Here is a 72,089-nt window from a genome sequence, read left to right as displayed (position 1 = left end):
GTCGTTTCATCCGCAATCGCGTGAGCACCGTGACGTCACGCACACATGCGAAGGTTCGCGCGCGGGCATGGCCACGGCGTCCGGAAACGATCCGGAATGCCACTGGCAGGGAAAGATTGCACTCCAGGTGGTGCTGCCACCTGGTGGGTGCTTAGGGAGGCACAGGGCCCTTGTGCCTCCCTACTCTGCCAGGAAGACACGCTGTGGCAGAGACTTCACCTTCGGTGAGCCAGCAGACCGGGGACAAAGGGTCAAGCTGATCAGGGGAAAAGAAAAAAAGGGAAGAGGAGGCCAACGGCCAAAATTACATAGCACATAGATGTAAATGCATAGAACATCCTTATTGACAAATAGGTCTGAATCATTTGATCATTGAAATCCACTCCCCCTTGTAGAGATTATAATCTTGGACACATGTCAGTTTTTCAATGGGACCTCGTCTTCGCTGAACTACAACTGTAGTGTCATCGTGAATGGTGGACATCATGTGCACGTTCCTGTTATCCTTCCAGCTCAAGGCCAGCACTTCATTGCATCTCAGTGTTGCTTTTTCCCCCCCTTTGCAGCTTTTTGTTTACTATGGATTGTGGGAATCCCTTCCTATTTTTTCTTGAGGTTCCGCAGGCCAGGGTTTTTTCGATGTATAGGTGTCTGAAAAGGGGCAGGCTGGTATAAAAGTTGTCAAGGTATATATGATATCCTTTTTTCAGAAGTGGGTAAGCCAGGTCCCATACAATTTTTCCAGTTGTGCCCATGTAGGCTGGGCACTCAGGGGGCTGGAGCTGAGAATCTCTTCCTTCATATATGCGGAACGCATAAAGATATCCCGTGGCTCTCTCACAGAGCTTGTAAAATTTTACTCTGTATTTGGCCTTTTTGCTAGGAATACATTGTTTCATTCCTAGCCGGCCTGAAAATGATACCAGGGACTCATCCAAACATATATGCATATGCTTCTCGGGGACACAGAGTTCTGTGAATCGTTGGGAAAATAAATTTATCAGTGGGTGAATTTTTTATAGCTTATCGGAATTTGGATGATTGTGGGGAGGGCACTGGGTGTTGTCATTAAAATTAAAGAATCTCATAATCATCTCATATCGGGACCTGGGCATTATGGAAGAATACATGGGCATGTGGTGGATGGGGTTGGTGGACCAATAGGCATGTCCTTCATTTTTTTTTGTAAGCCCCATGTTTAGTGTGAGGCCCAAAAACAATTTGAACTCCTCCAAATTCAGATCTCTCCACTCAAACGGACGGGCATAAGATGATTGGGGTTGTTGGCAATATACTGCTGGGCATACAAATTTGTCTGGTCCACAATGAATTGCAGCAAAGTGTCGGGCAAAAACAGATGAAAACAATCGATCTCTGTGAAATTTTGGGTGTTGGCCTGCACACCTGGCTGTGCTGTGAAAGGGGGAATAATTGGTGATCCCGAGTCTGAAGGCAGCCATGTTGGGTTGGCAAGACCATCTGGCATGTATGTAGCTGCCCTGGCTCTTGGGGGACGTGACACTCCAGTAGTTGGGGGAGTTGAATTTCCTGTGCTGGTACTCAGGTGTGATGTGGCAGCAGTGGTACTGGGCCTAGGCATTTGTTCGCGGGGCCTATCGCTGGGGGCAGCACTGGTACTGGGCCTTTGTTCCTAGGGCCTATTGCTGGCGGCAGCGCTGGTACTGGGCCTTTGTTCCTGGGGCCTATTGCTGACGGCAGCGCTGGTACTGGGCCTGGGAATATAATCCTGGTTGCTGGCGGCTGCCTGTTTTCCAGAGTGTCATGCCCTTTTAGGAGGGACCCATTCTTCATCCGAATCATTACTACTCTCGATCGGTTCAAATGCCGAATTTGATTCGGAATCAGAATTGGAATCTGATGAGAACTCCCCGGTGCTCTCATCAGTCATGGAGAGGATCTGGAATGCCTCTTCACTGTTATATACTTTTTTGGACATGGCTGTGTGGTGGGTAGCTATGCGACGGGTGACAGATGGGTGGCAGGTGACGGTCACTGATGGGCTGTGTGATGGGTGGCAGGTGACGTTCATTGATAGGTGATGATGGTGTGATGGGCGATGGTCACTGATGGGTGACAGGCGATGGTCATTGATGGGTGACAGGCCATGGATGGTGATGGGTGACGGTCACAGATGGGTGACAGGCGACGGTCACTGATGAGTGATAGGTGATGGGTGACAGGCCACGGTCACTGATGGGTGACAGGTGCACCGCTGATGGTCACTGATGGGTGACGGGTAACAGGACACGGTTACTGATGGGTGACAGGTGATGGGTGACAGGGCACGGTCACTGATGGGTGACGGGTGACAGGGCACGGTCACTGATGGGTGACTGGTGACAGGGCATGGTCACTGATGGGTGACGGGTGACAGGGCACAGTCACTGATGGGTGACAGGTGACAGGGCACGGTCACTGATGGGTGACGGTTGCACCGCTGATGGTCACTGAAGTGACAGATGCACTTTTATGGGCTGACTGTTGAGTGACAGATGACAATTGGGGGGGCGATGGGACAGGTGTGGTGTTGGTGCAGACACTACTAAACATAGATCTGTAACTCACTGCTCCTAGCTCTTCTCTCCTCACACTGGAAATGGTGTGTGAGGAGAGAAGAGCTGGTAGCAGCTAGTTACCGCTCTGTGTTTACATTTAGTGATCGGCTGTGAATGGATCACAGCCGATCACTTGGTACACACCCCTGGCCAATGGCTGTTTACTATCGTCAGTGACGAGCAGTGTTCCCGGAAATACCCCGCCACCGACGTGCATGAGCAGCGCGCTCACGATCGCGCGCGTGCGCTGTGTAATGTGGGGAGTTACCATCCGTGATCGGCCGTGAATTCATCACGGCCAATCACATGGTAAACAGCCATGCCCAGTGGCTGTTCACCCCTGTCAGTGATGAGCGGTGTCTCGGTGACACGCCGCCACCGACAATACAGGGCTGAGCGCAAACGATCGCGCGCATGCCCTGTTTAAATAGGCTCACGTCATAGGACGTCCGCCCAGAACTAGAGCCTTACTGTCCCACTGTCATATGATGGTGGGCGGTAGGCTAATGGACGTGCAATTATCAAAGTGTGACAGCACTGAAAGCTGAAAATTGGCCTAGGCTGGAAGGGGGTAAAAGTACCCAGTATTGCAGTGGTTAATAATAATAATTATAAAATATTTATAATTTATAAAGAGGCAACACTTTTTGCAGGGCTTTACAAAATAAATAATGGAGGGTTCAGAGGGTCCTACTCATGAGAGCCTACAGTCTAAAGAATATGCCTGTCCAGCTTATGTAAACAAATGCTCTGTAGTGTAGAAGGTACAGAAAGTACTGCTCTTGTTCTTAACGAACTACTGTCTATTTTTGGTGTTCAGTAGGGATGAGTCGAACACCCCCCGGTTCGGTTCGCAACCTGCGAACGGACCGAAAATTTGCATGAACGTTAGAACCCAATTGAAGTCTATGGGACTCGAACGTTCGAAATCAAAAGTGCAAATTTTAAAGGCTAATTTGCATAGTATTGTCCTAAAAAGGGTTTGGGGACCCAGGTCCTGCCCCAGGGGACATGTATCAATGCAAAAAAAAGTTTTAAAAATGGCAGTTTTTTCGGGAGCAGTGATTTTAATGATGCTTAAAGTGAAAAAAAAGTTAAATATTCCTTCAAATATTGTACCTGGGGGGTATCTATAGTATGCCTGTAAAGTGGCATGGTTTCCCATGCTTAGAACAGTCCCTGCACAAAATGACATTTTTAAAGTAATAAAAGCCATTTAAAACTGCTTACGGCTTTAATGTAATGTCCGGTCCCGGTTATATGGATGAAAATCAGTGAGACAAACGGCATGGGTACCCCCCCCCAGTCCATTACCAGGCCCTTTGGGTCTTGTATGGATATTAAGGGGAACCCCGCACCCAAATTAAAAAAAGGAAAGGCGTGGGGCCCCAGGCCCTCTGAACAGCAGTATACAGGTGGTGCGAACAAGACAGGGACTGTAGGTTTGTTGTTTTGCTGTCTGTGCCCCTGTTCAGATGATTTCACCTCACTTTCTGTCCCAAATGACAAATGTTTTTTGACAATTTGGGGTTTTTAGTGAAACAAGGATTGGTGATAAAGTATCATTGGAGAAGAGAAACATTTTTCCCATATTAACTCTTACAGGAGAGAATTTCCCTTCCTAGGGGTAGATTTCATCTCACTTCCTGTTGTCTCCTTCCGTTTGCAAGTAGGAGTCATTTGTAAGTTGGATGTTTGAAAGTAGGGGCCTGCCCTATATACTCTGCAGAAATTGCGACCTTAGGTGTTGGTGTTCCAACTGTAAGCCCTCACAGTTACTCTTGGTGGGAGCTGGAACGGGCCCTGCTGTGAAATATTAGATCAAGAATTGTAATTACATGCACCTGTTGAACAGGGGCAGAAAAATTGGGCTTTTCGTGGTGGTGGTGCTGGTGCCACAACACTGTAAGTCCTCACAGTTACTCTTGGTGGGTGCAGAAACGGGCCCTGCTGTGAAATATTAGATCAAGAATTGTAATTACATGCACCTGTTTAACAGGGGCAGAAAAATTGGGCCTTTGGTGGTGGTGGTGGTGTTGCCGCAACACTGTAAGACCTCACAGTTACTCTTGTTGCTTGCAGAAACGGGCCCTGCTGTGAAATATAAGATCAAGAATTGTAATTACGTGTCCCCGTTGAACAGGGGCAGAAAAATTGGGCCTTAGGCACTAGTGCCACAACACTGCAACCCCTCACAGATACTCCAGGAATGAGCCCTCCTGTAAAATATTGCATCAAAAATTGTAATTACACGCTCCTGTTAAACAGGGGCTGAAAAATTGGGCCTTAGGCACTGGTGCCACAACACTGCAACCCCTCACAGATACTCTAGTTGGAGCGCAGGAACAAGCCCTACTGCAAAGTATTGCATCAAAAATTGTAATTACACGCCCCTGTTAAACAGGGGCTGAAAAATTGGGCCTTAGCCACTGGTGGCGGCGCCCAGAACCAAAAATATTCTTACAAGCTATCAGCAAGGACATTGAGGAGGAAGAGGCACTGGTGCTGGTGCAACAACACTGCAACTCCTCACAGATACTCTAGTTAGAGTGCAGGAACAAGCCCTGCTGCAAAGTATTGCATCAAAAATTGTAATTACACGCCCCTTATAAACGGGCTGAAAAATTGGGCCTTAGGCACTGGTGCTGGTGCCGCAACACTGCAATCCCTCACAAATACTCTAGTTGAGTGCAGCAACGAACCCTCCTTGCAAAATATTGCATCAAAAATTGTAATTACACGCCCCTGTTAAACAGGGCCTGAAAAATTGGGCCTTAGCCACTGGTGGCAGTGCCCAGAACCAAAAATATTCTTACAAGCTATCAGCATGATCATTGAGGAGGAAGAGGATAGTCACTCAGCGTAACAGGATAGTCACTTAGCATCAGCATAGGCAGTCTTGAAGGGATTTGACTTTTTTCAAAAAAATTATTTGGTTACATCAGCATCAGGTGCTTGGTAGCTGGTCGTGATCCAAGACTGATTCATTTTTATGAAGGTCAGTCGATCGACCGAGTCGGTGGACAGGTGCACCCTGTGATCGGTTACAAAACCTCCAGCAGCACTGAATGTGCTTTCCGAAAGAACGCTGGATGCAGGACAGGCCAGTAGCTCAATTGCATACTGTGCAAGCTCTGGCCAGTGATCCATCCTCAAGACCCAGTAACCCGGTGGGAAAGGTGTCCAAGTCAGATCTTGCCCCTAGGTATTCCTGCACCATGTAAAACAGACGCTGGCGATGGTTGCTGGAACCGATCATACCTTGGGGCTGCAGACTAAAAAATTGTCTGACCGCATCGGTCAGACGGCCACCTTCTCCACCGCTCCTTCTTTGATGGAGCGAAGCCTCAGCAACACGTTGTCCAGGAACAGGAGTTTGTAACCTCCCAGTCTCTGGGAACATGTTGCACAGACCTTTCTGCAAGGCCTCCTGAAGATGTTTCATCCTTTGCTCCCTTTGCGATGGCAAGATAAGGTCCGCAACCTTACCCTTGTAACGTGGATCAAGGAGGGTTGCCAGCCAGTATTGATCCCTCTCCTTGATACCACTAATACAAGGATCCTTCCGCAGGCTTTGCAGGATCAGGGAGGCCATGCAGCGTAGGTTTGCTGAGGCATTCGGTCCGGAGTCCTCTGGGTCACTAAGGACGACATGATCCTCAGCCACTTCCTCCCAGCCACGTACAAGTCCATGGGTTTCTTTGGACTGTAAATGATCCTTTAAAGACTGCTGCTGATGCTGAGTGCCAGGCTCCACCTCCATGCTGACACAATCCTCCTCTTCCTCCTCCTCCTCCTCCTCCTCTTCCTGTGTGTTTAGCGGGCACGCAGGAACACTGTCTCGATAAAGGGGGCCTTGAGAGCTAAGGAAGTCCTCCTCTTCCTGCCTCTGTTCTGCCTCAAGTGCTCTGTCCATTATTCCACGCAGCGTGTGCTCCAACAGGTGGACAAGGGGGACAGTGTCACTGATGCATGCACTGTCACTGCTCACCATCCTTGTGGCATCCTCAAATAGTGACAGGACAGTGCACCCCTGATCATGGCCCACTGGTGTAGGGAAAAAAAACAAGCTCCCCTTACCCTGTCCTGGTGCCATAGTCGCACAGGTGCTCATTGATGGTCCTCTGCTATGTGTGCAGCTGCTGCAGCATGGCCAACGTTGAGTTCCACCTGGTGGGCATGTCACAGATTAGGCGGTTCTTGGGCAGGTTAAATTCCTTTTGGAGGTCAGCCAGCTGAGCACTGGCATTATATGCTCTGCGGAAATGCACACAGACTTTCCTGGCCTGCCTCAGGACATCCTGTAAGCCTGGGTACCTGCCCAAGAACCGCTGCACCACCAAGTTAAGGACGTGAGCCAAACAGGGCACATGGGTCAGTTGTCCCTGTCGGAGGGAGGAGAGGAGGTTGGTGCCATATGTCGCAAACTACCATACCTGCTGTAAGCTGGCGTGATGTCAACCACCCCAGAACCTGCGCCTGCATAGCTGACAGAATCTCTGCCCCAGTGTGGCTCCTGTCCCCCAAGCACACCAGCTCAAGCACCGCATGGCATCTTTTGGCCTGCGTGCTTGCGTAGCCCCTTGAACGCCTACGGAGCACCTCTGGTTCCGAAGTCAAATCACAGGAAGAGGCCATGGAGAAAGAAGACGAGGGGGTGGAGGAGAGAGGTGTGGCAGAATCACCACTAGTAGTATTTTGGAGGCGTGGTGCAGAACAACCTCCAACACTACTGCACCTTGTCCTGCATCCTTCCCAGCTACCAGAAGAGTCACCCAGTGCGCTGTGAAAGATAGGTAATGTCCCTGTCCATGCCTGCTGGACCATGAGTCAGCAGTAATATGCACCTTACCGCTGACCACCCTGTCCAGCGAGGCCAAGAAATTGCCTTCCACATGCCGGTAGAGAGCCGGAATCGCCTTCCGTGAGAAAAAGTGGCGTTTGGGAACCGGAAGAGGGCAGAGTCTACCAACTGAAAAGGCAGCAGTTGAAGTGCTAGCAATTTAGCCAAGCTACCATTCAACCGCTGGGCATGTGGATGTGGATTCGGCGGTGCAGCAGCTGGGGCAGGGAAATTTGCCTGGTACAATCTGATGTTTGTGTACCGATAGCAGATTGCCCCCAAGTACTTGGCTGTGACACACCTAATTCTACACCTTCATTCCTCTCAGTGCAGGTCTCAGAGAGGACTGAAGGTATAGTGGGGCTGGAGATCCCAGCTGATGAGGAGCAAGGAGAGGTCCTCTTTGTTCTTTGGTGTGGGTCTTTTAGGTACGCTTGCCAACGAACTGCATGGCAGGTCAACATATGTCTGGTCAAGCATGTGTTGCCCAAGCGGGAGATGTTTTGGCCACGAGATACGCTTGAGACATATGTTGCAAATAGCAGCGGTGGGATCTGATGCACTCGTCTCAAAAAAGGCCCACACCAAGGAACTTTTGAAATGACGCGCAGAGACAGCAGCGCCCTCTACATGCGGAGTTCTGTGGTGTGATGCAGTCGGTGTGCTGCCCTTAAGCTGGCCCCTGGAGGGCATCCGGCCTCGTTGGTGATGTGCCTCCTCCTCCTCTCTCCTATCAGGCACCCACGTGGAGTCAGTGACCTCATCATTCCCTCCCTCCTCATCACTGGAGCAAAGCTGGCGGTATGCTGCAGCTGGGGGAACATGACTGCCAGATTGCTGTCCTTCTTGGGCACCCCCTCTCTCTGGGCTCACGTTACTGCCTTCCTCTAGCTGGGTACCATCATCGGAGCCTTCAAAATGCTGGGCATCCTCCTGGAGCATGTACCCAACACTGTGGTCAAACAGTTCGGGGGACTCCTCAGGAGAACATGGTGGGGCTAGGGAAGGAGTGACTGATGCCATTGAGCCGAGGGAAGAGGCCGTGTTGGCAGCTGCTTTGACAAAGTACCCTGAGCCTGGGTGAGAGAGGATGAGGAGAAATAGGATGGCTTGGTCATCCACTCTACCAAGTCTTCCGCATGTTGCTGCTCAACACGGCCACCTGCCGAAAGAAAGGACAAGCGTGTCCCACGGCCACGTGCTGATGAGGATGCACCGTCTCCATGACCAGCACTGAGCCTGCTTGCCCTCTTTTATTGGCTTGTGACTGTCTGCCTCTCCTTGTTAGCCTTCCAGACATACTAATGGCCTGCAGTGAGATGTAGCTGCACAAAGCTGGGATGTATATATATATACTGATACTGCAGCTAGCAGAATCAACTGCCTGCCTGTAGTATTATTAGTATGAGAACACCAGCACTACACTAACTGTAAGTACTGCAACTGCCTGCAGTACTAATAGGATCAGAAGAACACCACCAATTTTCTTCAGGTAGCTTTAGGTGCACACTGTGCAGAGGACACAGTACACTAACTAAATACTGTAACTGCCTGCCTGTGGTATTAATAGGATCAGAAGAACACCACTAATTTTCTTCAGGTAGCTTTAGGTGCACACTGTGTAGAGGACACAGTGCACTAACTGTAAGTACTGTAGCTGCCTGCCTGTGGTATTAATAGGAGCAGAACAACAGCAATTGTCTCCAGGTAGCTTTAGGTGCACACTGTGCAGAGGACGCACTACACTAACTGTAAATACTGTAGCTGCCTGCCTGTGGTATTAATAGGATCAGAAGAACACCACTAATTTTCTTCAGGTAGCTTTAGGTGCACACTGTGTAGAGGACACAGTGCACTAACTGTAAGTACTGTAGCTGCCTGCCTGTGGTATTAATAGGAGCAGAACAACAGCAATTGTCTCCAGGTAGCTTTAGGTGCACACTGTGCAGAGGACGCACTACACTAACTGTAAATGCTGTAGCTGCCTGCCTGTGGTATTAATAGGATCAGAAGAACACCACCAATTTTCTTCAGGTAGCTTTAGGTGCACACTGTGCAGAGGACACAGTACACTAACTGTAAATACTGTAACTGCCTGCCTGTGGTATTAATAGGAGCAGAACAACAGCAATTGTCTTCAGGTAGCTTTAGGTGCACACTGTGTAGAGGACGCACTACACTAACTGTAAATACTGTAGCTGCCTGCCTGTGGTATTAATAGGATCAGAAGAATACAACTAATTTTCTTCAGGTAGCTTTAGGTGCACACTGTGCAGAGAACACAGTGCACTAACTGTAAATACTGTAGCTGCCTGCCTGTGCTATTAATAGGAGCAGAACAAAAGCAATTGTCTCCAGGTAGCTTTAGGTGCACACTGTGCAGAGGACGCACTACACTAATTGTAAATGCTGTAGCTGCCTGCCTGTGGTATTAATAGGATAAGAAGAACACCACTAATTTTCTTCAGGTAGCTTTAGGTGCACATTGTGCAGAGGACACAGTGCATTAACTGTAAATACGATAGCTGCCTGCCTGTGGTATTAATAGGATCAGAAGAACACCACTAATTTTCTTCAGGTAGCTTTAGGTGCACACTGTGCAGAAGACGCACTACACTAACTGTAAATACTGTAGCTGCCTGCCTATGCTATTATAATAGGATCAGAAGAACACCACTAATTTTCTTCAGGTAGCTTTTAGTGCAAACTGTGCAGAGGACACAGTGCACTAACTGTAAATACTGTAGCTGCCTGCCTGTGGTATTAATAGGAGCAGAACAACAGCAATTGTCTCCAGGTAGCTTTAGGTGCACACTGTGCAGAGTACACACTACACTAACTGTAAATGCTGTAGCTGCCTGCCTGTGGTATTAATAGCATCAGAAGAACACCACTAATTTTCTTCAGGTAGCTTTAGGTGCACACTGTGCAGAGGACGCACTACACTAACTGTAAATGCTGTAGCTGCCTACCTGTGGTATTAATAGGATCAGAAGAACACCACTAATTTTCTTCAGGTAGCTTTAGGTGCACACTGTGCAGAGGACACAGTACACGAACTGTAAATACTGTAGCTTCCTGCCTGTGGTATTAATAGGAGTAGAACAACAGCAATTGTCTCCAGGTAGCTTTAGGTGCATACTGTGCAGAGGACGCACTACACTAACTGTAAATACTGTAGCTGCCTGCCTGTGGTATTAATAGGATCAGAAGAACACCACTAATTTTCTCCAGGTAGCTTTAGGTGCACACTGTGCAAAGGACGCACTACACTAACTTGTAAATACTGCAGCTGCCTGCGGTACTGTACTAATAGGATCAGAAGAACACCACTAATTTTCTTCAGGTAGCTTTAGGTGCACACTGTGCAGAGAATGCACTAAACTAACTTGTAAATACTGCAGCTGCCTGCGGTACTGTACTAATAGGATCAGAAAAGCACCACTAATTTTCTTCAGGTAGCTTTAGGTGCACACTGTGTAGAGGACGCACTACACTAACTTGTAAATACTACAGCTGCCTGTGGTACTGTACTAATAGGATCAGAAAAACACCATTAATTTTCTTCAGGTAGCTTTAGGTGCACACTGTGCAGAGGACACAGTGCACTAACTGTAAATTCTGTAGCTGCCTGCCTGTGGTATAAATAGGAGCAGAACAACAGCAATTGTCTCCAGGTAGCTTTAGGTGCACACTGTGAAAAGGATGGACTACACTAACTTGTAAATACTGCAACTGCCTGCGGTACTGTACTAATAGGATCAGAAGAACACCACCAATTTTCTTCAGGTAGCTTTAGGTGCACACTGTGCAGAGAATGCACTAAACTAACTTGTAAATACTGCAGCTGCCTGCGGTACTGTACTAATAGGATCAGAAAAACACCACTAATTTTCTTCAGGTAGCTTTAGGTGCACACTGTGCAGAGGACGCACTACACTAACTTGTAAATACTACAGCTGCCTGTGGTACTGTACTAATAGGATCAGAAAAACACCACTAATTTTCTTCAGGTAGCTTTAGGTGCACACTGTGCAGAGGACACAGTGCACTAACTGTAAATACAGTAGCTGCCTGCCTGTGGTATTAATAGGTTTAGAAGAACACCACTAATTTTCTTCAGGTAGCTTTAGGTGCACACTGTGCAGAGGACACACTACACTAACTTGTAATTACTGCAGCTGCCTGCGGTACTGTACTAATAGGATCAGAAGAACACTAATTTTCTTCAGGTAGCTTTAGGTGCACACTGTGCAGAGGACGCACTACACTAACTGTAAATACTGTAGCTAATAGGACTAATAGGATCAGAAGAACACCAGCAATTTTCTTCAGGTAGCTGTAAATACTGTAAAAACACCTGCCTGCCTGTCAGTAGTAGGAAGAGAATAACAGGAACGGATCTAGCTAAACTGTGTATATATATACCACTAATTTTCTTCAGGTAGCTTTAGGTGCACACTGTGCAGAGAACACAGTGCACTAACTGTAAATACTGTAGCTGCCTGCCTGTGGTATAAATAGGAGCAGAACAACAGCAATTGTCTCCAGGTAGCTTTAGGTGCACACTGTGCAAAGGACGCACTACACTAACTTGTAAATACTGCAGCTGCCTGCGGTACTTACATAGTTACATAGTAGGTGAGGTTGAAAAAAGACACAAGTCCATCAAGTCCAACCTATGTGTGTGATTATGTGTCAGTATTTCATTACATATCCCTGTATGTTGCGGTCATTCAGGTGATTATCTAATAGTTTCTTGAAGCTATCAATGCTCCCCGCTGAGACCACCGCCTGTGGAAGGGAATTCCACATCCTTGCCGCTCTTACAGTAAAGAACCCTCTACGTAGTTTAAGGTTAAACCTCTTTTCTTCTAATTGTAATGAGTGGCCACGAGTCTTATTAAACTCTCTTCTGCGAAAAAGTTTTATCCCTATTGTGGGGTCACCGGTACAGTATTTGTAAACTGAAATCATATCCCCTCTCAAGCGTCTCTTCTTCAGAGAGAATACGTTCAGAGCTTGCAACCTTTCCTGATAACTGAGATCCTCCAGACCCTTTATTAGCTTTGTTGCCCTTCTTTGTACTTGTTCCATTTCCAGTACATCCCTCCTGAGGACTGGTGCCCAGAACTGGACAGCATACTCCAGGTGCGGCCGGACCAGAGTCTTGTAGAGCGGGAGAATTATCGTTTTATCTCTGGAGTTGATCCCCCTTTTAATGCATGCCAATATTCTGTTTGCTTTATTAGCAGCAGCTTGGCATTGCATGCCATTGCTGAGCCTATCATCTACTAGGACCCCCAGGTCCTTTTCCATCCTAGATTCCCCCAGAGGTTCTCCCCCCAGTGTATAGATTGCATTAATATTTTTGCCACCCAAATGCATTATTTTACATTTTTCTACATTGAACCTCATTTGCCATGTAGTCGCCCTTCCCATTAATTTGTTCAGGTCTTTTTGCAAGATTTCCACATTCTGCGGAGAAGTTATTGCCCTGCTTAGCTTAGTATCGTCTGCAAATACAGAGATTGAACTGTTTATCCCATCCTCCAGATCGTTTATGAACAAATTAAATAGGACTGGTCCCAGCACAGAACCCTGGGGAACCCCACTACCCACCCCTGACCATTCTGAGTACTCCCCATTTATCACCACCCTCTGAACACGCCCTTGTAGCCAGTTTTCAATCCATGTACTCACCCTATGGTCCATGCCAATGCACCTTATTTTGTACAGTAAACGTTTATGGGGAACTGTGTCAAATGCTTTTGCAAAATCCAGATACACCACGTCTACGGGCCTTCCTTTATCTAGATGGCAACTTACCTCCTCATAGAAGGTTAATAGATTGGTTTGGCAAGAATGATTCTTCATGAATCCATGCTGATTACTGCTAATGATATCATTCTTATTACTAAAATCTTGTATATAGTCCCTTATCATCCCCTCCAAGAGTTTACATACTATTGATGTTAGGCTAACTGGTCTGTAATTCCCAGGGATGTTTTTTGGGCCCTTTTTAAATATTGGTGCTACATTGGCTTTTCTCCAATCAGCTGGTACCATTCCAGTCAATAGACTGTCTGTAAAAATTAGGAACAACGGTCTGGCAATCACCTGACTGAGTTCCCTAAGTACCCTCGGATGCAAGCCATCTGGTCCCGGTGATTTATTAATGTTAAGTTTCTCAAGTCTAATTTTAATTCCGTCCTCAGTTAACCATGTAGGTGCTTCCTGTGTTGTGTCATGAGGATAAACACTGCAGTTTTGGTTACTGAAGCCCCCCGATTTACTCGTGAATACTGAGGAGAAGAATAAATTCAATACCTTTGCCATCTCCCCATCCTTTGTAACCAGATGTCCTTCCTCATTCTTTATGGGGCCAATATGGTCTGTCCTCCCTTTTTTACTGTTTACATACTTAAAGAATTTAAAGTACTTAAAGTACTGTACTAATAGGATCAGAAGAACACCACTGATTTTCTTCAGGTAGCTTTAGGTGCACACTGTGCAGAGAATGCACTAAACTAACTTGTAATTACTACAGCTGCCTGTGGTACTGTACTAATAGGATCAGAAGAACACCACTAATTTTCTTCAGGTAGCTTTAGGTGCACACTGTGCAGAGAATGCACTAAACTAACTTGTAAATACTACAGCTGCCTGTGGTACTGTACTAATAGGATCAGAAGAACACCACCAATTTTCTTCAGGTAGCTTTAGGTGCACACTGTGCAGAGAATGCACTAAACTAACTTGTAAATACTACAGCTGCCTGTGGTACTGTACTAATAGGATCAGAAAAACACCACTAATTTACTTCAGGTAGCTTTAGGTGCACACTGTGCAGAGGACACAGTGCACTAACTGTAAATACTGTAGCTGCCTGCCTGTGGTATAAATAGGAGCAGAACAACAGCAATTGTCTCCAGGTAGCTTTAGGTGAACACTGTGAAGAGGATGCACTACGCTAACTGTAAATACAGTAGCTGCCTGCCTGTGGTATTAATAGGATCAGAAGAACACCACAAATTTTCTTCAGGTAGCTTTAGGTGCACACTGTGCAGAGGACGCACTACACTAACTTGTAATTACTGCAGCTGCCTGCGGTACTGTACTAATAGGATCAGAAGAACACTCATTTTCTTCAGGTAGCTTTAGGTGCACACTGTGCAGAGGACACACTACACTAACTGTAAATACTGTAGCTAATAGGACTAATAGGATCAGAAGAACACCAGCAATTTTCTTCAGGTAGCTGTAAATACTGTAAAAACACCTGCCTGCCTGTCAGTAGTAGGAAGAGAATAACAGGAACGGATCTAGCTAAACTGAATACAGTACGTATATATATATATATATATATATATATATATATATATATATATATATATATATATATATATATATATATATATATATATATATATATATATATATACAACACCTAGGATGTATATATATATATAATATATACATACACAATACACTGTAAGTGCAGCTAACTGACTCGCCTGCCTACTCTATCTAACTTAAATCAAATGACACTGTCTCTCTGTCTATCTATCTCTCTCTCAATGCCAGAACACACTACACAGGGCCGCCGTGCAGGCGGCCTTATATAGTGTGGGGCATGTACTAAACCCCCTGAGCCATAATTGGCCAAAGCCACCCTGGCTTTAGCCAATTATGGCCCTCTGTACAGATGGCGCTGTGATTGGCCAAGCATGTGGGTCATAGTGCACGCTTGACCAATCATCAGCTAGCAATGCACTGCGATGCCGCAGTGAATTATGGGCCGTGACGTGCCACTCGAATTTGGCGTGAACGGCCCATATTGTTCAGAATTCAGCGAACGACCGAACATGCGATGGAATGATAAATTATTTATCTAAATGTTTGAGTCGAACATGCGTTCGATTCGAATATGAAGCTCATCTCTAGTGTTCAGACAAAGTGGAATTAGTTCCTTGTGAATTACTTTAATATGCATTTGTGGATAAACTTGGAAAAATTCTGGAATGGAGATCTTTTGCTATTCTGGTAGGTATGTAGATAGTATCCACTATTCCAGATACCCTAGAATAAAAAGTTTAAATTAGTTTTTAACAATGTTTGTATTTTTTAACTATTTACACTTGCAAGCACTGGAGAAGTAATGGGACCCATTACCAGTTCCCCAGGGAGAAATTGTTAATTGACTTGCTTTCTGTGGGTGCAGAGATAAACTTCACATGAATTTCCCTATGTCTAACCCCACCCTTTTCCTTTAGGGCATTATGCGATACCAAAGACCCTAGTGCTTATTAGCACCTAGTATCATTGTTTTGGGAGGAGTAATCCTTCTCGAGGAACCCTCTCAACCCCTCCCCCATCATTTTAAAAGTCATGTATGCTATTTTTCCTTAAATTCTCTCCAACATATATCACTCACCTTGCCATTCTACCTGATCATTTTTCAATGACAGCAGATATTAGTAGTCAGTGTGGCAGCCATCTTAAGGGAATATCTCCTATATTTACAATGAATAGGTGTATAGAATATAGTTGATGACAGTACTCACCAAAAAAGGTGAAATTTAACTGGAACATTCCCACAACTAAAGTACCTTGTCATCATGTATTCAATAAAATGTTAATTATTGTTATTGAAGTAACTAGGCAAACTTTTCTTACTTTAAGAAAAGGTAGACTATCAAACTTCTTTGCAGCATAAGCTCTGTATTATTTTATATCAGCAGTCTATTTGATACTTCACCTTGTCCATTTTATATAATAAGTTGTTGGTACCTATTCTATATCTACAAGTAAAATAGACTTCCAGTACTGTAATCCGTCAAATAACTTCAAAGACTACTTTGATCAAGTAGGAAATGATCAAAGTGTTAGCTTTGTAAAAAAGAGAAAAAGTTTCTTATTCAAGTGGAATCTATTATAGTTTACAGTATGTCCGTTTTCCTTTGGGTTTTCTGAATTCATTGATGTACTACATGGAGAAGTCCGATAGCATCCAGCTTCAGACTCCTGCTGATATGACAATATTGGGAAAAGAGCTGATGTGTCTACGATAGGGCTTGAGAAGTTTATCATGCTGTTGTATAGTAGCAGTTTGCAAAGAAAGATTTCTGGTATCGCATAAAGGGAGAAGATTATGTACTTTTATCTCACCTAAATCAATATAATTGTGTTTTAACAAAGGCAAGAGAAAAGTAAATCAGATTTTGATAAACCAGTGCTCAAAACATAACACTCAGACAGGAATAATTTATAACTAGAAAAGCTGAGCCAAACTGGACTCCAGCTCGAATAGTGTACTGTTGAAGTTAAGTAATATTACATATTACATACAATGCCTATACAGGTTTTAGTCAGTAATCTGATTTCATTTGAAATTCCATTTTCGGAAAAACACTCAAACAGTGTTTTGAGTTTATACATTCAAGTATTCCTTAGTACCAGACATATATTAAACTAGTTTGCAGAATAGTCTACAGGATTCCTAAAAGATATATTGTTCCCAAAGCATGTTCCAGTTCAGAAGGGGCATCTACACATTTTAGCTTGTAATTTACCATGCATGGAGAGCTATAAGTTCTTGAAAGTCATTTTATGTTCAGTACTAACGGTTTCACTTTCCTGACATTGCTCACTTTTGGTGGTGAATGAAGGAAGAAATTGGCTGCAAACCGACGCGATTGAAGTCCATTTATTGAATATTCCATGCAAACAATGACACACACCACGGTTGCAATAGCCGGCACAGAGGTGGACTAGTTTCGCACATCTACACTGCTTACTCATCAGGTGGTGGTGCTAGCCACCCATGTTGCAAATCAAATAGTGTACAGTCATCAGCAAGAGAATAGATATTTTGGATTGTAAAAAAAATATCTTCCTCCATAATGCCAAATGCATAAAAGATCCTGAAGATGTAGCAGAAGACCTAAATGTAATAGCTGAGACTAAGCCTTTAAAAAAAGTCACACAGATTAGCCGCATTCTGACTATATATTAAGGGAGAATTTGTGCCCTCGTATTTCATAAAATTTCCATGAAATTTACTACAAGAGAAGTTAAGAAATCCTAATCATATTGGTTAGATTAAATCAAATTCTGTTACCTTCCTTCAAATAGTATATCCTAATATCTGGAAGCTGCAGAATACTGTACAGAAAAGTGTTTAATAACAGGTCAAAGACAAATGTATTACATGCATTCTAATCTAAAACAAGAAACCAAAAGCACTATCATAGTAGAACACATACTGCAGAATGTCACTTATTTTTATAGAAGGAAATGACAATAGCACTCTTAGCAGAGCTGACATTTCAGATGGTAAATGGAATGATAAATTATTTATCTAAATTAAAGTTTTGTGGAGTTTTAAGTGAATGTCATTATTTGCAAAATAATCTACTCAGGCAACAAACTCAAGTACAAGCAAGATATATTTTTAACTGATACAAATGAAATTAACTTTCTTGCCAAAATAATTGAACTGTACCCAAGACTGGCCTCATGCATGTTTGCCAAGGCTGCGTAGAATTCCAATTTCTACTTTCAAAAATTCAAAAATTCAAAAAATCAAAAATATACCGCGCTGTCAAAAAACGTGAAAATGCAGCCAGCACAACAGTGTAGAATATAGCAATGAAAAGAAAAAGAAATGTGCAGTGCTATGAGCAAACAAATGTCGAGAATGGTAATTATCGACAATAATACAGATGCAAAAGTCACAAAATCAAACTGGTGAAAATGTTGTCTTTTTTTCTTTTTTTTTTTGCCACTTCAGCGAAATTTATTTTAAGAGAAGTCGTATCAACTTTGCAAATCAAAATTTTTCCCGTCTCTTTTTTTTTTTTCACATCATTGTGGCTAATATATTGTTTATTTTTATTTAATCCTAAACTTCATAGTTAAAAGTAAAGCACAATTGTCCTCCAAGCGAGCAGATCATATAGAGACCACATATAGATATACAATCTTTTAGTAATATCCCCAAGCCTTTAAAACCTCCATTTTCCCCTCATACCCCCCCCCCCCCCCATCCCTCTATTCCCCTCCACCCTCCTCTTATCCCATACGCACACCACCCATTCCACCTCATATTCTTACATCTATCCAACCCATTCATGCTCAAGCCATAACTTCCATATGTTTTTATATTTCATTAAAGTGCCTCTTTTTCTATACCAATATTCCTCTTTCGTAATCAAGTCATTGACCTCTTTTCTCCATTCTCCTACTGTTGGGGGTTCTTTTGCCTGTCACTTACGTGCTATAATTTTCCTTGCCTGAAACAGGCATCTTATAATGGCGGTCTGGGTGTCCCTCGGCATGTCATTTTCCTCCAGCAAACTCAACAGACAGATTCTGCCCTCCATTTCTAATGAGGACCCAAATATTGCGTTGATTTCCTCCACTAGTTTTTCCCAATATCTGTATAACTTGGGACATCACCAAAACATATGCACGAGGTCTCCTTTTTCCTCTCCGCACCGCTGACATTTCGCATCCTGCCTCTTACCAAACCTAAATAATTTCTCTGGTGTGTAATAGAGTCTGTAGATCAAAAATAAATAAGAGACTCCCTGTGATGGTGATAGAGATATCCTTGGCCCCAATAATAAATATTAATAAAATAAAAATAAAATATGCCAAAATAAATTTCCATTGTTCCTCCGTTATTGTGCCAACCTCTTCCTCCCATTTAGCTCTCTTCCTGGGCTCCACCCCCCCTTCTCGCCCCGCCTTATTTATACTTTTGTACATTTGTGAGATCAGCCCTTTAGACCCCTTAGTATTTACCAGATTCCTTAGCAAGGGCATTTCGCTCCACTCTATCATCTTGCCACTGAATTGTACCTCAAGGGCGTGCCTTACTTGCAAGTAACTAAAAAATAATCTGTTGGGTACTGCAAATTCCTCTTTTATCTCTTGAAACGTTTTCAACCTTCCTGCCCTGTACAGTTGCACCAAACAATGAATACCCCTCCTATCCCATTCTTCTATTCTCCCCATCACCCTGAACTCCTTCAGATTTTTATTATTCCATATCGGGGAAAACTCGGAGTACCCTGTATATCCCAGTACCGCCTTTACCGACTTCCAGCATTTAATCATTAGCTGAGTTGTTGGGCAGCTATATCCAAAAAGTTCAGCCTCCACTGCCTTCACCTCTGTATCATGACTGCTATTGTACAACCATACACTCTTTCCTCCTACCCTTTCTTCCGCCAGATTGCTGCCTCTCATAAACTGGATTTGGGCTGCCAGAAAGTAACTCCAGGGGTCCGGTAGCGCCAGGCCTCCCTCCTCTCTCGACCACCGCAGCGCTCTCAAACCAATTCTTGCCACTCCATTCTTCCAAATTAATTCCCTAAACAAACTATCCAGCCTCCCAAACCAGTGCTTCGGGATCCAGACAGGAGAATTGTGTAACACAAACAAAATTTGCGGCATCCATAACATTTTAATAAGATTGCATCTGCCGGCGACCGAGAGAGGAAGGCTGCCCCACACCCGGCTCTTTTGTTTTAACTTTGCCATTAATGGTACCACATTGCCAGTTATATACTGCCCTGGGTCTTTGGTTATGTTTACCCCCAAGTTTCTCATTTGATTTACGATTTTTAGGGTATTCACCTGTCCTGGGAGCGGGTTAACCAGGGGGTCTATCAGTAAGAGAGACGATTTTTCCCAGTTAATTCTTAAACCCGAGAAGCGCCCAAATTCTTTAATCAGTTTCATAGCCCCTAGCAGGGAAGCTTGTGTATCTTCCAGGAACAGCAGAATGTCATCCGCATACATTGAGACTTTCTCCTCTGCGCCCTTTCTTTTAAAACCCTGCACTTCTTGCGAGATTCTTAGGGAGACCGCCAGAGGTTCCAATGCAAGGGCGAAGAGCAGGGGTGAAAGTGGGCACCCCTGTCTCGTCCCCCTCCCTAGCTGAAACCACCCGGAGCACTCACCGTTAACCCTAACCCTGGCTCTTGGTTTGTCATATAAAAGCCTCAACCAGTTCACAAAATTAGGACCAAATTTGAACTCTGCCAATACTTTCCACAAATAATGCCACTTAAGGCAATCAAATGCCTTGACCGCATCTAGTGATAGTATAGCTCTATTCCCTTCTTTCTCCGTAGGTACTTGTATATTACTGTACAATCTTCTAATATTCATACTCACCGATCTGTCCGGTATAAAGCCGGTTTGGTCTGGGTGGATTACTTTCGCAATTATCTTTTTTAACCTGTTTGCTAGGGTTTTTGCCAGAATCTTAATATCTGTGCATAGAAGTGAGATAGGTCTATATGAGGCTACATCTAACGGGTTCTTCCCTTCCTTTAACAAGATTACAATAGTGGCTTCTGTCATAGACATAGGCAATCTACCCTCCACAACGGCTCCGTTCAAAACTTCCAGTAGTTTTGGCAGCAAGACATCCCCGTATCTCTTATAAGTTTCTATGGGCAAACCATCCGGTCCTGGCGATTTTTGATTTGCCATTTCCTTTACCACTCCCTGCAACTCCACCAGCGTCAATGGAGCTTCCAGAGCATCTCTTTCCTCACTGGATAACGGGGTTATTTTCAATTTCTCAAAGAACTCCCACATCTCCCCCTCTACATCCGACTGTGTACAGACCTTCATAGTAGTCTTTAAACACTTCCACTATACCAGGGGTAGTTCTAATGGTGTTCCCGTCCTTATCCCATATTTCTGCTATAGTGGATGAGGGGCCATTTGCCCTAGCTATCAGTGCCAAAGTTCTACCCACTAATTCCCCTTCACAAAAAAATTTCTGTTTCTGAAACATTCTGCTCCTTTCTTCTTTCTCTAGTACTAATTTCCTGTATTCTTCCTGGCCTTCTACCCAAGCCTCATACCTAGCTATAGTTGGCTCCTCTAGATACTTCCCTTCTGCCACCCTCACCTTTTCTCTTATTCTATGTTCCTTGACCCGTGTTTTCTTTTTGACATAGAAGATTTTCTGAATGAAGACCCCTCTAAGGAACGCCTTCAAGGCGTCCCAGGTTATACCTAGCGAAGCAGATCCTGAGTTCATATTTATAAATTCTTCCAAACAACCGTCTATCGCCTCATCATCCTCAATTATTTCAAGCCAAAAGGGGTTCAGTCTCCACTCCCCCCCTCCAGCGCTCAACCCCATTCTAACTGAAAAAACCAGTGGAGAGTGGTCTGAGAGCCCCCTTGGCTCCTAATCTATCCCTCCCATTATCCTCAGGGCTTCCTCATTACAGAGCACTAAATCAATCCTGGATAAAGTTGCATGCGTCCTCGAGTGGCATGAATATTGCCTCTCGCTCGGATGCCACTTCCTCCAGGTATCCACCCATCCCACTTCCTCCCAGAATTGGGAGAGTTGGCCCTTAGATGACCCTCCAGGGGTCCCCTTTGTCGGGAATCTGTCTACACAGTTGTCCATAACCGTATTAAAGTCCCCCGTCACTATAACCGGTACCCCAGGTTTGTCCGCTATGAAGCTTATCAATTCGCTAAGTATTTCTGTTTTGAATGGTGGAGGAATATACACACTTGCAAGAACACAATCCCGCCCCTCAATATTACAGTAGAGAAAAACATATCGACCGTACTTATCCAGTTTACTCTGTCTGCAGGAGAAAACCAACCCAGTATTTATCAGCACACTCACTCCCCTTGAATACGAGGTATGAGTTGAGTGATACTGCTCTTGATAGTTCCTGTTCCTCAGAGTATTCACTGTATCTTTATCTAGGTGGGTCTCCTGGAGACAGAGTATCCTGACATCCCTTGTTCTGGCCATAGAAAAAATAGCTTGTTTCTTACATACATCTTTCACCCCCCTTACATTCCAAGAACATATCTTCATATATTTAGATTTACCTAAATTCACCCTCTTATCTATTTTAGTGCCTACCATTCACCTATTTCTGTGTCTTAACTCAACATAATATTCTATTCCCAAAACTTTCAAAATTAATAATTGAAATCTTAGTGTTTTCACTTTTTGTGCTTCTACCATACTTCCTACTTCACACTACTCTATCCTCTTACTCCCTTCCCTCCCCCCATACCCCCATATACCCATCTCCCTCCCCCATCCCTCCCAGCCCCCCTCCCTCCCCCATCCCATCCCCCCCTTCCTCCCTCCCTCCCCCCGCCCCATCCCCCCTCCCCCCTCCCCCACCGGCCCAACCTTGGGCCCATCCCTCCGAGCTTCTAAAGTGACCGTGTTAACCCACAAACCGTGGATACACCTCCTCCCCCCTTTTGCATTGCAACCCGAACCTATATATATAAGAGGGGGATTACCCCCAACATAACCAACGTGTAAAGAATTTTTATCCACTACCTCCCTATTCCCACCCCTCTACAAGTATAACCATGAAAAAGGGGGAGGGAAGAGAACCGAGAAAAATGTCAATAAGCTTTTTTTTGAAAAAAAGAAAAAAAAAAAAAAAGTCACGTACTCAAATATACATCTGCTCGCTGGGCAAAAATGCCCCAGATTTTGTCCTCCACCTCCCCCTCTCTCTCCTTCTAAGGCCTTTCTCCCGACCGAGATCTTCCCTCATTCTTCTCCAGCCATGAGAACACTTCCGCGGGGGCATTAAAAAACTGTACCTCCCCATTTGTTGTTACCCGTAAACGGGCTGGGTATAACAGCGCATAGCCTATTTTATACTGTTGTAGACTCCGCTTGCACTCCGCAAATTTTGCCCTCTGTCTCTGCAGCTCAGGGGAGAAATCTGGATACAGGGATATTCTTGCACCATTATACAGAGTATTCTTCATCTCCCTTGCTTTCTGAAGAATAGTAATTTTGTCTCTAAAAAACAGAATTTTAACTAAAGGAGGCCTTGGCTGTCCCCCAAAAGATGGAATCCTAGGTGCGATTCTATGCGCTCGTTCAACAGCGAACAGGTTGGAAAATGCGTCTTTGCCAAACATATCCCTGAACCATCCCTCCATGAATTCTGCCGGATTGTTACCCTCGCTTCTTTCGGGGAGACCCAGAACCCTCACGTTCTTCCTGCGTGCCCTGTTCTCATATTCATCCATTTTTCTTAGGCATGAATCTAGTTGTACCTTCATCTTTTTAATCTCTTGTCTCAGTGGATTCACATCGTCTTCCACCTGACTGAGTCTCTCCTCAAGAACGGTGGTCCGAGCACATACCTCCTGCGTATCCCTTTTTAGCGTAGCTAAATCGTCTCTGATGCCTCTGAGCTGATCCGCTAAATCCGACAGCGCGGTCTTACAGGCATTGGTTGCTAGGAGAATTTCCTTTAGAGATGGTTCCTGCTCTGGTGTCCCCTTGTCCTCTATTATTTCATTGCCCAGATCGCTCTCCCTACCTAAGTGCATCTGCGACGCTGGTATGGTGACTGTAGGTGCGCAAACTTGGGCTGGGCCTTGACTTTTCCTTCCCACAGAATGATTGGCCTGCGCACCTTGATGTTGCGCACCCCCCATCTGGCTACTTTTTTTAGGTGTATAATTTGGTGTATGAGCAAAGCGTTCCAGCTTTGCTGCCGCCCCCTGACTGGCTTTATCCTTGGGGCCGCGCAAATTGTGCGCCCCAGCTCCTTCTTGTGCTGCGGTCTCCTCTGACCCCTTTTTTTTGGTCATCCTGTCCTCCCTCACCCCTTGGGACTTAGAGAACAAAAAAAATTATACAGTCCTGCTATGTTTCCTCCCCGGGTGGTTTGAGATTCTGTTTAATAGACCCACAGGAGCACCGCTTTTCAAAAAAAAAAAAAAAAAAAATGTAGCCTGCAGTGGAGCATTTAGCCAATAAATTTGCACCCCTCCTCACAGCCACCTTTCCAGCCCCCAATATCCTCCTCCCCACTCTTCACCAATAGGAGTTCACCAAGGGGTGCCTTCGGGAGAAGTTTCCAGAAAGTCTCATCCAGGGGGCTATTCAATCAAGCATTCCCAGGGCACATAGAGCATAGCATAAAGCGTACCTGTGCAGTCTTCCTTACCCCCACCGTTCAGTCAGCTGTTCTACTCAGCAGCGTCCTCCAGCTGCTTCCTGTTTGTTTTAAGCAGGCGCTCTGAAGAGGGATCCTATAGGGCATACATGTAGCGAACACCGAGGCGCCGGTCGAATCTTTCGATATGCCGCTCCGCTCCACAAAAGACTCCTTATCTCCTCGGGATCAGGCCGTCACAGGCATGGAAGTGTCGCTCCGGCGTTCATACTTCCAGCGTGGACATAGAGAGGAGCAGCTTGGTCCGGGTAAAGCAACGCCCTCCCCTTCCCCTCAACCTCCGGTCACGCCCACCATCTCCCGGTGAAAATGTTGTCAGTGACAAAATAAAAGATATAAAGTGACATATAGTGACATATGATCAATATATATGATCAATATAAAAATATGAAAATAATGATAAATAAAATAATGGGTATCAATAAAGGTTAGTGTCGATATGTGATGATACGGGACCACATAAGATAATAGTAATAAGTCCCAAAAATAAGTGATCCGATGCAAATAAGTGACAATCACTGAGATCTTGACCAGACATCAGAGTGAATAGTGAGTAACATGAGAAGTCCACCACCAGAAATACCAGTCTCTTACCAGAACAATTGGACTTATACAGGTATACACCTGACAAGACAATCAAGCTTTGAAGGTAACCAAGAAGGCACCAATTCAGTACATGGAGTGCAGCATCTGGGTGGGCATTCCGGTGGGTTCAGCAGAATAGACACAGCTTACATGCAGATGTAGATCAGCCAAATCATGGGTAAAATGAAAGAGATGGGGCACATAGCATGATACTGTAACGGATGTTTATTCAGGTGGCAATGATAAATAGATGCTCCCTTCTTACACCCAAACCTCCACGTGAATCTGATGATTCATATAAGTTTTCTATGCTTACTACATTCTCCATTTAGCATAAAGAAATCTTGAATATCATTAATCGTCATTGGGGCATTAAACATGACCATGTCTTGGAAACATTGCTTCCTGAACGACCCAGAGTCATCTTTAGAGGTGTACCTTCACTTAGAGCCACAACTGCTCTGAATATCATTAATCCCCCCACACGTCCTTCCTTTTTTCATAACATGGTCAGATATTTTCTTTGCAAAAAATGTGTGGTCTGCCAACATAATGTCTGTGGGAGACGTAAAAGTTTAGAATTTAAATCTAATATTACTAACAAAACTTATCCCATCAAATCATTTTGCACTTGTGCTACTACACATGTAGTATGTATGTTCACCTGCCCTAGCGGGAAACAATATGTGGGACGCACTATCCGCGCTTTTTCCATAAGGGTAGGTGAACACATTGCAAAAATTAAAGGTGGAGACACTAAACATAATCTACCCAGGCATTACAGAAAACATCATGGCTGAGATCCCAGAGGTTCTCAATTTGTCATCATTGACAAATACATCCCCCCATGGAGAGGGGACGCCAAGACCAGGGGGGTTTCCCGTTTGGAAACATACTGGATATACCAGCTCTGGACTTACTCCCCCTTTGGTCTTAATATAGAGTGGGATATTAATGCTTTTAACTGCTTGCCGACCGCCTCACGCAGATATACTGCGGCAGAAGGGCTCGTACAGGCAAAAGCACGTACCTGTACGTTGCCCTTTAAGAGGCGGCCAGTGGCATGGCGCGCGAGTCGGGTCGCGGGTCCCGCGGACTTGATTGCCGCGGGGATACCCATGATCGCCTCATGAGGAGGAAGAACGGGGAGATGCTGATGTAAACAGCATCTCCCCGTTCTGCCTAGTGACAGTGTCACTCGATCTCTGCTCCCTGTCATCGGAGCAGAGATTAGTGATGTGTAACATGTAGCCACCCCCCCACAGTTAGAAACATGCCCCTAGGACACACTTAACCCCTACACTGCCACCTAGTGGTTAACCCCTTCACTGCCAGTGTCATTTACACAGGAATCAGTGCATTTTTATAGCACTGATTGCTATATAAATGACAATGGTATATATATATATATATATATATATTAATAAAAATGCCATAAAACTATCCCCTATTTTGTAAACGCTATAATTTTTGCGCAAAGCGGTCAATAATCGCTTATTGTGATTTTTTTTTACCAAAAATATGTAGAAGAATACGTATCGGCCTAAACTGAGAAAAAAAATATTTTTTTATATATTTTTGGGGGATATTTATTATAGCAAAAAGTAAAAAATGAGTTTTTTTCAAAATTGTCGCTCTATTTTTGTTTATAGCGCAAAAAATAAAAACCGCAGAGGCGATCAAATACCACCAAAAAAAAGCTCTATTTGTGGGAAAAAAAGGATGTCAATTTTGTTTGGGAGCCACGTCGCACGTCCGCGCAATTGTCAGTTAAAGCAACGCAGTGCCGAATCGCAAAAAGTGCTCTGGTCAGGAAGGGGGTAAATTCTTCCGGGACTGAAGTGGTTAATAACCAAAGCTAACTCATTTTTATACTGATCGTGTATCCTAGGTGCTTACTATTGTCTCTCTCAACCATATTTTTATTTAATTATTTTTAATCATTTTTCCATTTTTATTATTCTTATTTTATCGCACATCACTTATTCTTGCATTTATGCATGTATTTTGTTTACATGTACCATTGTATATGTTTATCATGTACTATTATACTGGCAACCATTGTGAGCACCAGCTCTGAAAACCTATGATTATTATCTTACTATTTATTTTAATTACCATTTTTACACTCTAAAATAATTTTTCAGTTTTTTATATATATCGTGTATGTTATCTCTTTCCATATCTCGGAGATAACATTGGGTTCTTTTCAAGATGGCTGCCATCTTTTTTTTATTTTAAATTTTTTAAAACCTAATTTTTATATTTAGTAATAAATATAACTTTTTTTTTGGTTGTTGTGTTTGACATACTTTAAACACAACACCAAAGCTTATTTTTGTATTATGGTTAACAGGTTTTCTTTAATTAAGCCCTCAATAATGTTATTTACATCCTTGTACCTTTTCACAGCACAGTTTGTTATTATATTAGGTCACTTCCTGTTTTGCCTCACCACAATGAGGCTTGTGTGTCATCTTGCCTCACACCCGGAAGTGGTCTAAACAATAGCCTGGTTATACTTCCTGTTTAGAAAACGAGGCTTGACACTCACGCGGCGGCACCATCTTGCCTGAAACTGGAAGTAAACACAGAATATCTGCATATGAATGCCAGAGCTGTTGCTCATTATGGGGCTTCATTTATCTATATATAGACAGTGATTGGGGGTGACTAGCACCCCAGATGATGCCTGTTTAGGCGAAACGCGTCATATTTTCTTGCTGGTCCACAGTTATTGTCTTTCTCTCAAGCGCTTGTATTCTCATTGGCAAATGTAAGTGTAATACTTATGAATTTATCCTGAATAAACATCCGTTACAGTATCACGCTATGTGCCCCATCTCTTTCCTTTTACCCATGATTTGGCTGATCTACATCTGCATGTAAGCTGTGTCTATTCTGCTGAACCCACTGGAACACCCACCCAGATGCTGCACTCCATGTACTGAATTGGTGCCTTCTTGGTTACCTTCCAAGCTTGATTGGCTTGTCAGGTGTATACCTGTATAAGTCCAATTGTTCTCGTATTTCTGGTGGTGGACTTCTCATGTTACTCACTACTCACTCTGATGTCTGGTCAAGATCTCAGTGATTGTCACTTATTTGCATCGGATCACTTATTTTTGGGACTTTTTATTCTCTTATATGGTCCCTTATCATCACATATGGACACTAACCTTTATTGATACCCATTATTTTATTTATCATTATTTTCATATTTTTATATTGATCATATGTCACTATATGTCACTTTATATCTTTTATTTTGTCACTGACAACATTTTCACCAGTTTGAATTTGTGACTTTTGCATCTGTATTATTGTCGATAATTACCATTCTCAACATTTGTTTGCTCATAGCGCTGCACATTTCTTTTTCTTTTCACTACTTTCAAAAATGACTGCTGACTTTCATAGTATTCGCCGTAAAATTAATCATACTATGTAAGATTAACATGTGGCCCAACAGTGCCCCCTCTTTAAGCCCAGGTCTACCCCCCTTATCAGAAGGTGTTTCCACTGACAGAATATTGTCAAGGTTTGTGGCCAGTGTTCCTGTGTAGCATTCTACATACAGTTCATACAGCAATTAGGTACAATGCAGTAGAAAAGGAAGCAGGCTAGTTTGTTTTGACCTGCTTGATCCAAATAAGCTATTTAAATTGACCTGGAAATCAGCTTTAAAGGAATTTTCCATTTTTAATATTACCCTTTAGCATTATTATAATTGATGCTCCCTGCCAAACAGAGTTTTTAAAATAGTTTTCGCTTTGGTACATAATCTCCAAGGCATGGGGCCCAGCCCCCCATGCCATTTGTTGACATTCCCTTGCCTATTAACCAATAAAATTACAATTACTATTTGCTGACATTGGACTTGTCTTGACTTGAATCAGACCCAGGTACTTTGGCCCATACCTGTTGGCTAGAGAAGGTGTGTAAATCTGGGAACTCAGTCACAGAGATCTCGCCACTGGAGTCCTTGAGTGAAATAAGAAGCTGTTATAGAATCTAAGTCTTCAGCATCTATCAGACACTGAAATATGTATAAAATTATTCAGTGTTTTTTTTATTTTTTTTTTGTATAATGATAAAAATAATTGTGCAGAGTGTGCTATACTAAGATTTTGCACAGGGCATCAAAGGGCCAGCCATGACTATATAGCTAAATGTAATACTCAACCATTATGATACATCTGGTCTGGCTTGGGCTGACTAGCAGACAGTGGATCTCTGCAAATCCAATTGGATGTAGCAAACCTTTCAGGATTTTCTTTCTTTTCTTTTTTTAATACAAACTGAATATTATACGTGGGTGATTTAGGTGGGAAGAGCCAATATGCTTCCCTTTACTGACCTCTGGATGAGCTTTGCTCTTGAAAAGTTCCACTTGTGGTCCAAGGATGTATTAGGCATAATCCAGGACTTCAGTTAAGCCCACATACCTAATAACTGGTACCCTCTGTCAGTTTCATAGACAAGTTCCTGGTATACTGTGGGGTGGATTTACTAAAGGCAAATAGACTTTGAACTTTACAAGAGCGGTTGCTCTAGAGCTAAAGATTCACTTTGCAAAGAATACCCATTCACTTGCAGGGAAAATAAAAATAAATAGCATTTTTACTTGCACATGATTGGATCATGGAAGTCAGCAGAGCTTCTGCTCATTTACTAAGCTCTGGGGCAAAGTGCACAGTTTGCAAAGTTACAGCCACCTTGATAGTAAAGTGAACAAGGTATAGTAATAGAAATGAGGGTGCAGTAGTAACAAACAGTTACATTAGGATCTTACATAGTTTACAAGGCACTAACAAATCTTACAACAGAGAAAAATATCTAGTTAAATGCAAGGTACAGATTGGAGCTATGTTAATGTATGAGGCAAGCATGGGGCTCTGGGATCCTAAGAGGGATGCCAGAGGGTCCACGGTTTTCACACAAGATCCAAGGAGCGGAAGGATTTTTGTTGGGGAGCTATAGATTTTTCCCATAAAAAGTGTTTGTGGATAGCATTCACCACTTCTGATGGATTGGGAGGCAGTTCTTGTTTCCAACGCCTGGTGATGGTTATTTTGGCAGATAGTAAAATATTAGCTACTATGCTTGCGATACATAATTGAAAATTTATCAATACCCAGGTTAAGTAGGGCCCATTCAGAATTTGCTAGGGTTAAGATGCTAGTTACCACTGATATTATTTTAAACATTTTCCGCCAAAAGCTGAGAATGCTGTTGCAAGACCATATGATTTGCATGATGGTACCTGAGGCGCCACAACCACGCCAGCATAATGGAGAACATGTGTTAAACATTTTGGCCAATTTACAGGGGGTGAGATACCACCTGAGGGAGACTTTTAAGGCAAATTTCCAATAGTTTGCGCAGTGTGTGGTAGAGTGTGAGTAGCAAATAGCTGGGTCAATTGGTAATCATAGAAGGAAGCCTGAAGGTTTGATTCCCATTGGAGCATTGGCTTTGTTTTGCTAAACTTGGTTTTGACTTGTAAAAGATTATAAATAAGGGATGTTCTGTTAGTAGATTTTGCAGGCTGTGAGTGATACTGCCGGATTTTGAGGTGCAGATTAATAGTGGGTGGTGGAAAGGCTGTTAATAAATGATTAATATGGTATAAGGTGAAAAAGGTAGTATGTGGCAGCCTCTATTGGGTGAAAAGGGTCTCTGGTGGGCCTGGATTTCCCCCTACAAGGAGATGCTCCAGCGAGTAAATACCAAATTTGTTCCAGCTGTCCAAAGTAATATCTGGAATGAGATGTTCAAGTGTAGTGAGTGGTATTTTAATGTCAGGGTAAGGTGGGGACAAATGAGGAATTTGCGATCGTCCTCCAGGCTTGGATGGACACCCTGGTGGTGAGTAGGCATGCAGATAAGTCTAGCGGTTTCCATAAATCAGCATAAAGTAAGGAACAGAATACATTCAGACCATATGTCTGCTGCTGCAAAAAGGAAGCCATTCTATACCCAGCAGAAATATTTTGAATGTGGGAACCAGTCCAGTCAGTTACTAACCCATATGGCTCAACAGCAGTCAGGTAGCTCTGTAGTGAATAAAATAACACGTCCTGATGGTACGGAGGCCCGTTTGGCTAAAGATATACTTACTTGCTTTCACGACTTCTTTACAAGTATGTATGACTCTACCTTTACATTTACCAGTCAAGACATTGAGGCATACCTTTCCGATTTGATATTCCCTACATTAACTCAGGAACGGGGGAGGACTTAGATGCAGATATCATGGAGGATGAGGTCAGGGAGGCAGTAGCACCTATGGCTAAGGGAAAGGCCTCGGGTCTCGTGGTCTACCCTTGGAAATATATTGCAAGTACCTGGACACTCTTGCCCCGCTTCTGGCACAGCTCTATTCTACAGCATTTCGAGAGGGGAGACTGCCACCATCTATGTACTCTTCCACAGTGGTCCTTATTCCTAAACCTGAGAAGGACCCAGCTGACCTTGCATCGTATCAGCTAATTTCTTTATTGAATATTGACTATAAAATACTAGCAAAGATGCTGGCCAAATGTCTCAATGCAGTCAATCTTATGCCGAGTATACACGATCGGAATTTCCAATAACAAATGTTCAATGTGAGCTCATTGTCGGAAATTCCGATAGTGTGTAGGCTCCATCGGATATTTGCTGTTTGAATTTCCAACAACAGATGTTTGAGAGCTGGATCTCAAATTTTCCAACAACAAAATCCGTAAATTCCGAGCGTGTGTAGACAATTCCGACGCACAAAATTCCACGCATGCTCTGAATCAAGAATGAGATGGAAGCGCTCGGTCTGGTAAAACTAGCGTTCGTAATGGAGATAGCACATTCGTCACGCTGCAATTTTTTAAATCTTTTAATGCAGCACATTCTCTTCTTCTTCTTTATAATGCTAGAATAATGAAGTTGTTTTGCTGATGATATTCACACAGAGTTCTGACAAACTGATTTCTTTATTATTTCTCGTGATCTCCTGAATAATCTTTATTTTTTTTTCTCGCCAGATCTCCAGAATAATGTTTGATTTTTTTTATAGTGATCTCCTTTTTTTTTTATCAAGATCTCATGATTTTTTTTTTTTTATATTTTTTTTCTAGTGATCTCCATAATATTTTTTGTCCTTTTGTGTGTCATGTTACCACAACACCATTATTCCCTTTGATAAAGTCACGTGCTGTGACGCAACGCGTCAGGGTAGGAGGAGCTAGGTGCCGACGCTTCCCGGGGACGGCCGAACCCGGAAGCCTCTGTTTCTGCTGTTAATTGCGTTCTGGAACTGTAAGTTACTACATTTCTTAAATAAACTTGTATTGATATACTTCACCATGGGAGCATCTCCTTTTTATTGTCATTCTTGGGGGTCTATGTGAGCGGTGGTGCCCAGTATAAAAGCCTTACCCACGTATATCTATTGGAGGAGGTGAACAGCGGCTGGACCCTGCATCTAAGCATTTACCATCCGCTTGATTTGGTCCATTGGGGGCCGCTAACTGAGGTGAGAGGCTGGGGGAAACACTTGTGTGTCGCACTAGTGTGTGAAGTGAATGAATTCAGCACAAAGTCACCTTACTGGCATGCTACTATCTTATATGGATATCAAGAGTCGCACTGCATGAAGAACATTTACTTTGGACTTGATCACTGAGATTTGTCACATTTCTTTTCTTGATTTCACTATTTTTATATTTCTAGGTATTGGATTAGGTGAGGGGTGTTTTAAGTTTGTCTGATTTTTTAAGGGTCGTATTATTTGTTTATGCATATCCCTTCCACTCAATCACTTATCAGTGAGGATTTTTATGCACATTGTATTTATTTATGAAGTGTAATTCTTTTATGTCAACAATTTTTCACCACCAATATTTAATTTGTGATCAATATTTTATGTATTAAGTTTGAGGAATATTACACATATGTGATTTTTAGTTACGGTCTATCTAGACGGATCACGAGCATCCAAACACTTTAGACGTTGCATATTAGGGTGGGTGAGGACACCCCTTATGTTGGCAGCTGCTCTAATCTTGTTACCATTATCCATCAAGCTGTGGAATTGTGGTTTTGCGCACTTGTTCTTTGTTATTTCAGATTATTATCTTATATTTTTTAACCTCAAGGAGATTGGTTGGTGTTGGTGTCCCTTGTTAATTTGGCATTGAAGTAAAATACATAGCCAAGTATTTGTGAAAAAAATTAGACATTTATTAGGGGTCATAACAAAATAAAGAGGAATGCAACGCTGGATAAACTGTTGAAATTGGCAAAGCCTTTGTACCCCAGGGCAGACATCAATTATTTGACAGGCAAAATTGGTAGCCCGAGGAGTCCATTTAATAGGGAGCACAATCCGGTCCAGGACTCCGAGAGATTGGGAGCAGCAGCAGATGTCATATATGTCCCGAGGCTGTGGTCTTACAACAGCCTGCATCTTTTGCCAGACCAGATCGAACCCAGGCCATCACTCTCAAGACTTCCTTGCATGCTTCCTTCCAGGCTGTGGCTATGGTGTTGGAGGTGTGGCAGGAGGTTTAGGAGTAGTATGGTCCAACTCACATACACAACTTTTTTTGTGAGTTCTCCCATCACCCCCTTATTTAGGGCCTGATAGATGACTTCCTCACAAATGAGGCATTGGCCCACCTCCATTTCCTGCATTTTGCTGGCTGCCATGCAGGCATAGGGCTCTTGAAGATTGGGGGTGGTTCTGAAGGCCGCAGTAGCCTAATGAATCAAAGAAAACGCTGACTCCTCCATGTTCCTCCCCTTCCTGGGCCTTTTTGTTGGAAGACGGAGGGGAGGAACCTGCAATTTGATCAGGCTACTGGGCCCGGCCACCTCCTGGCTGCCACTTACCCCCACCACCTCCTGGCTGCCACTTTCCACAGTCTCCTCCTGGCTGAGACTTTCCACGGCCTCCTCCTGGATGAGACTTTGCTGTGTATGAAAATGGAACAAGTTTTAGTTTTAGTTTTTTGGTCATCAATCGAACACAATTTTGAGCTCATGACTGTTGCAAATTGAATGTTAACAAATAGAAAAGACTATCATCCTGACCCCAGCATTTTTCATTCTTGTCCCAAACATTTTTGGCTACTACTGTCGATTGATATGTAAACCACTTTGTTAAATCAGAAATTAGTGATCAATAATAGCATCTAGTTAACATCGTTAATTTTTGGACAAGAAATATGTTGAATAATGCTATACCTGACTCAAGCTGGGCTCCTCCACATCTTCTTCCGGGGTGGAAGGCCCAGTTTGGACTTTGGAAGCCTCAGCTGAGGTGGAAGGAAGAGTAGAAGGAAGTTTGGAAGGAAGGGTTGAGAGTGATGGCCTGATTTCAGTCTGGTCTGACAAAAAACGCAGTCTGTCGTAGTACCACAGCCTGGGGACATAAATGTCATCTGCTGATGCTCCTGATCTCATGGAATCCTGGACCTTCTTGCGCTCCCTATTATACATGCTCCTCAGGCCACCAATTTTGCACTTCAAATAGGGGATGGTTACCGTGGGAATCACCGGCTTTACCAATTCCAGCAATTGATCCAGCGCTGCCTTTCTCTTTATTTTATTATTATAAAAAGGGTGTTTCACCTGCCACAGACAGGGCAGCTCTCTGTATTTATCAATGAAGCTAGGGAGGAAGTCGTGATTGTTAAATCTACCCATTTTATCTGCAAGACACAACACAAGACAAACCCTAATGTCAGGCTAAACTCTCATAATCTTGTCCCAATATAGGCCTCAATCTATAAGCAGTATAGGCCACTGATGCCACTGATACAAGTTAAAATTGTACCTTCGTTAGCACGATCAGCACTTATGCTACTCCGTCCTCCGCACACAGATCGTACGTACGACGCACACGTGTTACGCTTTATATACACTGCGCATGCGTGAAACTCCACCCGCCCCTGATCTTATTTCTAGTATATTCCCCAGCCCTTCTCTTTCAGCGCAGTGGGAGAGCACATGGCAGAGACAGAGCAGGTGCATGAGAGTAGCAGCAATGACGAAAGCCCGGAGCCACAAACGTCCCAATCCAGGAGGAAATTTAAGGCCTCAAATATGGCCTTTGTTGAGATAGTGGAGATGGTGGACATCTTGAAGAGGGCCGACTATGATGGGAAGTATGGATCGTACCCAAACCCAAATGTGAGAAAGGCCTAGATCATGACTAAAGTTGTGAAAAGTCTGCACAGGAATTTTGGGGTACGACGATCCAAAGATCAACTGAGGAAATGCTGGTCAGACCTGCAATTGAATCAGCACAATCAGTACAGAAAGATCAAGAGAGTGCTGCAAAAAAGTAAGTATTTGTCATGTGTTCCTATTATTATTATTACTTTAATGCTGGTCCATGTGCTTTTCTTTACTGGTGTACAGTTTAAAATGGCAAGTTTCAGGTTTATGGGCACAGTAATCGTTCATAGTAAACATTGTTCGTTCACCCACTAATATGATGTTTTTGGCAGATGCAGGTTAACTAAATTTGTTCATGCCTATTTGTATTAAAAAAAGTTTGTTGTCTAGATGGGTTTGTAACTAGAATTAAATGAAAACTTGATTCAGTGTGGACCTCAGAACACCCTTTTTAGGGTGTATCATGCAGGTGTTCCAGTAGATACTAGGGGTCTGTGTGATACTTTACCAAAAAAGGTAAGTATTCCAGCTTTAAGAAAGGGAAAAAAATCATGCCTTCAGCTTGAAACTCTGACAAAACAGACAATTGTACGACACTTCTAAGCAATGTTTCATATTCCTATTTCTTGTCACAAATATCTGTGTGCTAAGTATACCTTTTTTTAAATTCACATAGGGGAGAAAAGACTCTGGGCATCTGAGGACACCAGGGACCCCCAACCTCCTAAAGAAGGGGAAGTCACCACACCACAACCTGAGGATGTGGAGGGAGGAAAGGTTCATGAAGTGGTTGAAATAATGACCACAACATGTGAGTGTCTGAGACCACAGCTTCAGGTAATAGATGTATGCCTGCATGTTTCTAATAGATGGTGTGTTTTTTTATTTTAGGTGATGTGGATGTTGTGGAAGAAGAAATTCATTTCACCAGTGCAAGTGCACACGTCCTTATCGGGGAGATCATGGTGTGCAATCGTTATTTAGAAAAGATAAAGGAAAACATCAATGATGTTCAACAAAAAATGAAGAGCATCATTGATGTTTTAGGCGGAATCTAAAACACACAAAAATTGTACCGTTTTATCGTGGAATTTTAAAAGCCAAATTTTGAAGATGCACACAGTGTGTCAACATGTGCTATTTGCCATCATGGGATATCAAGGTACGCATTTTGTGGGTGCAACCCCTTCCTCGCAACTCAAGTAGGTGACAGGAAGGGGTTTCACCCCTGAAACATGTCCATTGATGGTAGCTAGGACATGTTAACATTAGGCATGGGCTCAGGAGGGAAATCCACATTTTGACTCCCAATTTGTGTGCATCTTCAAAATTTGGCTTTTACAGGGGTAACATCACCCCATCTGATGATGGCAAGATCAACACAGTTTTAACATATTAATGTCTGATATTGCCTTCACTTTTTCAAAGTTGACTTTGTAAGTTCTTGAGTTATGTATGTTATGGTTTTAAACATGTCTGTTTAACAAAAAAAAGGGTATTTATAATGTCAAACATAAAAATGTTATACACCAAAGATGTTGGTTTGTTCAAAAACCCTTTTCTAACGCACATGCGAATGTGCACAGAGTAAAATGTTTTATACTCAACAATGTGTGGCTTCTTCTTTCAATGCTCAATACCAGTTTTTGGAGTAAGTTGGTGTTTACAGTGACAATGGGGGTTATTTACTAAAGGCAAATCCACTTTGCATTACAAGTGCACTTGTAGTGCAAAGTGGATTTGCTTTTAGTAAATAACCCCCACAGTGCTCTAAAATTTGCCCCAATCAGGTCATTTTAGGGACTCTAAACAATGAATTCATGGTGCTGAAAAGGATGATTATTTTTATCATTAATGCATTACATACAGTACATTAACAACAAAAACAATTTGTGTGTGTAGCAGACCTACAACATAATAGTTAGCTGAAGAAGAGATTGTCACCTCATGTATCAAATAAATTACGTTTGCACTATTGAAGAAAATGGCCAAAAAGAAAAGCCCATTGGAGAACCTAGGAGACAGCTAAAAGAAACACAAGTAGTAAATGAAATGAAATATTAGTTCATTTTAAAAAAAAAATTTAAAAAATGTTTTACACATTTGCTGGCATATCAATGGCCCCCTACCCGCAAAGTACTCCAGATATTTTTGTCTGACTTCACGGGCGCTTTGGGGGGGCAAGCCAGGAAGACCAGCTTCAAGTGCCATCAGGGTTCATTGATCTGGAAATCCGGCCTCAGGCCCAACTGAGGCCACATGGTTCGTAGCATTTTTATGTAGAAAATTGTGCAGAATGCAGCTCCAAGCACAATATGGTTGAGTTTATATTCCGCCATGTGGATTTGTGTTAGAAATAGGCGGAACCGGCTGGCCATTATGCCAAAAGCATTCTCCACCACTCTTCTGGCTCTGGCCAGCTGGTAGTTAAAAACCCTCTGGTCCGGGTGAGGGTCCTCATGGGGAACGGCCGCATCAGATGTTAACCTAGCCCAAACGCTTCATCAGCAACGAAAACAAATGGAAGACCACCCACATTGTCTTCCACAGGTGGCAAGCCCAAGCCACCATTCTGGAGCCGTCTGTAGAACTCCATCTGGGCGATGACTCCACCATCCAACATCCAGCCATTCTTCCCCACGTCCACATACAAAAACTTGTATGTCGCCGACACCACTGCCAACGTCACTATACTATTAAACCCCTTGTAATTATAATAGTATGACCCCATGTTGGGGGGTGGGACGATGTGGATGTGTGTCCCATCGATTGCCCCTCCGCAGTTAGGAAAGTGCTGCCGCTGGGCAAAGTGGGATGCCACAGTCTGCCATTCCTGTGGGGTTGAAGGAAACTGTGGAGTCAAATAAGAAAAACAAAAATTAGTACTTTTGCACATAAACATTGCAAGCAGATTAGACACAAACATTCTTGGCCAACATCAGTATAACATTTATTTTAAGGAGTATTTAACCACTTGCCGACTGCCTCACGCAAATATACTGCGGCAGAATGGCATGGGCAGGCAAAGCAATCAGAGGTGAGGGGGAGGCCATCCATTCGTGGCCACCCCCTCGCGATTGCTCCCAGCCAATGAGATTCTTCCTCTGCTGCTGTATAGTAAACAGCGGCAGAGGAAGTGATGTTATCGCTCCTCGGCTCGGTATTTTCCGTTCCGGCGCCGAGGAGAGGAGACATCGATGTGAGTGCACAAACACTACACACACAGTAAAACACACCAGGCTCACTTTACACCCCCCATCACCCCCCGATCACCCCCTGTTTACCTCCTAATCACCCCCCCTGTCACAGTGACAACAAGCAGTTTTTTTTTTCTGATTACTGCATTGGTGTCAGTTTGTGACAGTTAGTGTGGTAGGGCAGTTAGTGTTAGCCCCCTTTAGGTCTAGGATACCCCCTAATAAAGTTTTAACCCCATGATCATCCCCCGTCGCCAGTGTCACTAAGCGATCGTTTTTCTGATCGCTGTATTAGTGTCACTGGTGAGGGAGGTAAATAAGGAGGTAAATATATAGGTTCGCCGTAAGCGTTTTATAGCATCAGGGACCCCTATATACTAACTAATAAAGGTTTTAAACCCCTTGATTGCCCCCTAGTTAACCCTTTCACCAGTGATCACCGTATAACTGTTATGGGTGACGCTGGTTAGTAAGTTTATTTTTTATAGTGTCAGGGCACCCGCCGTTTATTACCTAATAAAGGTTTAGCCCCCTGATCATCCGGCGTTGATATAAGTTAGGTTTTAGGGTCAGATAGGGTCTGCGTCACCCCAGGCAGCATCAGGTTAGCGTCAGTACTCCCACGCACGCAGCATACACCTCCCTTAGTGGTATAGTATCTGAACGGATCAATATCTGATCTGATCAGATCTATACTAGTGTCCCCAGCAGTTTAGGGTTCCCAAAAACGCAGTGTTAGCGGGATCAGCCCAGATACCTGCTAGCACCTGCATTTTCCCCTGCTGCCCGGCCCAGCCCAGCCCAGCCAACCCAAGTGCAGTATCAATCGATCACTGTCACTTACTAAACACTAAACGCATAACAGCAGCGCTCGCAGAGTCAGGCCTGATACCTGTGATCGCTAACAGTTTTTTTGGTAGCGTTTTGGTGAACTGGCAAGCACCAGCCCCGGGCAGCGTCAGGTTAGTGCCAGTAGCGTTAACATCCACGCATGCACCGTACACCTCCCTTAGTGGTATAGTATCTGAACGGATCAATATCTGATCTGATCAGATCTATACTAGCGTCCCCAGCAGTTTAGGGTTCCCAAAAACGCAGTGTTAGTGGGATCAGTCCAGATACCTGCTAGCACCTGCGTTTTGCCCTGCTGCCCGGCCCAGCCCAGCCCAGCCAACCCAAGTGCAGTATCGATCGATCACTGTCACTTACAAAACACTAAACGCATAACAGCAGCGCTCGCAGAGTCAGGCCTGATACCTGTGATCGCTAACAGTTTTTTGGTAGCGTTTTGGTGAACTGGCAAGCACCAGCCCCGGGCAGCGTCAGGTTAGTGCCAGTAGCGTTAACATCCACGCATGCACCGTACACCTCCCTTAGTGGTATAGTATCTGAATGGATCAATATCTGATCCGATCAGATCTATACTAGCATCCCCAGCAGTTTAGGGTTCCCAAAAACGCAGTGTTAGTGGGATCAGTCCAGATACCTGCTAGCACCTGCGTTTTGCCCCTCCACCCAGCCTAGCCCACCCAAGTGCAGTATCGATCGATCACTGTCACTTACAAAACACTAAACACATAACTGCAGCATTCGCAGGGTCAGGCCTGATCCCTGCGATCGCTAACAGTTTTTTTGGTAGCGTTTTGGTGAACTGGCAAGCACCAGCGGCATAGTACACCCCGGTCATAGTCAAACCAGCACTGCCTTAACACTTGGTGATGTGGCGAGTCCCATAAGTGCAGTTCAAGCTGGTGAGGTGGCAAGCACAAGTAGTGTCCCGTTGTCACCAAGAAGAAGACAAACACAGGCCCGTCGTGCCCATAATGCCCTTCCTGCTGCATTCGCCAATCCTAATTGGGAACCCACCACTTCTGCAGCACCCGTACTTCCCCCATTCACATCCCCAACCAAATGCAGTCGGCTGCATGAGAGGCATTTTCTTTATGTCCTCCCGAGTACCCCTACCCAATGAATCCCCCCAAAAAAGATGTTGTGTTTGCAGCAAGCGCGGATATAGGCGTGACACCTGTTATTATTGTCCCTCCTGTCCTGGCAATCCTGGTCTTTGCATTGGTGAATGTTTTGAACGCTACCATACACTAGTTGAGTATTAGCATAGGGTACAGCATTGCACAGACTAGGCACACTTTCACAAGATCTCCCAAGATGCCATCGCATTTTGAGAGACCCGAACCTGGAACCGTTTGTCATTTTATTGTTCTCTCTCTCTATTCTCTCTCTATTGTTCTGCTCTTTTTTACTGTATTCTATTCTGAAATGTTTTATTGTTATTATGTTTTATCATGTTTGCTTTTCAGGTATGCAATTTTTTATACTTTACTGTTTACTGTGTTTTATTCTTAACCATTTTTTTGTCTTCAGGTACGCCATTCAGCTGCAGAGCGGATTTATTTATCTTGACAGCAACAGTGTTTGCTCCCACGATATATAAAGCCATGACTTCAGCGGAGGTGATATATGCCGAAGCATTGGGGCAGCAGGGGCGGAGGAGCAATTTGCTCCTAACTTTTGGGGCAGATGCCCCCATGCTTCGGCATATATAAATGGTGCATGCATGCCCATCATTATAAGTGGGTGGATGAAGGGAGGTATTCTAATGGTGGGCATACTCACCGATCAATCTCTTTTTTTCGTTCAGCCCACAGGCTGCATGAAAAAAAAAGATTACAATATATGCCTAACAAGGACCAGCAACGTACTGGTATGTTGCTGGACTTTGAGTGGTTATACCAGAATGATGCCTGCAGGTTTAGGTATCATCTTGGTATCATTCTTTTCAGCCAGTGGTCGGCTTTTATGTAAAAGCAATCCTAGTGGCTAATTAGCCTCTAGACTGCTTTTACAAGCAGTGGGAGGGAATGCCCCCCCACCGTCTTCCATGTTTTTCTCTGGCTCTCCTGTCCCAACAGGGAACCTGAGAATGCAGCCGGTGATTCAGCCAGCTGACCATAGAGTTGATCAAGACCAGAGTGGCTCCAAACATCTCTATGGCCTAAGAAACCGAAAGCTACGAGCATTTCATGACTTAGATTTTGCCGGATGTAAACAGAGCCATTGGGAAATTGGGAAAGCATTTTATCACACCGTTCTTGTTGTGGTCAGATGCTTTGAGGGCAGAGGAGAGATCTAGGGTCTAATAGACCCCAATTTTTTTCAAAAAAAGAGTACCTGTCATTACCTATTGCTATCATAGGGGATATCTACATTCCCTGAGATAATAAAAATGATTAAAAAAAAATGAAAGGAACAGTTTAAAAATAAGATAAAAAAGCAAAAAAATAATAAAGAAAAAAAAAAAAAGCACCCCTGTCCCCCCCGCTTTTGTGCAAAGGCAAACGCAAGCGTCAGTCTGGCATCAAACAATAAAAATTAAAATAATTAAATAAAATAAACAGCAATTGCACCATGCATGTGAGGTATCACCGCGAAGGTCAGATCGAGGGCAGTAATTTTAGCAGTAGACCTCCTCTGTAAATCTAAAGTGCTAACCTGTAAAGGCTTTTAAAGGCTTTTAAAAATGTATTTAGTTTGTCGACACTGCACATTTGTGCGCAGTTTTAAAGCATGTTATGTTTGGTATCCATGTACTCAGCCTAAGATCATCTTTTTTATTTCATCAAACATTTGGGCAATATAGTGTGTTTTAGTGCATTAAAATTTAAAAAAGTGTGTTTTTTCCCAAAAAAAGCGTTTGAAAAATCGCTGCGCAAATACTGTATGAAAAAAAATTAAACGCCTATCATTTTAATCTGTAGGGCATTTGCTTTAAAAAAATATATAATGTTTGGGGGTTCAAAGTAATTTTTTTGCAAAAAAAATAATAATTTTTTCATGTAAACAAAAAGTGTCAGAAAGGGCTTTGTCTTCAAGTGGTTAGAAGAGTGGGTGATGTGTGACATAAGCTTCTAAATGTTGTGCATAAAATGCCAGGACAAATCCCCCCAAATGACCCCATTTTGGAAAGTTGACACTCCAAGCTATTTGCTGAGAGGCATGACGAGTCCATGGAATATTTTATATTGTGACACAAGTTGCGGGAAAAAGGCAAATTTTTTTTTTTTTTGCACAAAGTTGTCACTAAATGATATATTGCTCAAACATGCCATGGGAATATGTGAAATTACACCCCAAAATATATTCTGTTGCTTCTCCTGAGTACGGGGATACCACATGTGTGAGACTTTTTGGGAGCCTAGCTAAGTACAGGACCCCGAAAACCAAGCACCACCTTCAGGCTAAGGGCCTAAGGGCGTAAATTTTAGATTTCACTCTTCACTGCCTATCACAGTTTCGGAGGCCATGGAATGCCCTGATGGCACAAAACCCCCCCAAATGACCCTATTTTGGAAGGTAGACACCCCAAGCTATTTGCTGAGAGGTATAGTGAGTATTTTGCAGACCTCACTTTTTGTCACAAAGTTTTGAAAATTGAAAAAAGAAAAAAAAAATGTTTCTTGTCGTTCTTCATTTTCAAAAACAAATGAGAGTGGCAAAATACTCACCATGCCTCTCAGCAAATAGCTTGGGGTGTCTACTTTCCAAAATGGGATCATTTGGGGGGTTTTGTGCCATCTTGGCATTTTATGGCCTTCGAAACTGTGATAGGTAGTGAGGAGTGAATCAAAAATTTACGCCCTTAGAAATCCTGAAGGTGGTGATTGGTTTTTGGGGCCCCGTACGCAGCTAGGCTCCCAAAAAGTCCCACTCATGTGGTATCCCCATACTCAGGAGAAGCAGCTAAATGTATTTTGGGGTGCAATTTCACATATGCCCATGGCCTGTGTGAGCAATATATCATTTATAAATAAAATTTAATCCCATATATCGGCTGTATACCACAAATGGACAGCCGACATGCAGGGTAAATTAAAGGCGCTCAGAAACACTTCAAATGTAACTAGGTTGTATCAACATTTGTGACAATGTCTGGTGATTATGCAAATTCCCTGGATATATATATATATAAAAAATATATATATCAGTGTGCCTAAAATTAAGTGATGGTGAAACCCTTTATCTATGAATCAATCACCTGAATGTGATACACCTCTGATGAACACAAGCAAAAAATGAATACTATTGTATACTAAACCACATACAATAGTGGTGACACCCTCTAGTACTAAATTAATGATCTGAGTACGCCATGCTGGATTAACAACATGCCTCAGAAGTGCATATAAAAATCAAAGCAAAACTATGCTAAACAAATTATATAGTGGTAATGTGATCTAATTAGTGAATCACTTAGTGGGGTGTATCACACCCCTATCAATCGGCTGATTGACTAGGTGCAATTCATATGATAACCATAATGTTGATACCCCCTCCTAATGAATAAGTTACCTGTGTACGACACACTAAATGAGTGGTGAACCACATACACACAAAAAAAAAAAAATTATTAAATTAAAGGAAATGGAATAAACAAAAATTATCCACCTCTGTACTGTGAAATAATCACAAACCTTTTAACGTGACAGCAATGTAATTATGTGACAATCATGCATATGGTTCAGTTCATGCTGCAAAGCTTAAAACTCTAAATACAGTCCATGAATAAAACCAGCCTTCAGTGAGCTGTAGGTGATTTAAACTGGTGACAGTGAAAAAAAATTATTTTTATATATAATAAATCCGGTGCTCCACACAAATGATTCTCCAGTGAACAAATATCAACTTGTTGAGTAGCTCCGTGTTTCTTCCACCTCACCACTGTGCTAGTGAATCGCACTCTCCAGACCTGCACTCACCGAAAAATTGCGCCCGCACTCTCATGCAAGGCAAACCAGCTTTCTTTACCACACTCACGGGCAAGTATTGTATACGAGGTTTCACAGGAATGATGTTCAATGGATCCACATAAAAGAGAAGGAGTGCTCCAATAGTGTAATTCAGTAACAACAATTTATTAAAATCACTGCAAACTTCATACATAGCACTCACATTTGGAAAACTTGAAAAAGCTCAACACTTGTGATAAAATCCAAACTTCAACTCAGTGGATGCAATAATAACATTGGTCACGGCGGACCCGAGGTGTACAGCTACTAGATGCGCTCTCACCCCTCCCTCGGGATACCTCCGTCTCTCCGTGCGCTCGTATCCTATTCTCCTGTGTGGCTACCAGCAAGTACGTCACAACTCACAGCCACGCCCCGACATGTTTCGTCATAAATCGACTTTCTCAAGGGATCCCTTGAGAAAGTCGATTTATGACGAAACATGTCGGGGCGTGGCTGTGAGTTGTGACGTACTTGCTGGTAGCCACACAGGAGAATAGGATACGAGCGCACGGAGAGACGGAGGTATCCCGAGGGAGGGGTGAGAGCGCATCTAGTAGCTGTACACCTCGGGTCCGCCGTGACCAATGTTATTATTGCATCCACTGAGTTGAAGTTTGGATTTTATCACAAGTGTTGAGCTTTTTCAAGTTTTCCAAATGTGAGTGCTATGTATGAAGTTTGCAGTGATTTTAATAAATTGTTGTTACTGAATTACACTATTGGAGCACTCCTTCTCTTTTATGTGGATCCATTGAACATCATTCCTGTGAAACCTCGTATACAATACTTGCCCGTGAGTGTGGTAAAGAAAGCTGGTTTGCCTTGCATGAGAGTGCGGGCGCAATTTTTCGGTGAGTGCAGGTCTGGAGAGTGCGATTCACTAGCACAGTGGTGAGGTGGAAGAAACACGGAGCTACTCAACAAGTTGATATTTGTTCACTGGAGAATCATTTGTGTGGAGCACCGGATTTATTATATATAAAAATAATTTTTTTTCACTGTCACCAGTTTAAATCACCTACAGCTCACTGAAGGCTGGTTTTATTCATGGACTGTATTTAGAGTTTTAAGCTTTGCAGCATGAACTGAACCATATGCATGATTGTCACATAATTACATTGCTGTCACGTTAAAAGGTTTGTGATTATTTCACAGTACAGAGGTGGATAATTTTTGTTTATTCCATTTCCTTTAATTTAATAATTTTTTTTTTTTTGTGTGTATGTGGTTCACCACTCATTTAGTGTGTCGTACACAGGTAACTTATTCATTAGGAGGGGGTATCAACATTATGGTTATCATATGAATTGCACCTAGTCAATCAGCCGATTGATAGGGGTGTGATACACCCCACTAAGTGATTCACTAATTAGATCACATTACCACTATATAATTTGTTTAGCATAGTTTTGCTTTGATTTTTATATGCACTTCTGAGGCATGTTGTTAATCCAGCATGGCGTACTCAGATCATTAATTTAGTACTAGAGGGTGTCACCACTATTGTATGTGGTTTAGTATACAATAGTATTCATTTTTTGCTTGTGTTCATCAGAGGTGTATCACATTCAGGTGATTGATTCATAGATAAAGGGTTTCACCATCACTTAATTTTAGGCACACTGATATATATATTTTTTATATATATATATATCCAGGGAATTTGCATAATCACCAGACATTGTCACAAATGTTGATACAACCTAGTTACATTTGAAGTGTTTCTGAGCGCCTTTAATTTACCCTGCATGTCGGCTGTCCATTTGTGGTATACAGCCGATATATGGGATTAAATTTTATTTACCTTTGTTTCTTATTGCCATTTAAAGGGGCAGCTCAACATTTTTTATACCGATTAGTTTAAACTATACCACTTTCACTGGTGTTTGTATTGTTCATAATAGTTTTTGAGGAGGGCAACTTTGGCGCGGTGGAGGTGTTCCTCGTGCAGAGGGCGATAGCATTTAGGACACTTGGGTATTACAATATATCATTTAGTGACAACTTTGTGCAAAAAAAAAAATTGTCACTTTCCCGCAACTTGTGTAAAAATATAAAATATTCCATGGACTCAACATGCCTCTCAGCAAATAGCTTGGGGTGTCTACTTTCCAAAATGGGGTCATTTGGGGGGGTTTGTGCCATCTGGGCATTTTATGGCCTTCAAAACTGTGATAGGTAGTGAGGAGTGAAATCAAAAATTTACGCCCTTAGAAATCCTGAAGGCGGTGATTGGTTTTCGGGCCCCCGTACGCGGCTAGGCTCCCAAAAAGTCCCACACATGTGGTATCTCCATACTCAGGAGAAGCAGCTAAATGTATTTTGGGGTGCAATTCCACATAGGCCCATGGCCTGTGTGAGCAATATATCATTTAGTGACAACTTTTTGTAATTTTTTTTTTTTGTCATTATTCAATCACCTGGGACAAAAAAAAATAATATTCAATGGGCTCAACATGCCTCTCAGCAATTTCCTTGGGGTGTCTACTTTCCAAAATTGAGTCATTTGGGGAGGGTTTGCACTGCCCTGCCATTTTAGGACCCCAAGAACTGACATAGGCAGTCATAAACTAAAAGCTGTGTAAATTCCAGAAAATGTACCCTAGTTTGTAGACGCTATAACTTTTGTGCAAACCAATAAATATACGCTTATTGACATTTTTTTTACCAAAGACATGTGGCCGAATACATTTTGGCCTAAATGTATGACTAAAATTGAGTTTATTGGATTTTTTTTATAACAAAAAGTAGAAAATATTTTTTTTTCAAAATTTTCGGTCTTTTTCCGTTTATAGCTCAAAAAATAAAAACTGCAGAGGTGATCAAATACCATCAAAAGAAAGCTCTCTTTGTGGGAAGAAAAGGATGCAAATTTTGTTTGGGTACAGCATTGCATGACTGCGCAATTAGCAGTTAAAGCGACGCAGTGCCAAATTGTAAAAAGTGCTCTGGTCAGGAAGGGGGTAAATCCTTCCGGGGCTGAAGTGGTTAAAAACAAAAATATAAGGTCCACTTATCAGATTCCTCACCCCCTCTGATGACCCATTGTAAAAATTTTAGGGGGGTATGTTTTGGACAGGTAGCCCTCTCCACTTCATTGAGCGCTGAATGCATAAATAACGTGTGTTTCCTTGGCCAGCCCCTCCTTACTTATACTATTGGCAGCCCACTGGATGGGTAAGAAGTGTTATAATACAAAAATATGAATTCACACTGTACAAATTAAAGCACATTTTTACATTCTGCAATTACCTATCAAGATAATAGAACAAAACTTTAAACAGTACCATTTGAAAGCATTCAGGCAGGCCCTTGCACTACATGCTTTGGTGAATTCCTCCATAAATATGAATACAAAAGAGGTAGGTACAGTGTGTATGGGTTTGGCAAAGTCAGCAGATAGAGGATTGGTATCAGCTGACTTAGCGGTTGGGGGTGAGGGAGGGTTACAAATAAGTTTGGGCCAAAAAAAAAGCCTCTTGCACTCTGCCTGAATTTAAGTACACCAATAACATTTGTGCACATTTTAGGGGGTGTTTAGGGTAAAACACTACAATGGAGCTGACAAAATACATTGTCAAGTGACTAGGCTAGGTGTGTATGGGCCCAGGAAAGCATGCTGGGGAAGTTAGTGAAGGCAAATATGCATGATGCACAAAAAAGGAAGTTTAAAAACTTCCAGCATGCATAAGGACAAAGAGGACATTCACAGCATATTACAATCATGGTAATTAGGGAATGATGAAATAAATACAATACATTAGCAAACATTAAATACATAGAATGTGATGTTAAAGGAGAAAACTTACCTTAATATAGTCCTTCTGCAGGACCTGAATGATGGCAGAACAGGTCTCTGGAATAATGATCCCCAAAGCCTGGGGGGAGATGCCTGTCGAGAACTTGATGTCCTGCAGACTTCTCCCCATCGCCAAGTACCGCAAGGTGGGGACCAGCCTTTGCTCCAGAGTGATGGCTTGCTGCATGCAGGTGTCTTGCTTGGTAATATAGGGGGACAGCAAAGCCAACAGACGGTGAAAAACAGGGTCCGTCATCCGGAGATAATTCCTGAAATCATCCGGATTATTCTCCTGGATCTCCCGCAACAAAGGCATATGCGAGAATTGGTCATGCTGGAGCAACCAATTCTTCGTCCATGAACTCCTCCTCGCCCTGTTCATGGACTAGACTTGGGTCAAAGTAAGAACCCCAACACCAAGCCCCTGCATAGCACGAACTCTATGATGAGCACCTAACCGCAACATGGCTTCAAAACAGTTGGCTGGTCAGAACGAACTAACAGAACGCACTGAAAAACAGGAAGGCCTGAGAAGAGAGAGCTGAAAATCAGAAACGAACGGACAAGAACGCACTGAAAAACAGAAGCAAACTATTAAATGGAACACACTGAAAAACAGATACAAACTGACTACACGCACTGAAAAACAGATACGAACCCACAAGCACAAACTGAAGAGCAGTAACGAACTGAAAAGCACGATGCTGAAAAGCACAAATCGCCTCTCACCAAACTTCTACTAACACGAGATAAACACGAGATTAGCAGAAGGAGCCCAAAGGGTGGTGCACTGGCTATTGGACTTCCCTTTTATAGTCCAGTCGTATGTGTTGTACGTCAGCGCATTCTTGTCAATCGGAATTTCCAACAACATTTGTGCGACCGTGTGTATACAAGACAAGTTTGAGCCAACATCCGTCGGAAAAAAATCCACAGTTTGGTTGTCGGAAATTCTGATCGTCTGTACGTGGCATTAGTATAATTCATCCAGAACAAACTGGCTTTTTGCCAGGAAAGTCCACCTCCATTAACATACGTAGGACGCAACTAATAGCTCAACTTAGAAAATTTCTGCCTGAGTCTTGTGCGCTGGCTTCGCTAGACACCTTAAAAGCCTTTGACTCAATAGAATGGCCCTTTCTTATGGCTGCGTTGCGCTCATTTGGCTTTGGCGCTAAATTCTAACAATGGGTCACTATATTTTATAGGGATCCCACATCTAACCTTTTAGTCAATGGTCTATCCCCATCTTTACAGCTTCGAAGAGGTACCAGGCAGGGGTACCCTCTAACTCCGCTGTTGTTTGTGGTCACTTACGAGACGCTGGCACTAAGATTTTGGCAATCTCCTCTATTTAAAGGCATCACTATGGTTGAGAGAGTAGACACTATAGGACTATATGCAGATGACATTATTTTATATATGCAGGAACCTCTGCCTCATTAGGAATAGCAATGCAAATCATAGACAAATGTGGCACTTATTCGGGCCTTAAAATTAACAAATATATATATAGTGTAGCGCTATGTGTGTAAATAAATAAAAACAAAGAGTTAGGTTCGAGCCATCTTGCAATGGCCAGAAGGTAAACAAAAAATACTTCAAAAGTTGGATGAAAAGTGACTCAATGAAAAAAGTGCGCTATATGTTACAAAATAACATATAAAGCATAATAACAATACACCAGTGAAAAGTGAAAACAAGACCAAAATATAAATGTATAAGAAATCAACCGTGAATAAAGTCCATATATGTTAAAATATGTTCTTGATAAAAATCAAAAACCGCCACCAACAGTCTCTGAAGATTAGCTGATGAAGACAGCAACGGGATATCACTGGTGGGTGAAACGGTAAAACACCAAATACAATGTGACGTCTAAGTATGTGACAAGACCATCACCATAGCATCTGAGGAGGCTTACCGGAAGCAGGGGACTTGAAAAGACATACGTCTTACAAGTCTCAAAAGGCTTGTTTAGCCGCCAAGGCTAGCAGGATAAAACATCGGGTATCCACAGCTTCAAATAGGGGGGAGGGAAGATCTGTCGACAGCTTCAACCGTCCAGACGTATCAGCAGGCCAACCAGATGTTTAATTGAAACCATGAGAGAAGGAAGACTCACATGGCATGATATCGTTTAAAAAGCATGCATTTATTGAAACAATAAAAAAGAAACACTCACATGATATAAGATCGTAAACAGCTTAAATGGTATCAAACGCGGTGATCATAGGGGGTCCCTCCGGTAAGCCTCCTCAGATGCTATGGTGATGGTCTTGTCACATACTTAGACGTCACATTGTATTTGGTATTTTACCGTTTCACCCACCAGTGATATCCTGTTGCTGTCTTCATCAGCTAATCCTCAGAGACTGTTGGTGGCGGTTTTTGATTTTTATCAAGAACATATTTTAACATATATGGACTTTATTCACGGTTGATTTCTTATACATTTATATTTTGGTCTTGTTTTCACTTTTCACTGGTGTATTGTTATTATGCTTTATATGTTATTTTGTAACATATAGCGCACTTTTTTCATTGAGTCACTTTTCATCCAACTTTTGAGGTATTTTTTGTTTACCTTCTGGCCATTGCAAGATGGCTCGAACCTAACTCTTTGTTTTTATTTATTTACACACATAGCGCTACACTATATATATATATTTGTTGTTTTTTACTTCTTTGTCTTAGAGGTGTGTTAGCCGCTTACTGTGTAACTACTTTTTTAACATCATTGGAGCAGCGCTGTACTCATTCCTTATTTGTTTCCAGGGCCTTAAAATTAACTGGCAGAAGTCAGCCCTGATGCCCTTTTCCTCGTAGGCCCTTCCATGTAGTGATCCTCCATGCCCTTTTAAGGTAGTGACCTTGTTTAAATATTTGGGAATCATTATTACCCTGTCTCCTTCACAGGCTTCCCAAGGGAATCTGGACCCTCTGGTTACCACGATTAACCACTTGCTTACAGGGCACTTAAACCCCCCTCCTATCCAGACCAATTTTCAGCTTTCAGCGCTGATGCACTTTGAATGACAATTGCGCAGTCATACAACACTGTACCCAAATGAAACTTTTATCATTTTTTCACCACAAATAGAGCTTTCTTTTGGTGGTATTTGATCACCTCTGCAGTTTTTACTTTTTGTTAAAAAAATGTAAAAACCTGAATTTAAAAAAAAAAAAAATAATAATTTTTTTTATATTTTGTTATAAAAAATTTAAAACGGGTCATTTTTCTCCTTCATTGATGTACGCTGATGAGGCGGCAGTGATGGGCACTGATAGGCGGCAGTGATGGGCACTGATGGGTGGCAGTGATGGGCACTGATGGGTGGCAGTGATGGGCAGCACTGCCAGGTGGCACTGATTGGCACTACAGGTGGGCATTGATAGGTGGCACTTCTGGGCATTGATAGGTGGCATTGTGGGCACTGTTAGATAGCACTGTGGGCACTGTTAGGTGGCACTATTTGATGGCACTGATGAGGCAGATGTGCCTCTTCCACTTGGGGACCGATGTCCCTTACATCCGAGCCGGTGATCGGCTTTTTTTCTACTCACGCTGTCAGCGTGAGTAGAAAAAAAAAACGATTACCGATCTTTTGTTTACATCATGTGATCAGCTGTCATTGGCTGACAGCTGATCACATGGTAAGGGACGGGACCGGCCCCTTACTTGGATCGGTGACCAGCCGAGTCTCAGTGACTCGGTAATCACAGCACGCAGGGAGCGTGCACAGGGGAGGCCGTCATATGACGGCCTCCCGGGAATTCAGGTCCGCGCTGTGGCCGTCATTCGGCCATAGCGCGGATGTGTAGCGGTTAAAGCTAAACTTACTGTCTGGGCCACACTTCCCCTGTTTGTGGCAGGCAGGATTAATCCCATTACCATTAAAATGATCCTTCTGCCCAAGTGTCTGTACGTGACTTCTCACATGCATACATCAGTACCTAAATCATTTTTTAAAACCCTGGACACACTACTTATCACCTTTATTTGGGCCACCCATAGGCGCAAACTTAAATTCTCCACTCTGCAGCGCCTTAAGGCTGATGCTGGCATGGCATTGCCTAACTTATATTATTATTTGGCTTGGAAGCTACGCCAGTGGTGGTTTAGTCATATCTCGCCTATTTCCTTACAATCAAACATCTGTTGATAGCACTGGAGGCACCTATGGCCGCACTGGGGGAAAGGCATATACCAATTTTGACATTGGCCCATACGGTGTAGCGGGAGACCAAGAAAATTACAAATTTTCAGGGTACTAACGAGGTGCTACCACTCTGGCACAATCCAATGTTCTCCCATTTAAAGCAATTTGTGGAAATTGGATTCTGGGAGCGTAGGGGAATGGTTTCTCTGGACAACATCTATAATGGAAATGTATTGGCTTCTTTTGAGGGATGGCAAAGGAAATATGAATTGACCCAATCTACCTTCTATAGGTATTTACAACTTCGACATGTGCTACATACTCAATTTTGTACTCGTGACACTGACTTCTTTGAATACCCACTGATAGGAGTGCTTCGATCTCAGGGCCCTAGGGGACTTATCTCAACCCTGTATCTACATTTACTCTCTGCCACGACTAGTGGGGCTCCACTGGAAGTGCGCATCAAGTGACAACAACTTGTCCCCGATTTGTCTGATGAGGATTGGGAGGAGGCATGCTCTGCCCATCTATCTGTGTCTTTCTGGCAGTCAACAATAAATTAATCCACCTGTATATGCTACATCAAACATACCTGACCCCGGTTAGACTGCACGCAATGCACCGTATACCTACCTCTGCCTGCACTAGGTGCACCTGTCCACGTGCGTATTTTGCTCATGTTATATGGCTTTGTCCAGTTATAGTGAGATACTGGTAACAGGTGATGGATATATTGTCTGCGGTCGTAACAATTCCTGTTCCATGTACCCCACTGGTGTGTCTGCTGAGGGGTCCCCGACAAGGAGCAATGGTCAAGACATATTAGGACCATGCTACTGGAGACATTATTTATGGCCCGTAAAGCTGTAGCTCTTAAATGGGTCCAGCCCACACTTCCATCCATACATACATGGCATTGGTTAGTGAATCAGGTATTGCCCTATGAAAAACTCATATTTGAACTATGTTTCTATGGTTTATTTTTATAACATGCGTATCGGGATCAATATGCTGAGAAATGCAGTGTACTTGTAAAGACATAGACATTTTTGCACTGTAAGATGTACCGTACTGTTTTATTCGCTCATGTTGAGCACATTTAATAACTGCCATTGTCATGTACCTTTTTCAATAAAAAGAGTTAAAAAAAAAAAAAAAAAGTGAGGAACAGAGGTTAGAAGTTTTGTTGACCCCTTTTTCTATATCTAATCATAACGGTTCTGGAGATGGATTGAACCAGTATTTTAGGTGGTCCAGGTGAACTGCCATGAGGTAATCTTGTAAATCTATCATGCCCATACCACCCACCTTTCTGACACGTACCTTGGAGGTGAGCCTGTCGTGCAGAGGGAGACTTCTGGTACGGCTCTGGTTCCGGGATCACTGGAGTGGGAACAGTGACCCTCGGAGCACAGCGGGGTAGGAGAGCCTGCAGGGTCCACTTGACTGGAGATGATGTCTGCTTGGCGGAGACAGGAACAGGCTTGATTGCTGCAGATGCAGGAACACTGAGAAGTAGCAGGTAGGTGCGCACAGATGCAGGACTGTAAGCAGATGCACACGGATGCAGGACTGGTAGGCAGATGCACACGGATGCAGGACTGGTAGACAGATGCATACAGATGCAGGACTTGTAGGCAGATGCAGGGTCAGACAAGCCAGGTCACAGCAGCAGATCAATCAGACAGAAGCAGCAGGCAGAGAATGGTCAAAGTCCAGGCAGAATCGGCAACAGGAGATCAAACAGGAACACAGAGCAGGTCAAAGGCAAGCCAAGGGGTCAGGACTGGAGACAGCAGCGAGGTCAGGAGAAGCCGGGTAACACTGGAGCAGATGCAGGTTCAGGATCAGGTACAGGATGAGCTGCAGATCAGACAGCAAGAATGCATTCTGAAGAGGCCCCTTTTAAGGATCACTGGGAGCCAAAGCTGCGTTACTGTGCACGTGTCCGTGGTCTGCGCATGCGCATTGGCACACGTCTATTCCCTGCTGAATGCCTATGGACTGGAACACATCCCAATGGACCCGTGCGCCCGCGGCCAGTTAAAGAGCCATGCGCAGTACGTCCATGACATTGCCCCCCTTAAAGGCAACCTTGGGGTGCCTAACAAAACTCTTTTCTGGGGGTGACTGTGAAAAAACGCCCGGATCAATCTTGGACGTGAACATCCTGCTGAGGTTCCCACAAGTTCTCTTCCGGACCATACCCCTTCCACTTGATAAAATACTGTAGTTGATTACCCCTTCTTCTGCAATCAAGGATAGCCTCCACCTCAATTTCCTGGTCCCCATCGATTATTACGGGTTCTGGAGGACCGGAACCCCTGTCCGGGAAGGGGTCTGGTATCGTGGGCTTAAGTAAGGACACATGGAAAACTGGGTGGACCTTGAGTGAGTCTGGTAAGGTAAGTTCATAGGAAACTTCGTTTAGTTTTCTCTTAATCGGAAAAGGCCCAATAAATTTAGGTGCCAGTTTCTTTGAGGGGCAGGCCATTCTGAGGTTGGTAGTTGACAACCACACTTGGTCACCTGGCTGAAGAGATAATTCACCACTTCTTTTCCGGTCGTAAGTTTTCCTGTTGGTTGCTTGTGCCTTGACTATAGTTTCTTGCAGAAGTTTGTTGTTTTGTTTCAAGAAGTCAACAGTAGTCTGTACCGCTGGGGCCGGAGACTCTGGAACAATGTCAGGTAAGAAGACTGGGTGAAACCCATAATTAGCAAAAAACAGGGACTGGCCTGTAACAGAATGGCTGGCGTTGTTAAAAGCGAACTCCACTAGGGGTAAGAGTCCTACTCAATCGTCTTGAACGAATGTAGTGAAACACCGGATATATTGTTCGAGGGTCTGGTTTGTCCTCTCGGTCTGGCTGTTAGTCTGCGGGTGGTAAGCAGAAGACATAAATCAATTTTCAAGACTTTGCATAATGCTCTCCAGAAACAAGAAGTGAACTGGACTCCCCTGTCCGATACTATGTTCGTTGGAATTCCGTGTAACCGGACAATTTCCCTGATGAAAACCCGGGCAGTTTTCATGGCGGAGGGTGTGTTTTTCAATGGTATAAAGTGGGCCATCTTCGATAAACGATCAACGATTACAAAGATGGCCGTGCATCCTTCAGACAGGGGTAGTTCTACTATGAAGTCCATAGCAATCATGCTCCATGGTCGGTCAGGGATTGGTAGCGGTCTGAGAAGCCCCCAAGACTTAGTTCTAGTGGACGTGTTCTGAATACAGACAATACAAGGCTTGACATACTCTTTGCAGTGTTTCTCAAGGTTAGGCCACCAGAACATGCGTTGAATCAGCTCCAGAGTCTTGTGGACCCCAAAATGGCCAGCCAGAGGATTATCATGGCGAAGACTGAGTACCTTGGTCTGGAAAGTCTCTGGTAAATTTTATTACCTTTCCAAAGTAACCCGTCCCTGGGCAACAGGGTAACTCCTGGAGGACTGGATATTCCCGCTGAGGCTTGTCTTAGGCTGGGCATCAAATCAGACTGAAGGAGAAGGAAGTTGTTGTGGGATAAGATGGTATCAGGAACTGAAGTCTCTTTAGGATCATTGAACATATGGGAGAGGGCATCTGGTTTGACGTTCTTTGACCCTGGCCGGTAGGTGATATGGAACAAGAATCTGGAGAAAAATAGTGCCCATGGTGCTTGACGAGGCTTCAGGCGCTTGGCAGTTCTTAGATACTCCAGATTCTTGTGATCGGTGTATATGAGCATGGGATGTTCTGCCCCTTCCAGCAGGTACCTCCACTCTTCGAGCGCAGCCTTGATAGCCAGGAGTTCCCAATCACCTATGTCATAATTCCTCTCGGCAGGAGAAAGTTTACGGGAGAAAAAGGCTATGGGATGCATCAAATCCTTCAGACCCTGGCGCTGGGAAATGACTGCTCCTACTGCCACTTCTGAGGCGTCCACCTCAAGTAGATAAGGTAAGGAGGGATCTGGATGACTCAAGATGGGGGTAGAGGTAAAAAGTCCTTTCAAGGTGGTAAAGGCCCTCTGGGCCTCGGAATTCCAATGGAACCGGACATTTTGCTTAGTCAGCTGTGTGATTGGGGAAATGATGTTGGAGAACCCCTTGATGAACCTGCGGTAAAAGTTTGCAAACCCGACAAACTGCTGTACGCCCTTACTGTCTGATGGAGCAGGCCAGTCCAGGACAGCTGTGACTTTCTGCGGATCCATTTTGAACCCCTCAGTGGAGATCACCAGATCCAGGAACTGAATACTCTGACGCTCAAATTCACACTTTTCAGGTTTAGCATATAGTCTGTGTTGGCGGAGTTGGCATAGTACAGTCTTAACGTGCTTTCGGTGCTGATCCAGGGATGAAGAGAAAATCAAGATATCATCCAGATAGATGATCACAAAAATGTCTAGGCAGTCTCTGAAAATATTATTCACAAAGTGCTGAAAGGTTGCAGGGGCATTACACAGACCGAAGGGCATCACTAAGTACTCATAGTGTCCGAATCTAGTACGGAAAGCAGTCTTCCACTCATCCCCTACACGAATTCGCACCAAGTTGTAGGCCCCTCGCAGATCTAGTTTGGTGAAGACAGCTGTGGTGCGTAGTCTTTGGAGGAGCTCAGGTACCAGAAGCAAAGGATACCGGTTCTTTACCGTACCTTTATTCAACTCCCGGTAGTCCACACAGGGCCGTAAGGTATGATCTTTCTTTTCAACGAAAAAGATTCCTGCTCCTGCTGGAGAAGTAGATGGTCTGATGAATTCTCTTTTCAGGTTCTCGTCAACATATTCCTTCAGTACCTCCAACTCCCGCTCAGACAGAGGAAAGATTCATCTGAAGGGAATCTCTGCCCTGGGCAGTCATAAGAGCGGTGTGGAGGGAGAGTCTCTGCCCCCGTTTACTGGAAACATCCAGAAACTCATGGTATGGTTCAGGCACTAATGAACGTACCTCTGGATTGGGTTCCATACATAATAGGGGGCCAGAAGCTCTGGGAGGAGTGGGCAGGCAATGTTCCCGGCAGTAGTGAGATTGGAACTCGATACTTCCAGAACCCCAGTCAATTTGCGGGTTATGGGTAGGGATGAGCTTCGAGTTCGAGTCGAACACATGTTCGACTCGAACATTGGCTGTTCGCAAGTTCGCCGAACAGCGAACAATTTGGGGTGTTCGCGGCAAATTCGAATGCGCGGAACACCCTTTAAAAGTCTATGGGAGAAATCAAAAGTGCTCATTTTAAAGGCTTATATGCAAGTTATTGTCATAAAAAGTGTTTGGGACCTGGGTCCTGCCCCAGGGGACATGGATCAATGCAAAAAAAAGTTTTAAAAACGGCCGTTTTTTCAGGAGCAGTGATTTTAATAATGCCTAAAGTCAAACAATAAAAGTGTAATATCCCTTTAAATTTCGTAGCTGGGGGGTGTCTATAGTATGCCTATAAAGGGGCGCATGTTTCCCGTGTTTAGAACAGTCTGACAGCAAAATGACATTTCAAAGGAAAAAAGCCATTTAAAACTACTTGCGGCTATTGCATTGCCGGTCCGACAATACACATAGAAGTTCATTGATAAAAACGGCATGGGAATTCCCCACAGGGGAACCCCGAACCATAATTTAAAAAAAAAATGACGTGAGGGTCCCCCTAAATTCCATACCAGGCCCTTCAGGTCTGGTATGGATATTAAGGGGAACCCCAGCCAAAATTAAAAAAAAAAAAATGACGTGGGGGTCCCCCTAAATTCCATACCAGACCCTTCAGGTCTGGTATGGCTTTTAAGGGGAACCCCGCGCCAAAAAAAAATCCATACCAGACCCTTATCCGAGCACGCAACCTGGCAGGCCGCATGAAAAGAGGGGGGGACGAGAGAGCGGTCCCCCCTCCTGAACCGTACCAGGCCACATGCCCTCAACATTGGGAGGGTGCTTTGGGGTAGCCCCCAAAACACCTTGTCCCCATGTTGATGAGGACAAGGGCCTCATCCCCACAACCCTGGCCGGTGGTTGTGGGGGTCTGCGGGCGGGGGGCTTATCGTAATCTGGAAGCCCCCTTTAACAAGGGGACCCCCAGATCCTGGCCCCCCCCTGTGTGAAATGGTAAGGGGGTACAAAAGTACCCCTACCATTTCACTAAAAAAATGTCAAAAATTTTAAAAATGACAAGAGACAGTTTTTTTTTTTTTCATTTCCAAATATTTTTATTGAAAATAAAGTAAACATGTATACAGTCATGCATTTCTTGTATCAGAAAAAACATTACAAGCAATACAATATGTAATAACAGACAATTCGCTATGTCTACCCCCAAATTATATGTATTATGCTATGTTATTTTTTTTTATAAATCACCAATGACATTCAATATAATAAAAAGAAAAAAGATAAAGCAGCAGAAAGAAAAACAAAATGAAAAAACATTCCAGATACTGTGCACACCGTGTGATTCCATTGAACGCCTCTCCCTCCCATATAGAATTCTTATATAAGGGCTATTGGTCTGTGTGTCCTATTATAACATTCTTTTTAATTTTATATATCACATACAGGTTTCAGGTGCTTTAAGCCACTTGTCCCAAATTTTTTCATACTTTGTAGGACACCCTCTATGTGAATATGTGAGTTTCTTATAGGGTAATATTGTATTTACTTCTGCAATCCAGTGTTTGAGCTCTGGCAGATCAGGCCTCATCCAAAGTCTGGCTATAACTTTTCGTACAGAGAAGAGCGTTTCCTGAAGGAATATCTTTTGGAATTTGTTGATCTCTGTGTTAGGGAAAATTCCTAAAATACACAGTTTGGGTTGTAGTGTGATAGGAGAGCCCATTGTGTCATGCAGGAATCTCACCACCTGGGTCCAGAAGGCCTGAATCTTTGGGCACTGCCATATTAAGTGAAAGAATGTGCCTATTGCTTGATTGCACATTGTACATGTTATAGACTGATTCTGTTTATATCTAGAAATTCTATATGGTGTGAGGTAGGATCTATGTAATATGAAAATCTGGGTCAACCTATCCGATAATTTAGGGGATACCAGTTTGCAAGCATCAAGAGCATCACTCCATTCATCATCCTCCATATTGCCCACCTCCACCTCCCTCTCCCACCTAGGTTTCAGTGCATATGCAATTTTGGTTGCTGTCGGTGTTGTCAGCATAATGTAAAATTGGGAGATCAATTTTTTGGGGTCTGGGTATTTTATTGATTCCATGAGGGGATTGCCGGCTGAGATGAAATCCTCTGTGGGGAATTGTGATCGAAAGGCGTGGCGGAGCTGCAGATATCTGAAGAATAATTGGTTTGGAAGCATAAATTCAGATTTTAACCTGTCAAAGCTCTTCAGTTTACCATTACTGATGATATGAGACAAGTAAAAAATCCCTTTGGAGCTCCACACCTCACTGTCTGGGATCGTTAAGAACTCAGGCAGGTCTCGGTTGTGCCATATAGTGGTAAAGTCATGTACTGCTGGTATGCTCAACTTATCTGAAGCAAGTTTCCATATCCTCCTATATTGGTACAATAGTGATCTACGGTTATCCAACCTCGCCACCCCCCTCGCTCCCCCTGTTATCATTACCATTGAATCCTGGGTCTTGCGAGACCATTCTGGACATAGAAAACTAAGGAATCTCTCCCTATCCACCTTATCCACATGAAATATTTGTGCTAGTTGGGCTGCCATATATTATATGTTGAAGTCCGGGAGGGCCATACCAGCTAAATCTGTTGGATTTTTCAACTTATGCCAGGAGATTTTGTGTCTGTTATTGCCCCGTATGAATGGTTTTAGAATAGCTTCCATTAGCTTAAAGTGTCTGAGGATTAAGTATACTGGTGAGTGCCATATCATGTATAAAATTTTGGGTAAAAGAACCATTTTTGTTATGTTTATATGGCCCATTACTCCCAGGGGGAGACGTGCCCAAATCTGAGTTTTTTGTCTAAGCATTTCGTAAAGTGGGTTTATATTTAATGGTATATAGTCTGCTGGGTCTCTAGTCAACCTCACCCCCAGGTATTTAATAACATCTACCCTTTGTAAAGGTAATAGGGCCCCGCTCCTAGGTGGTGGAAAACTATCCAGAGGGAGTATCTGCGATTTGTCCCAATTTATTCGAAGACCAAAGAACATGCCGAATTGTTTAATTAGGTCTAGCGCTAACGGTAGGGAATTGACTGAATCATCTAGGTAAAGAAGTGTGTCGTCTGCGTACATGCTGATCTTCTCTATCACTTCCCCTCTACCGAGTCCCATAATCCCAGGGTGTGCTCGAATAGCTATCGCGAGTGGCTCTGCCGCCAGCGCGTATAGCAGTGGCGACAGAGGACACCCCTGTCTTGTACCTCTGGTCAAAGAAAATTGTCCAGATGGCCAACCATTGGCCAACACTTTTGCAACCGGGGTTTGATATAAAAGTCGCACCCATTTTATAAATTTGGGCCCCAAACCAAAGCTGCCAAGACAGGTCCATAGGTATCTCCACTCTACTGAATCAAATGCCTTGGCTGTGTCCAAGGCTACAATCACACGGGATCCCTGGCAGTCATGATTGGCCTGTAAATTGATAAATACTCTTCTGAGATTGAAGGAGGTATTTCTACCTGGCATAAATCCGGCCTGGTCACTATGCACTAAGGACAAGATAACCCTTTTCAGGCGGATGGCAAGCACTTTTGCGAGTATCTTCACATCCACCTGAAGCAAAGATATAGGACGGTAGGACTCCGGGAGATGTGGGTCCTTACCCGGTTTGGGGATTACAACAATAGTTGCTTCTTGCATTGAAGCAGGCAGTTCAGAGTTCTCAAAGATAGCATTGTATAGTTTAAGGAGCCTAGGGATTAGTAGGTCCGAATAAGTGGAATAAAATTCCACAGGTAGACCATCGGACCCCGGGGCCTTAGATTTGGGGAATCCTGCTATAGCACTGGATATCTTATCTGATGTTAGTGGGGCTTCCAGTTCCTCCACCTGTTCTGCATTTAGTTGAGGAATCGTCAGTCCCTCCAAGAAGGACTCCATGTTGGATGTGTCATTCATGACTGTGGTCATATATAGATTACTGAAGAAATCCTTAAATAAATCAGAAACTTTGCTAGGTTCCGTCTCCAGTACATCATCAGAGGAGCGTAGTGAAATCACCACAGGAGGTTTCTCCTCGCAATGGACTAGATGGGCCAGAAGCTTCCCAGTCCTTTCCCCATATTCGAATGAATTCTGTTTGTGGAAAAAAAATTTCCGTTTGGACTTTTCATACTGCAATTGATCAAGTGTTCTCGAGCATAATTTAAGAGCATTAGCTCTATCAGCGGTGGGATCATTAAGAAACCCTTTCCTCTGCCCTATCAATATTTAACTCAGATTCTCTTTTAATTTGGTTAATGCGCCTAGTGAGAGTCATGCGGGCGTGCAGTTTAAACATTTCCCATACCGACTGTACTGTGGCCGAGTCATCATTTGTCTTGAAGTATTGTTCCCATTCCTCTGAGAGGTCATCATCTTCTGGGAGCAGCGTCAGCCAAAAAGGATTTAATCTCCATGAAGCTGGCGGACGGCCACAAGACAAAGCGACCGAGGCCCAGTAGGGACAGTGATCTGATAGTGATCGAGGAGAAAACCCTGTATCTACAAGCCTGGGAATAAGAGTTTTAGACATCAGTATGAGATCTATTCGGGACATTGCACGATGGGACGTGGAGAAGCAAGAATAGGCTTTGGTGGAGGGGTTTCTGGTCCTCCAAGTGTCAATAAGGTTAAAGTTATCTAGTAATCTAGCAAATCTTGTTAAATAGGAAGAGGGCGACAGAGGCATTGATCTGCTCATTCTATCCATCGCAGGGTTCAATACATTATTAAAATCCCCCATTCATATCGCTGGGATAGTAGGGTACATAGCCATATAGTCAAACCCAACAGTGATTACCTCATAGGTGAATGGTGGAGGGACATAGAACGCTAACAGGAGTACCAGTTCCCCATATAGTTTGGCCCTTAGGAACACGTATCTACCAAGTGGGTCAATCTCCGAACCCTGAAGCTCAAAGTGCGTGGTTTTGGTAATTAGAATGGACACACCCCTGGAATGTGTGGTATGTACTGAGTGGAAAGCCCACCCTATCCAAGGCCGTTTGAGTGTTCTGTGAGCCATGCCTTCTGCATGGGTCTCCACCAGAGCCATTACATCCGCCTTTTGTTTTTTAAGCTGTGTAAATACTGCTGACCTTTTGATCGGGTCTCTAATACCACGGACATTCCACGTGAGCAATTTCAGAATGGCCATTGAGGTAGGTAATAGAAATGACGAGCCCCAGGCTTCAGAGAGCCCATCATAGCAAACACGGCAACACAGATCTCCGGGCAATACACAGTTTCAAATAATAAATTGTATCTGTCATGGTGATGCAAACATGTGGTTAGTACATAGCAACATATCAATTTTCTCCGTTGTTGAAAACCCCCCACCCCCCTCCCCGCCCTGCACAACCCCCAACTAGTGCGGGCTTTCATCCCAAACTGCCAACGTGGCATGAACAATGTCCGACCTGAGGAAAAAAGATTCAGTAAAAACCGACTAATAGATGTGATCACTGCGGTTGGTGAAAACTGAGTAGTGTTACAGACGTAAGAGCAGATCAGTACAACAGTGAACAAATTATTCCATCTTAGGTCGTGGGTTTTGATGTGTGGGGCGAAACTACGCTGAGTAACGTTACACATCTCAGGACTTAGCTCACCTTCATTAGTGAGGTTTTCAAGGGGGAATCATCCTCCGCCGGTAATGAATGTGGACTATTTACTGACATATGAAAGTAGTGGTCTAAATGATCTTGAGTGAGGTTTGTTGACCAGTTATGTATTTCCAATGGGTATGGTGGGAAACAGGTGTCTTGTGGATATACGTCAGGTGTATACCTGTGATACCTGTTTAGGCATTCAGATTGTTGCATTCGTGGACTTATTACCAGTTCAGAGTTTTTCCCTGACGAACAGGTATTTATGCTGTAGGATGTAACACACACAAGTATGACCCTTTGAATGGCATAGTAGGGGTTAATAGTAGCAGTGTGCTATGTTACGGCCATGGCTCACTATTTCACTGCTGGGGGTAAAGTGAGGGAAAAAGTCAGAGTCAGTGTGTGCCATGTCTAATAGGGGTAACAGCTTTGCTAAGCTGCAGAAGATTTGTGTCCTGCTTCCCCCGCAAGTAAGTGAGGGTTCAATAAAGACATGAGAGAGTGATGATGTCACTTATCTGTGTGCGTCCCTCTGCTCCAGCCATGTAATGGCCGCCTCCGGATCCTCAAAAAAGTGCGCCCGGTCCTCTCCTTCAACGTGTAGACGTGCTGGGAAAAGCATAGCATACTTTATATTTTTTATTCGGAGACGCCTTTTGACCTCCGTGAAGGTTCGCCTTCTGCGCTGTACCTCAGCGGAAAAATCTGGAAAGACCGCGATCATCTTATTACCGAAGGGAATGTTGCCTTTTTCCCTGCTGAGACGAAGAATGGTGTCACGATCTCTGAAGTTAAGGAACTTTGCTATAAACGTGCGTGGGGGCGCTCCAGCAGGTGGCATTTTCCCAGACAGTCGGTGTGCACGCTCGACTACAAATGTAGGGGAGAGGGCATCTCTCCCATATGTATCACATAGCAAATGTTCCAGGAATGTGGGGGGATCTTTCCCCTCTGCTCCCTCAGGGAGGCCAATAAATCTTAAATTGCATCGCCTCAATCTATTTTCGATCTCATCTTGCTTTTGCAGGAGTTGATTTACCTGGGATTGCAGTTCTGCTGTGGAGTTCTGCAGCGGGGGGAGTGAGTCTTCCACATTGCTCAGCCTAGTCTCTGCCTCCGTCACTCTCTCTCTCAGCTTCTGAAAATCTTGTCTCACAAGAGAGATGTCGACCTTCACCTCCTCAATCTTAGCTGTGACAGTGGTCTGGTAGGCTGTTATTGCTTCTTGGCATGCTGTTATAGCTTCCAGCACTTTAGTGGTATCTGCTCCGATGGCTCCCTCCTCCCCCTGCATGGTGGCGCCATCTTCTCCCTGAGACTCAGCTCCTTGTCTGCGGTACTGTCCCAGCTTTACAACCGCAGAAGTAGCTTTTTTTCCCGGCGGTGACATGATCCAGGGGGGTTCCCAAAGCAGTGGGGATGGTTTTCGGGTGGTCAGCTTTTCAGATAGTCCCAGGATTTGATATATCGGATACACGGCCGGCGGAGCTCTGTTCCCTAGCATCCTACACCATGCCGCTCCAGGCCACGCCCCACAAGAGACAGTTTTTGACAATTCCTTTATTTAAATGCTTCTTCTTTCTTCTTTCTTCCTTCATCTTCTTCTTCTTTTGGTTCTTCCTCCGGTGTTCTCGTCCAGCATCTCCTCCGCGGCGTGTTCTATCTTCTTCTCCTCTGGCCGCTCCGCACCCATGGCATGGGGGGAGGCTCCCGCTCTTCTCTTCATCTTCTTCTCTTCTTCATCTTCTTCTTTTCTTCTCTTCTTCTCTTCTTCATCCTCTTCTCCGGGCCGCTCCGCATCCATGCTGGCATGGAGGGAGGCTCCTGCTGTGTGACGGCGTCTCCTCTTCTGACAGTTCTTAAATAATGGGGGGCGGGGCCACCCGGTGACCCCGCCCCCCTCTAACGCACGGGACATGACGGGACTTCCCTGTGGCATTCCCCGTGATGTCACAGGGAAGTCCCGTCAAGTCACCGTGCGTCAGAGGGAGGCGGGGTCACTGGGTGGCCCCGCCCCCATTATTTAAAAACCGTCAGACAAGGAGACGCTGTCACACAGCGGGAGCCTCCCTCCATGCCAGCATGGATGCGGAGCGGCCCAGAGAAGAAAATGAAGAAGAGAAGAAGAGAAGAAGATGAAGCAGAGAAGAAGATGAAGAAGAAGATGAAGAAGAGAAGAAGATGAAGAGAAGAGCGGGAGCCTCCCCCCATGCCATGGGTGTGGAGCGGCCCGAGGAGAAGAAGATAGAAGACGCCGCAGAGGAGATGCTGGACGAGAACACCGGAGGAAGAACCAGAAGAGCCAGAGGAACCAGAAGAAGAAGAAGAAGATGAAGGAAAATAGAAGAAAGAAGAAAGAAGAAGCATTTAAATAAAGGAATTGTCAAAAACTGTCTCTTGTCATTTTTAACATTTTTGACAGTTTTTTAGTGAAATGGTAGGGGTACTTTTGTACCCCCTTACCATTTCACACAGGGGGGGCCAGGATCTGGGGGTCCCCTTGTTAAAGGGGGCTTCCAGATTCCGATAAGCCCCCCGCCCGCAGACCCCCACAACCACCGGCCAGGCTTGTGGGGATGAGGCCTTGTCCTCATCAACATGGGGACAAGGTGTTTTGGGAGGCTACCCCAAAGCACCCTCCCAATGTTGAGGGCATGTGGCCTGGTATGGTTCAAGAGGGGGGGCGCTCTCTCGTCCCCCCCTCTTTTCCTGCGGCCTGCCAGGTTGCGTGCTCGGATAAGGGTCTGGTATGAATTTTTGGGGGGACCCCCACGTCATTTTTTTTTAAAATTTTGGCCTGGGTTCCCCTTAATATCCATACCAGACCTGAAGGGCCTGGTATGGAAATTAGGGGGACCCCCACGTCTTTTTTTTTTAAATTTTGGTTCGGGGTTCCCCTGTGGGGAATTCCCATGCCATTTTTATCAAGGAACTTCTATGTGTATTGTCGGACCGGCAATGCAATAGCCGCGAGTAGTTTTAAATGGCTTTTTTCCTTTGAAATGTCATTTTGCTGTCAGACTGTTCTAAACACGGGAAACATGCACCCCTTTATAGGCATACTATAGACACCCCCCCAGCTACGAAATTTAAAGGGATATTACACTTTTTTTGTTTGACTTTAAGCATTATTAAAATCACTGCTCCTGAAAAAACGGCCGTTTTTAAAACTTTTTTTTGCATTGATCCATGTCCCCTGGGGCAGGACCCAGGTCCCCAAACACTTTTTATGACAATAACTTGCATATAAGCCTTTAAAATTAGCACTTTTGATTATTCATGTTCGTGTCCCATAGACTTTAACGGTGTTCGCGTGTTCGAACAAACTTTTTTCCTGTTCGCATGTTCTGGTGCGAACCGAACAGGGGGGTGTTCGGCTCATCCCTAGTTATGGGCCTGTAGCCAAGGTAGTCCTAGGATGACTGGGAATAGTGGGGATGCAATTGCATCCAAAATTAACAGTTCCTTGTGGTTAGTGGTAGAGATCACAGGTAATGGAGGGGTCTGCTGGGTGACCAGACCTGACTTTATGCAGGACCCGTCCGCTAGGAAAATAGAAAGTCCTTGAGCCCTGGGTTGGAGAGGAATGAGCTGTTGGCGAGCAAAGTTTAGGTCGATGAAACAACTGCAAGCCCCAGAGTCAATAATTGCCTTGACTGGAACAGTCCTTCCTGGAAGTTGGAATATGATGGAGAGAGCCAGTTGAGTAGTGCTGGCAACAGTTGCGGGGTAACTGGACGAGGATATGGATAGACATCTCCGGAGCTTTGCTGGACAGGCGTATACATAGTGGCCGGCTTCCCCACAGTACAGACAAAGGTTATTCCGCTGCCGGCGTAACCGTTCCTCTGGGGACAGAGCGGACCTTATTAACCCCAGCTGCTTAAGACCAAAGGGTACTGAAGTCCGTTTGTTTGGTACATCATGGACTGGGGCAGAGTGAGAGGAAGCAGGCACTCGGGGTAGTGTCCAGGTGGAATGGGTCTGCTGGGCTGCTCTCTCTACCTTACGCTCACGAAAGCGTTGATCCATCTGTATAGTCAGGAAAAACAAGACTTCCAGGGAGCTTGGTATACTGACCCGGGCAAATTTGTCTTTTAATTCTTCAGACAGGCCGAGACGAAACTAATGCCGCAGGGCTGCACTATTCCACTGGGTGTTTGCGCTCCAGCGTCTGAAGTCTGTAATATAGTCCTCGACCGCTCGGCGGCCTTGCTGGAAAGCATGAAGGGCAGCCTCTGCAGTGGAAGACCGCTGCGGATCGTCATAAAGTAAGGACATGGCATCAAAGAAAGTTTGCAAAGAGTCCAGTACAACATGGTGACCCTCAAACAGATGATGGGCCCAGGACTGAGGTGCTCCTTGTAGCAGAAAAATAATGAACCCCACCTTGGTAGTCTCTTGGGTGAATGTCCAGGGCTGTAGTGAGAAATACAGTTCACAGGCATTGCGGAATGCCTGAAATTTCTTCTGGTCCCCAGAGAAATTCTCTGGGGTAGGGACCTTTGGTTCTGGAGAATACATCATTGCTGCAGTCATGATTAAGGTCTCTGAAGATGACCGGTCAATAGCAGGGTTAGCATGGGTGCCCAGGAGTTGCACTTGCTCTTCCAGATGCTTGTAACTGTCCCGGAGAGATTCCACCATTTGAGAAAGAGTGGAGAGGTGCTGGGACACTTCATCTGTGGGAGAGGTCCCTCTTGCAGGCTCAGGCATGGCTGTCTGATACTGACACGTACCTTGGAGGTGAGCCTGTCATGCAGAGGGAGACGTCTCGTATGGCTCTGGTTCCAGGATCACTGGAGTGGGAACAGTGACCCTCGGAGCACAGCGGGGTAGGAGAGCCTGCAGGGTCCACTTGACTGGAGATGATGTCCGCTTGGCGGAGACAGGAATAGGCTTGATTGCTGCAGATGCAGGAACGCTGAGAAGTAGCAGGCAGGTGCGCAGAGATGCAGGACTGTAAGCAGATGCACACGGATGCAGGACTTTTAAGCAGATGCACATGGATGCAGGACTTGTAGGCAGATGCACACGGATGCAGGACTGGTAGGCAGATGCACACGGATGCAGGACTGGTAGACAGATGCACATGGATGCAGGACTGGTAGACAGATGCACACAGATGCAGGACTTGTAAGCAGCTGCAGGGTCGGACAAGCCAGGTCACAGCAGCAGATCAATCAGACAGAAGCAGCAGGCAGAGAATGGTCAAAGTCCAGGCAGAATTGGCAACAGGAGATCAAACAAACAGGAACACAGAGCAGGTCAAAGGCAAGCCAAGGGGTCAGGACTGGAGACAGCAGCGAGGTCAGGAGAAGCCAAGTAACACTGGAGCAGATGCAGGTTCAGGATCAGGTACAGGATGAGCTGCAGATCAGACAGCAAGGATGCATTCTGAAGAGGCCCCTTTTAAGGATCACTGGGCGCCAAAGCTGCGTTACTGTGCACTTGTCCGCGGTCTGTGCATTGGCATACGTCTATTCCCTGCTGAATGCCTATGGACTGGAACACATCCCAATGGACCCATGCGCCCACGGCCAGTAGCTGAGCCATGCGCAGTACGTCCATGACACTTTCTATGTTTTGTCAAAGTTGCGTGGGAGCAATGATCCCCCTTTACCCTCCAGATAAAGCCTCTCATTAAGGATGTAAGAGTTTTCGTATATGACTTAAAGGAATATGAAGGTATCTGAATAAGTACAGGATTTGAGGAAGAATCTGCATTTTCTAGGTAGCTAACCTTCCCAGCCAAGTAATTTCTACTTGTGCTAACCTCTTTAGTTCTGCCTCAACTTTGGATATCAATGGCTTATAGTTAGCTTCTTCTAAGGAAGCGCAGGAATGTGATTGTTATGCCAAGGTAGGATATACCTGATTTGGCCCACATGTACGGCAAGTCCTCTTTTAATTTTACTATGATAGGTTTAGTGATATTAGGATCCAATATTAAAGACTTGGAGTTTTTGACCTTATAGTATGAAAGCCTTCTAAATTTGGTTAAGAGTTCATAAGCTTGTGGGAGAGAGTTTTGAGGGTTTGTCAGCATAAGGATGATGTCATCTGCAAATAGATTGATAACATGAGGTCTATCCCTAAAAAAATGAACCCTGTTACTAATGGGAGGGATCAGATCCGCTCCATCAATGGTTCAATCATCAGATTGAAAATCATTGGGGAGAGTTGACACCCCTGTCTTGTGCCATTGGATATGGCAAATAGTGTAGAGAGCAAACTTGCTGTGTACACCTGGGCCAAGGGGGAGGAATATAGCGCCATGACAGCAGAAAAGATTATCCCCTGAAAACCAACCTTATAAGGTACATGTGACATATAACCCCAATGAACTCAGTTGAATGCCTTCTCCGCATCTATAGAGAGCAACAAAGAAGGCATTCAACTATGCTCAGCAAAATATACAACATTGATCACACGCCTAGTGGCATCAGATGTTTTCCTTCCAGGAACAAGCCCCATTTGGTTGGTTTGTATTAGAGTAGGTAGTACCCTTTTTAGTCTCTGCACTAAAATCTTGGTATAAAATTTGATATTTATGTTAAGCAGAAAAATAGGTCACAAATTAGCCGGGCAATCAGCATTCTTCCATGGTTTGGGAAGGGAAGGATGTGTTCTCTCAACATTTCCAATGGGAAAGGTGTTCTTTTTTCTGCAGCATTAAATAATGTGACTAGGTAAGGGCTTAGTAGGGAAGAGAAAAAAAATTGTGTTTTTCTGTTAAGGAGCGGAGTTCTAGGTGAAGCTTAACGAGAGTAGATGCTTTACTTGAGTCAGGGTTGGAATTATTCAGATGTTCTGATTCTTGCAGGTCTGTCAATGCATGTTGTAGTTTTGCAGATTGGGCATGTTTGGCTTGGCGTCCTAGTTGAATCAGGATCCCACGCACATAGGCCTTGTTTGCATCCCATAGGGTAAAAATGTCGTGAGTGTCGTTAACAAGAATGTAGTCCTGGAGACGCTGAGTGAGCACATCATTAGTAACCTATTCTTTAATGAGTTTGTTATTGAACCTCCATGGCAAGGAGGGACAGCAGGAATCTGATTCCAAAATTATGATAGGGATAGCCACATGGTCAGACCATGTGATATATGTAATTTCAGAAAAAGATATCTGTTGTAACAGCCACTTGTCTACTAAACAAAGATCAATGCGTGAATAAGAATTAAACCTGGTGGAATAAAAGGTATAATCATGCTCTGATGCGTGTGAACATCTCTAAACATCATAGACATCTTCATTCATCAAAGGGTTAGACAGGGGGGATGGGCTAGGTTTCTTATTAGAAGTAGAGTCTAAAAGGAGATCAACCACTGAGTTCATATCTCCACACACTATTACATTGCCCTGTTTATGTTTGGCATGTAAATTTAGAAAGCTTGTGAAAGAATTTACCCTAATTAGAATTGGGTGCATATACACCCACAATAGTGTAGGTTTTCTCATTAATTCTACATACCAGAATGATATATCTACCACCTTCATTTATGAATATTGGGGCTTAAAAGCTACTGAGTTCCTAATGGCAATAAGAACACTTCTCTTTTTAGAGAAAAATTCAGCAGACAAAATGAAGGGGAAGTGTTATAACTTTGGGGCGGTTGGGGTGGGTTAGGCGGTTAAAGTGGGTCTCCTGGACAATTACTATGTCGGCCTTATGCCGCGTACACACGATCAGAATTTCCAACAACCAAACCGTGGATTTATTTCCAACGGATGTTGGCTGAAACTTGTCTTGCATACACACGGTCGCACAAATGTTTTCGGAAATTCTGATCGGCAAGAACACCAGTTTGTGTTTGTGGGTTCGTATCTGTTTTTTAGTGCGTTCTTTTATAGTTCGTATCTGTTTTTCAGTGCGTTTTTGTCCGCTAGTTTCTGATTTTCAGGTGGCTCTTCTCAGGCCTTTCTGATTTTCAGTGCGTTCTGTTAGTTCGTTCTGACCAGCCTACCATTTTGAAGCCTTGTTGTGGTAACGTACTCGTCATAGAGTTCATGCTATGTGGGGGCTTGGTGTTGGGGTTCTTACTTTGACCCAAGTCCAGTCCATGAACAGGGCGGGGAGGAGTTCATGGATGAAGAATTGGCTACTCCAGCGTGACCAATTCTTGCACATGGCTTTGTTGCGTGAGAATAATCCTGATGATTTCAGGAATTATCTCCGGATGACGGACCCCGTTTTTCACCATTTGTTGGCTTTTCTGTCCCCTTATATTATGAAGCAGAACACCTGCATGCGGCAAGCCATCATCCCCGAGCAGAGGCTAGTCGCCACCTTGCGCTCCTTGGCGACGGGGAGAAGTCTGCAGGACATCAAGTTCTCTGCAGGCATCTCCCCTCAGGCTCTGGGACTCATTATTCCAGAGACCTGTTATGTCATCATTCAGGTCCTGCAGAAGGACTATATTAAGGTAAGTTTTCTCACATTCTATGTATTTAATGTTTGCCAATGTATTGTATTTATTTCATCATTCCATAATTACCATGATTGTAATATGCTATGAATGTCCCCTTTGTCCTCATGCATGCTGGAAGTTTTAAACTTCCTTTTTTGTCCTTCATGCATATTTGCCTTCACTAACCTCCCCAGCATGCTTTCCTGGGCCCATACACACCTAGCCTAGTCACTTAACAATGTATTTTGTCAGCTCCCTTGTAGTGCTTCACCCTAAACACCTCCTAAAATGTGTACAAATGATTTTTGTCCTTAAATTCAGGCAGAGTGCAAGAGGCTTTTTTGGGGGGTCCCAAACTCATTTGGAACCCTCCCTCCCCCCAACCGCTAAGTCAACTGATACCAATCCCCTATCTGCTGACTTTGCCAAACCCATACACACTATACCTACCTCTTTTGTGTTCATATTTATGGATGAATTCACCAAAGCATGTAGTGCAAGGGCCTGCCTGAATACTTTCAAATGGAACTGTTTAAAGTTTTGTTCTCCTATTATCTTGATAGGTAATTGCAGAATGTAAAATTGTGCTTCAATTTGTACAGCGTGTATTCATATTTTTGTATTATGACACTTCTTACCTGTCCAGTGGGCTGCCAATAGTGTAAGTAAGGGGGGCCTGGCCAAAGTAACACACATTATGTATGCATTCAGCTCTCAATGAAGTGGAGAGGGTTCCCTGCCCAAAACATCACCCCCACCTAAAATTTTAAAATGGGCCATCAAAGGGGGTGAGGAATCTGATAAGTGGACCTTGTATT

Source organism: Aquarana catesbeiana, linkage group LG01 (genome assembly GCF_042186555.1).
Source record: "Aquarana catesbeiana isolate 2022-GZ linkage group LG01, ASM4218655v1, whole genome shotgun sequence".
In the NCBI taxonomy this organism is placed as follows: Eukaryota; Metazoa; Chordata; class Amphibia; order Anura; family Ranidae; genus Aquarana; species Aquarana catesbeiana.
Note: the sequence above shows the minus strand (reverse complement) of the source record.